Genomic DNA, 72089 nt, shown 5'->3' on the forward strand with positions numbered 1-72089 from the left:
AAGAGGTATAATGTTATTGGTGCTCCCTACTGTATCTCTGAAATGAAGGCGCCCCCTTGTGGCATACAAACAGCAGTTCTCTTGTATTTACATAATGCATCCTCTGAAAACGGATGATGTCGTCAACTCATAAATACCAACCCATGATCAGCATCACTAACCCCCCCCCCACCCCCACCCCCGCCAATCACAAGCACCCCCCCCCACCCCCAAAAGGGTTGCTTATCTGACTTGAGTATTTTGAGTCACCATGATTCACTTCCACGTCATGAAGAACACTGGCTTATAACTTTATATATCAGTATTCTTATTAAAAAGCATGCATATCTTAGATATAGTTCTCATTAAATCAACAACAAAACAAAAAAAGAAGAATGCTAATCAAAATTAAGTTGACATATTTATGTCAACAATGGCATTTTGTCCCAGAGCATATCCTATTTAAAATACGTATTTAAAAACTGTCATAAAAATCCCTTCATCTGATTGCTGCTTCAGTAACAAACTTAAAACCACAGTATTTTGAATATTTCTCAGAAAATTTTGCAAGAGCAGCTGATTTCCAATCTTTTGATCACAATATTACCCTTTGAGTATTGAGGTAAAACACTGGATTGGTATTGAAAAGATTTAAAATGTCATTTACAGATATTTTTTTTCTCCATCTCTACCAAAATATAAATGAGATAAATCAGTCTAAAATAAAATCAGTATATAGATATAGATTCCTAGAATGGAAATGATCACCATAGAATGATGTACGTCTCGGTCAAGTCATTCTCCATTTACTCTACAGAGGTAAAACTGATCAACGGCTTTTTTTTTTCCTTTTTTTTTAAAGTTAATGACCAAATTAAGAAACAGTAAGAAATGAAAGAGAAGGAGGCATTTATGAAACTTAATAGAAGCCAGATGGAGGTAAAGATGCAGAAAGTCTAATAAAAACCACTCGTATAGTAGTGAAACACAAGATTAGACCTTTGATGGACATAATTTAAGCATTTCAGACATTTTAATCAATTCTATAAAAAGCTGAATCATTTCATTAAATAAAACCTGCGTTCACGCCGAGTCTTGACTCATCTGTTCTTGGCTTTACACTAGACCGTCCCAGCCAGATGCCCTTAAAAAGTCCAGTGTGAGGTGTGTGCTGATGTCCTATCCTAAATGATCAGTCGGATTAGTTTTCCGTTTGCCAAAATTCACCTGCAATAAACTCCCACAAGAGTGACCAATAACCCTCGATCAGAGCGATCGATCGATAAGGGTGATGCCTCGGTTACATCCCCGTGTTCAAGTACAGTGTTTCTATTGGCTGTCTGTGCACAGAGGCAGAGTCAGAGCTGAAAAAAAAGGAAAATGGAGAGAACATGAGTACCAGAGTCACATGACTGAGTTTGTCCATGGTACAAGCTTTGATAGAAATGTGACTGGAATGGCGCCTGCGGAAGAGGACTGCTTCACCTGAGGAACAAATAACCCTGTTTCTCTGAATCCCCAAGATACCGTTTTCATGGAAGTAAGACGGTTTTTCTGAATTTAGCAGATACCTCTGAATGCCGAGAGAAAGCTCTCCAGAAGCAAACACATCCTGCCCGCTCACTTGAATCCACTTTAAGTTTGCTTTAGGTTCGGAACAAGGTGAGATAGTCATGGGCTTGTCAACTTTTTCACCGGCACCTCAGGACCTTGCGGTTGTCCATTATCTCATTAATTCAGAAAAGCAGGGGCCAAATGACTTTTGCTTCATGAAAGCTTCTCATTAATTCAGAAAAACAGGGTTGTTTTTTTACGACTTAACGAGATATTTATCTCATTAAATCAGGAAAAACAGGCCTGAATTTTTCCCCTTCATTAAAACGTGTCATTAATTCAAATCAAAAAGCATTTTTTTCCCCCGATTATCTCATTACTTTGCGAAAACTGGTATTTTCTTTCTGAATGAGATAATTATCTTGTTAATTCGGAAACAAAACCTGACAGACTGATTTCTTCCGTGAAACTTCATTATTCTAGAAAAACAGGGAATTTTTTCTCTCAGGTGAATGCAAAGCAGGAGAGCATTAAAAATAGGTTTTAAAAATAAAATAAAAAGTCATAAATATGAGAAGCAAAGCTCCGAATGAGTCTCATCTCACAATTCCAGTGTAGTATTGATATCACATTCTCACGCCTGCAGATGTGATTAACACTGGCTGGTTTTTACTCAGTCTTTATACAGGGGATAAGTGTGTTAAGCTATTAGATTAATTACTGACCTGTATTTTAAAAACCAAGAGAAGACATCATGAGCACAAACGCTCAGTTTGTCTCTTTCCAACCCAAGGGAGCTTGCGGATAAAAGCACTTGTCGAAGTCCATAGTTGACCACTAGAGGACACTGTTGCCGATACTCATTCATGACCCTTAAAGTGGACCAGAGTGGTAAAAGGAAAACTACAAGCTGCACAGAAGATGGTAAAAATAAGGCCATTAATAAGCAACATAAAGGCATGACGTTGGCTCTGACTGAAGGGTTTGACATGAAAGTGACTTAAGGCCCAAACACAGAAGACGAAAAACTAGTACTTGAATAATTAGTACCAGAGGCAACAAACAAATTTACAGTATAACTTCCATTCATCAAAGTCATTTAAGGGAGGTATTAGCTCACACAAAGGTATCCTAGAATCCATAAAAAAATAAATAACTCAACTTCATTAGTGTTGACTTTAGTGAATGTACTGGCAAAAATCATCTCCATGCTCAATATAATAATCACAAAAAAAAAAAAAAAACGTCAGTGATATTTTTTCTTTATTTGTTGCAAGTGGCACTAACTGTATTTGGGGTGGAACGTCTCACAAAAGTCACGGTTCAGTACATACCTCGGCATTGAGGTCACAATTTTGGTGTGTGTTTTTTTTTTCGGTACAGTGAGGAAAAAGTGGCGGTGCCTGCTTGGGTGCACTCGTTCCTGAGATTGATTTCACAAACTGAAAACGATGAACTGTTAAAACAATTAACAGTGGGAACGTGATGAGAACAGTCGTGTTAATAGATACGGATAGATACGGAGACTTTGCCCTAGGATAAAGCTTATTGCCTTGAAAAATGAAAATCTGAAGCTCACGCATTAAGAGAAAAGAAGAAGAAGAGGGAAAAAACAGACAAGCCTTTTCTCGCTGAGTTGTGAAAGAAAAGCAAAACACAGCAACCACGCATGGATGAACACAATAATGATGAATAGCTTCAACGACTGCTTGTAGTCACCCAAACTGATGGCTAATAACACTACTGCCGTTTGTCTGAGGGTACATGCGCAAGACATTTTCAGTGTAAAAATCTGAAACAAAGAAAATCAGCAGTGGAAACGATCATCAAGCCACCTAAAAATGGCTTTATGAGAAAAATCAAGGTTTTATTATTGTGTATTTAATACTCTGTAGTACCATAAGTATTAAAACATTAATGAGGATTAAGAAAGGTTTATCCACCAATGTGTTAGTTCCCTGTCAGTCCAACTCAGATACTGTACAATGAGGCTGAGTGAGATCAGCGCTAAGGGTGACCACAGTATGATGCTTTTCTCCTTATTCATGTAATAAACACTGGAAAACCAGATTACAGTTAATTGAACACTAGAATGTTGTCTTTTCAGTGCAAGTCTAGCAATTTGACTTGCATATGTAGCAGCGTTAAGACCTTGAGCCTAGGTTTTAGAAAGAAAATCAACCACTGGAGGACTTTTCATTTGTGACAAACAAGGAGGAAGGCATCGCAAGTTTAATCAGCTGCTCTTTACCCCTTTTGAATGAAAAAGGCATGCAGTGTAGTGCATGCAAATAATCTCCAGCTACATTTGAGGCCACTGATGACAGCCTCAAATTAGTTTGCGACGGTTTCTATGTTATCTGACCATATCCCATGGCTGAAAATTCTGAGGAAGGAAAACTCTAGGAAGTTTGTCAGAGGTACAACGGCAGTGAAAATTCACCACTTGAATGGTTTTGTCAGAACTAATATTCTTAAACCAACTGTATATGCTACAGTATATACTGTCATAGTCCACATAGTCTTCTATAGTCCTCCCAGAAGAGTAGAACAGTTAATTCAAGCAGTGAAAGCTGACTTTACCTGACAAATGTTGCCATCCAATAAGAATAACAGCATGTAGCCTTTTAGCAGTTGAGTCATTCGTCTGGAGCTGCGGCCGTATTTAGACAAATCCCTTCAAGCTTACATGTGCGTCCCAAACCGAGGGTGGTGTACCAAACAGGACAATGTTTAGACAGATACCGTTCCACCCCGAAATTTTGTCCAGAGTGCTGAACGACTATCTCCATATAAAATATGCAGTCAGCCAATTACACAACATGAGTTTTTTAAAGTAAATATCTGTCTCAAGAAGTATTTGTTGTCCATACACATTTAAGTTTACAGTTGGTCTAAACCTATATAAATAATAGTGTTGAGTCACTGGTGGGAGGTGACTGTTTGGTTGGTTGGGCTTCTCTTCTAGCCCATGTTAGAGCGAAGGAAAATGAGTTTGTTCATCTCTTCAGCAGTTACCTGCTGCCTCCTCTTCATAGCCAAACTCTGCTCACACACAGTCACGCATTCACTGCGTATACCCACTGCAGGCACAGCAAGTAGCCACAGTGCCAGGCGAGCAAGCCTGGGGAATTTCTCACTTACTGTTGAGCTCCAATATTGGAAGAGATCGGTTGTGCCTTGGAGAAGAGGTTCAGCCAGGTACTGGAAAATTTCTTTTCTAACCTGACTTTGACTCTCATCCTTGCCAGACACTGCACAAGACGACATACCCCTTGATGTGCCACCATTGTTTCCAGCTCCCTCTACACGGCTTATTTTAGGGGTCGGTGGGCCATCGGTGTCTCGCTCATCACCACCCGATCCTCCACCGCCAGTAATACCCCCATCCCTGGTTTCAGCAGCCATTTCGCAGGCACGGGAGATGATGTCCTCATGTTGGTAAGCTGGCACTGAACGTAGCTTGAGTTGTGGGTCCAATACCATGGCTACCTGGTGGGCTCGTTCAACCTAGAGACAGAGACAATGAAATAACCGTCAGTCCTTTGGGAGGCTTAAAACCTGTCAACAAAGACATGGTCAGAGACAGTTCCTGACTAAAATCTCAATGCTGATATCATAATTCATTTCTGCCATATGCTGCAAACATTAGCACATTCTAATCTTGCAACATTCTTTTGTTGAGACACACTACAGAATTATGAACATCAATTAAAAGTCAACAGTAACAACCCTGCTGCTTGTGATTCTAAAGAACTGCTTATTTAAGCAGATGAAAGTACGAAATACCAGTTCAGTACCTTGAAGTTTTCCTTGAGAGCTTCTAGGAAGTAGTGGCAGAGTTTGCTAGCCATGCCAGTCCCAGCCTCCCCAGCTTTTGATGTAAAGAATTTCTCCAAGCGTAGGTAGACTGGCAGCACTTGTTGTAAGGTTGGTCTCCTCTGACTGCTCAGCTCTAGAGCTGCCAGGCGAAGAGGTGCCAGCAGACAAGCCAGTGTCCCTAACAAGTGCTTATTGAGGCCTTGGAGGAGAGGAGCTGTGGACTTACTGCGACCGTATGCCTCACAAATCTGCTCAAAGTGGGCATGGACCTGCAGAAGAGCTTCAGCCATGCGATCCCAGCAAGGAGGGGTGGGGCACTGTGCAGGGCTGCTTTGTGCTCCTTCCTCAGTTGTGCTTGTGGATGTGTTGGTGTACTGTTCCTCACGAAGTGCTAGTGTGGTAGAGGAAGCAATATCCCGGCACGTTGAGAGAAGCTCAGCCAACTCATGGAGCCCTCGAGCCTGGAGGCTGCGCTTGCCAAGAACCGCCTGGACAACAGCACCGAGCGAACACCCTGCACATCGCAAGCATATCCTCCCCCGGCCCCCGCTGCCAATTGGTGATCCCCCAATTCCTGCAGCCCACACCCGGGGCTCTGACACGTACACAGTGCGAATGTCTGACATCACAAACTCAGACAGCACATTCTGCACCCAGTGGTATACCTGCTCAGGCCCTTCTCTGAGTTCGGCCTCCCTTACACCAAGTACATAGCGCTTCAGTCTTGAGCCCTCCACCTGGTAGGCTGTTAGAACATAGCAGGCGTCCGGGCCCGATGTCTGGGAGTGGCAGGTGACTGCTATGCCAAGAGAAGCATTGGAGCCTAGAGCACACGTGACTTTGACTTTGACTTGGTTGTACATGCGTGGTAATTGGCGCAGTGCCAAGGCACTCATGTTGCCAAGGGCATCACGGGTGGAGTAGGCACCGTGACGAGCCCCCGTATCCACTAGAGTCTGTGCCAACTTTAGGAAGTCCTTGCTGTTGAGCACATTTAGCATGCTCAAGTCTGAACACATTACCCGTAAGAGCCGCTCAGCCACCTGCTGGCGCTCCTTCTCAGGGAGTCCATTACTCTCTGACAGCACAGACAGCAGATGGACAGGTAAAGCAAGGAAAAAAAGAGAAAAATGATTACTGTTAGCGATTTACAAACCACATAAGCCTAAACTGAGAGAAAATGCATATCATGTGTTTAGGGGCATTATTATTTATCCCAAAAAAATGGCAAGCTAGTAAATAGAAGAAGCAAGTACGTCATGCATGAGCAACAGGATGAAAGTCACAGAAGTGCGAAATATGAGGAGGTTTATTTACTGAACAAGTTGAAAATGCCAAAACAAAACAAAAAAACAAAACCAAAAAAAAAAAACATTGCCCACAAACTTGATGTGCCAAAACATGCCAGGTATATTTTGAAAGTAAAGGAGAAATAAATAAATAGTAGAACATACGGCTGATGGTGTGGTTTCTCTGGGCGATATTTTGAGGCTGGATTTGAAGTTTAACTGAGGGAAGGGCCTGAGCCTGAGAAGCTCTCCACATTTGCTCCTGAGGACCCGAGGCTGAGGAGGTTTTTGGAGAGTCCCCTTTGGTATGGTTCTCATTGTCAGCTAAGGAGATACAGAGAAAAAAGGTCAGAAAGAAGTCACAATATTTCAATGGCTTTAATGGAGAAAGTGTATGATTGTGGAGAAAATGTAAAGAATAAAACCATGACACAAATTAAATAAACTACTTAGACAAAGAAAATAACAAACATACTAAATTTAAACAAAATATATTTAAAACCATAAAAGTTTAAATGTTATCTAAGAGATTTTCTCAGTCAATTCCCACAAAATCAACAGCCCAAAATCAAATGGTATTGTACGCGGTATATCATCACAACAGCAGAGATGAGAACCAGATTCTTGACTAGCATAAATATGATCTTATTTTCATCTTCACTATCTTGGTGAAGCCCAGTTAAAACCGTCCAGATGATAAAACAAGGGCAGTCAGCATGAATCAAAGGAGGGTAAACACTTAACTCATTTATCAAGTAAAATACCAAATAATACAAATTCATGTACATAAAACATAGTAACAAAATCTCACTAAGTCCAGAACGTTTATAAAACAGAGTCATAAGAACCTGATCCAGCAGCCTCAGAACCAGATCTGCAACAACCACCATTTAAACAACTTGGGACTCTAGAGTTGTGCCGTTTCTCAGTTTGGGTGGTCTGGTGTACTGGTGTCAGTCAGCTCCAATATATGCAAACCAGCTGAACCAGCATTTGTCACTGGGATCATTTCTGGTAACCTATGCCAGCAGCATCATAGCACTAAATACAACTTATACTGAATTTGTAATAAAAAAAAGAATTTCAACATGATTGATATGATACCAATGCTATGATTGCTTGCCCTGAATTTGGAAGAAAACAGCTAAATATGTGCATCTAATATTACACAGAGGGAGTTAACAGGATAAAGTCTGTTTCATGTCTGGCCTGGAGGACTCCAAGCCAGGTCATGTCTAGAGGTGCATGTGGGCTTTAAAAATCTCAGATTTGGGGCTGACAAAAGAACCAAGTCCCTTTCTTGTGTTTATCAGCATTTGGCAAACCAGCTCAGAGCAACATCATTGTGTTCCATTAGGGAGGAGCAGCTGAGTTGAGTGCAATCCCTGTTGGTGGAATTTGGAATGCTGTCTGATGTTGGGCTTAATTTTCCTGCTGGTTTAAAAATTTTACACTGGCCCAACCCTATCTGTAAGTTCTTTCTACAATTTAAAGCCTTCACCTCAATAAGAGACAAAGCGTGACTTGTGACCATATAAGTCCACATGCATAGCAGCCACTGAGGGCACCTTCACATAACTGTTTTGCTGACGAGCTTACATGCATTTGTAGTGGCGGACTCACCAGCGTGGGACTGCATGTGCTCCAGCAGGTTGTTGTAGAACTGGAACTGGATGCCACAGGCACCACAAGTGTAGGGTTCTAAAAAAATCACAAGGCCCACAAGAGCGTTGACTCTTTGTCAATTGCAAATACTGTGCACCTGTCGATCAAGTAGCCTCTACTATCCCTCTAGACTGCCTGAAGGACAAATGTGACGCTCTGTGCATCAGTCCCATCAAAATATCACCTATCGGTCTATGATTCGAAGCCAAGAGCAATTCATTTAGTGATGCAGTTGGCAACAGTTTCCGTAATACTCTGCATACAGTAGCAACATATGTAAAGGGATTACGGTGCTGACCATACAGCCTTTTTACAAGATCCAGAGTAAATGTTACAATCTTTAAAATAAAACCTAACCTGAAGTTTTTGGACAATGTTTGTACAACGATGTTTGAACCAGAATGAGTTGGCCAGTGTTTAGTTGTCATTAAGGTACATAGCTGCCGTTAGCAAGCATTAATCATCCTGTGGAGACATTCCCCAGAGATTAAAGAAAATGCAGCAAATCTGGAGAATTCCAATGGATCGTGGAAAAACCGTCTGCACCAAAACAATGATTAAGGGGGGAAAAAAAAGAAGTCCCCCCCCCACAAAAAAAAGTGAAATGAAATGGAAAGCTGCATGTGCTAATATTGCTTTGAGCAGAAAGGTGGGCTTGACTTACTCTGTGCTGTAGAGAAGGAGCTGGCCACCAGGGGGCTTGGAGTTCCTGTGAAAAGGAGGATGGAAGGGCGTTATGATGATGCTGATCATGTCAACTGTTCATAATCTATACATATTTATGACTGGACCGTATGTATTAATACAAATTGATCAAATCCAGGACCAAGAAATCAAGTCTGAAGGTCAAATGTTTAAGGGGTACTTACAAGATAAAGGCACAAGAGTATTTTATCATCAGGCAGAATATCGAGTCATGTCAGGGATGAGTACAATTTTAACATTCCAAATACAGCCATGCACTAACTGACATTTATCAATAAATGTAACTACTTTTTCCAGTGCAGCAACAGCTACGTTCACAAAAGCTATTGACTTTTCTGCTTCCTGCATATGCATCAACTCACTGGGGGGAAAAAAGTAAAAATGCCTAAAATAATATTCCTGACATCAAAATACTGAGTGAAGTTTTAGAAAAACAAAGACATCAGTTGGTCTCCGTCCTTCTTCCTGTCCCCTGCTGCCGGTTAAGAGACGAGGGGCTGCTGTCTTAGCCAGGGGCTTAGCTCACATGCATTTACAACCCTTAAACCCTTAGTGGTGAAAAAGACTTGACATTTAAAATTTTATATTTTCCATTAGGCATTTAGTAAATGAAGAGGCACATGCCAAAGGCTGGAGGAGAGGCTGAAATGGCTCAGCTGCAAAGGTTCCTTATTGACAGCAGGTATAGTTTGACATTTTAAAAGCAAACTAACAAAAATATAGGGAATTCAAGTTAACTCCATTAAAATAAAATTATTTTTATACTTTGTTGCTCCAAAACAAAAGCATAATTCTACATTTGGTTCAGATAGTAAAAAAAACAAAAACAAAACACTGTTATGTTACCGTGCTGTTAAACATGATCAGTTTATCCAAAATGATCAAAACTACAATTGCTCAAAATAGTTGGAAAATCTATTCTCTATCACAGGCTGAAGATGTCTGGATTTCTGGTAAATGATAAAAGATATGGCTATAACCTGCTCAGCCCCACCCTTTGTTTTTTCATCAATGACAGCTACCTTTTTTGTACCCATTTCAATCAATTCTAGTTGGCTATTTATGTATAAAATTTGGTGTTGGTATTTTGTTATGTAAAAATCCACAAGCTAGCCATGTTCAGCTTTATGTACCAACATCACTCAAACCTCTTCACATGCTCTATTCCTCCCCCTTCTCAATTTTTAGCCTGGGCATCAGTGCCCTAATACAGTCTACATCTATTTCAATCTACTCCTCTTGTTTCCGTTCCCCAAATCGGCTTTGTAGCTCCAGTAAAAAATACACACATGAAAATAAAATAAGTGACTCAATGCTCACCGCTTGAATTCTGTGAACTGTTAGTGTCGACCAGACTAGACTGAATGGCATTCTCCAGTTTCCTTCTGAATGGACTGTCTGCAAATGAAAGGAGAAACAATGACTGTCATGCGAACACTAAATAATGTGGATAATTTTGAGAAGTCAGTGGCATACAATTTATTCTCGTTCTAAGTTTACGCCAATCAATCACGCTAACAGACTTAAAGGATCAAAATGTTTATGGACACATCACATTTTAATACGGAATTAATTCCTCCTTTTAATTCCATGTTTTTGACCCACTTGTGAGTGTGTGCCATGCTTTAAATAGTTGTGTTGGGGAAAAGTGCAGTTAATTTTGTCATGTACTGAAATATGTGTGTGTCCGTCTGTCTGCTTGAATTTGATGACAAAAAAAACGTAGGGAAAAACCTTGATGGTTTTTTCTTTATTACATTTTAATAGTTTTGTACTCCAAGTGTTTGATTTCTTACTAAATTCACCTGTTTTTTTACCAATTTTATTTCCATCAATCTTTGTTTGATTTTGACCTGGCTTTATTTGACAACCTCAACCAATTAAACAACAGTAAAGTTCTACATCATGGATTAAAAATATAATGTGTACGATTAGTCAATATTGCTGGAAAAATAAGAAAAAGTACATGCCGTTTTTCAGATGCAGAGATTTGATTATCATATTTCTGCTTTAGTTTCATGAGTGTTCAAGTTATGGAGAAAAACAAAATAGGCTTACCCTTCATCTTACCAGTTTGGCTGTGGCCAAATTTACTCATATCCATGCTGCCACATTCCTGTACCCGTGATGCTTTCAGATCAAAAGAGCCTAAGTGGAAAGAGATTCAATTGTAGTCAATTATAGTTCAACTGGAACATAGCAGGGTTACATCAAATCAATTGGTTTTCCTGAAAAAAGAGCAAGGCTAATACTGTAAAACATCGAGATGCTGGCACTTCCATAAAATGTGTTATCTTTCACACTCCAAAATGACTTTGATAGGTACTCAAGATTATGCATTATACTTACATATAATCCTACTTTTTTTTTTTTTTTTAAATAATACACAGTGTGTCAAAGCGGGAACTAAATGGACTCACCCATTGGTGTGTGAAGTGCAACGTGCTCCTGGTATGGGTTGAAATACTTGTACTGCTTCCCACAGAACTCACAAACATAGCTCCCAGTTTCTGAAGAGGAGAAAACCACCACAAAAGCATAGCTGTCATCAAAATCCGTGTCAGTCATCAAACCAGCATTATTATATATTAAGTTGGACTGTTGTGCATTTAAAACGTGTGGTTATAAATAAAGTACATCAAACCCTCTTACTTGGTCCAATTTTCTGATAGGGTTCAACTGGCTCCTCCTCTTTAAGGCCATCCACAGGTAACACTACCTGTTCATAGGGATCTGACAGAGAAACATGCGCAATTTGTTCTTAACTAATTATGTGTTCCTTTCATAACACAAAAATCTTACAAACATGCAATTTTGATGCCAGTATCAACATCCATACATTGATACTTCACCCACCAAAAACTTTAAGACACAAGTTTTATATATATATATATATATATATGTGTGTGTGAGTATACAATTATATAATATAGATAATTTTCCTTGTCTGTGAGCTTTGTGCCGACTACTCTTACATGTGGTTCCATGTAATTTAAAAAGGCGATATAGAGGAGAGAAACATCCATGTGTGTTATAAAGAGAGAGAGTAATTCCTTCAGATGAGGGGCAGATGGATAATTTATGAATGTGAATTTGGATGGTCTTAAGAGCCAATTTGTGTAACACCAATGGGAGAGTTCAATCTGTAGGTGAGCTTTAATCCTCGGTTTTGCGAAACAAATGAAGATTGGCCTCCTGATTTGCTGAGAACTAGGAGGATTTATGGTGTGTGTTGTGAGGTGTGCCCCGCTGCCCATGCGAGGCCATCACGTTTATCAGCTACCTAGAGGGAAGCTCGTTCATGAATGACCTTCAAGCTCCAGATTTCAAGTGTCAAAGCAAAACTGAATAGTCATGCAAGTTTTCCAGAAACTCGTGGTTACCATCTACTGCATGCAGGTCACGGTGTTCCTGAAAGCAGCTGTAGTATTTGTACTTCTTGCCACAGATATCACAGGAGTAACGGAAGCTACCTACAGACAGAGAGATGAGCACAGTTAATGCATGCCTGGCACTGACATCCAGCAATGATTTTAGATGACTGAAGACAAAAATCTTAAATATAATGAACTAAAAGTGATAATAAAATAGTTATGCGTTGTGGTTCTATGCTTCCACTAACCAGTCCAGTTGCCACTTGTTAGTCATGACTCATAATATACTATATACAGTGCAGACTTTAAAAGTATGTTCATAAAACATTTCGAATATTTTGATATGTAGTATTACAGCTCCATATCAGTAAAACTGTTTTGCTTGTTGTCAATGACCAGAAGATCAGATGGCCTCCTTCCTGTGTTCTGGTTCAAGAAGGGGGTGACCTGAACTTCAAACAATTCCAATCTCAAATACCTATACTGCTTTAGAATTCATTTTAGCATATTATGCACAATATAAAGGAAAATACCCCATTAGACCTTAAGGTGGATATTATGTCATAACTAACATGGAAATTCTAGCTTTATGGTGAAAATTGCATTCTGTGCAGGCACATTGACCTTGACCCTTCACTGACTAAAATGAATTAGGTCACAGAGTAATAGTGAAAATTTGTGCCTCTGGCCACAGCTGGCAATGGCACATTCATGAAAACAAACTTTGCTTTGTTGCACCACAGAAAGCAAGAGACTGAAAATCCCACTGTACCTTGGACAGGCAGGTACAGTGAGCAAACTTTAAATAATTCCAACATCCAGCAGTTCAACACGTTTGAAAAACCAGCTAATCACATTTTATTTGTAGAAAAGGATTTCAGTGCAAGAAACAAGGGCTCACTTATTTACATATTTTTAAATTTTATATATATATATTTAAAAAATATATATATATATTTTCACGCACACGTCGTTATAGTTATATTCACGTTACTGTCGCACCTTGTCTACCAATTAACTGTTCCACTAGTTTCCCAGTGACTTCTTCAGAGTTTGTAAGGGGCTAACAGAAAGGATATTAGGGACATTGGAGATGCAGATTATTTGTTCTGCTTCTGCTAATTTGGTTGCAGTGGGAAACCCACTTTAGCCAAGTGGCTATTGGCAATTAAGAGAGCTAAGAGTGCCTCTTGGCATACTACAGTGAAATCCTGTTTGAGGGCAATCTGTTGCACAGCCTGAAATGATGAGGAGACAGAAAACCCTATTTTTACCCCCCAGTTGTTTCAGGTTTAATCCACTGAAGGACATTTTCTCCTTCCACCTCCTGACTGATGGTACCATAGCAGAAGAAGAACCCTAACAGCACCCATTAGGGTTGGGCCACAAACTGTTTTGACGAACTTTGGCACACACGACATGCGTCTTCAACAGGATTCCCATCGCTCTCAGCAGGAAGCTGTGTGAGAAATTAGGTCTCCAGGGTATTTTGCATGTTGTGCCTCCAATATTAGATTAAAAAGTTTCAATGTATTAATTTTCTGGTATATTTTTTTATTTTATTTACAACAACCAATGTATTCACTTAACAGCAAAAAAGTGTAATTTATGCTTAATTGAAATAGTGATACAGCTACAACACTGATTAGGATGCTGAAATGTAATTGCATTTATTTCATCACAAGGCTTATAAACCATGCATTTTCCCTACAAATTTACATAATTGAAATATTTTTGATAAATAAGTGAATTCCTGGCATTTCTTAATGTAATTAACACCTTCAAAACATCAAGCACAGGGGAGGACATGTTGTAAGTGGTGCGAAGAATATCTGCTTTTTACCTGGCTCTTAAAACAAACCCAAAGCCAAAGATATATGGAGGTTAATTTGTGTCCTTGCAATCAACCAAAATGATTTTGAGATCAAGGCTTTCCACACTACAATGAAAACACTGATTTGGAGTACACTTTCTAAATTGCAGTTAAAAGATAGATTTGTAAGCAAAACATTTCACTCTGCAGTCATTTTTCTTTATTGCAAATAAAACAAATGTGTTTTGTTTGCAGATTGAAAACCTTTGCTTGCCTAAAAGAAATTAATGCAGTGGAAAGTTATTGCCTTAGATCTGTTTTGTTTGACTGCATATAATCAGAATAATATACCTAGGAATATGGGCGCCAACCTTTTTGAGTGTCAAACAACAATGTTGCAACACATGTTGCAACACATGTGAAGGTTTTCAATTTGCAAGCAAAACTTCATCACTTCCAAACAAAACTTTCAGATAAGGACACATTGATTTTATTGCAATTAAAAATAGATTGCATGTGGATAATTTGCTTAGGAATCTATCTTGTGATTATGATTTGGAAACTTTTGCTATCAAATCTGTTTTTTTAATTGTAATTGATGCTTTCAAAATTATTTTGTTTGGTTGCGTAACAAAACACAAATAAACCTCAATGAAAATATGACTACTGGAATGTTTCTTAAACAATAATAATAGGTGTTGTGTACTGCAAACAGGCAAAACTAGTCTATAAAAATGATGTCATTATTCAAAGAAAATGCAAACTAGCATTTTATTTTATTTTGGTTGATGCATGATGGATTTCATATTCAATTTCATTGTTTAAATTTTGTTTTCTATTTCAGGTGGCATGTAACCTGGATATGTAACCAAACAAGGCCCATTTTGCACTTAATTTCATACTCCGTAAAACAGGGTTCTATCAAATTAATACTGTGGCCTTCCATTCATGGTGATCTAGATATTACCTAAACCTGAGCTTTAACCCTCTTGGTGGTCAATAACACACACACACACACACACACACACACACACACACACACACACACACACACACAGTGAGTGAGAGAGAGAGAGAGAGAGAGAGAGAGAGAGAGAGAGAGAGAGCAACTATTTTGTAAGGGTAATTATTGTGTTTAATTATCCATCCATCCATCTATTTTCTATACCGCTCATTCGTTAAGGGTCGTGGCGGGGCTGGAGCCTGTCCCAGCTGACACTGGGCAAGAGGCGGGGTTCACCCTGGACGGGTCACCAGTCTGTTGGAGGGCCATCAGGAGGAATTAGGGGCTCAGTATCTTGTTCAAGGATACTTGGGATACGGGGGAAGTGAGGATTGGACCAGCGACACTTTGGTTGCTAGACGGCCACTCTACTGTTTAATTATCAATATCAAATTATTTGCTACCAATCTAAGTAATTTTTTTTCATCCTGTCATTCTTCACTCTTTTGGGGCTCCCAAAGGAGTGCTATATTTAAAAATACACTTATAAATTGGCATGCCAGTCATCCTCTTAAGAATTTAATCTATCAGGGCTTTTTTTTTGTGCCGAGCGGCATCTCTGGACATCTTATTAAAACTGTCACAGACCTCTCGGTTCAGTGTTTCTATTCCTTACACATCTAATATAATTGTAATTTTTGTCTGTGCAATTGGATGATACACCAGGTTAGGAGGCAGATGGAGAGACTTCACCGAGGGAGGGCTGCAGGACCCGATCAGATCAGTCCCATGGGCCTTATATCCTGGATCGATGGATACATGGATGTCATCCTGTTTCTCCACTCATTACTTCAGGTTTTTCCTTTAATTTGTTACCGTCTGTGTATATGGTACCTTTTTTTTTGGCTGGTCTGCAATTCTGCTTTGTGTTGTTATTGAAATTCTCAATCCTCAGTTGATTATCCTGCAGTAACTCGTTGGATCAATAATGTATCTTTCTACCTATAGAGGTGATTCTTCTCTCTCGGCCATGTTGATACTGCTGCCTTTAAGCAATGTGCACATTCACATAATGATTGCTGAGAGTGCATGTAGGAAGCTTTATAAATAACTCAAGTACTACTCCAAGGTGGGAGTATTTTTAGTTCTAATCAAACTTTCAGCATGATTTCTAGGAGTGAGATGTAGGTGCCTGAAAAATACTGGCCAAGGTAGAAGACATAATGTCATTAAAAGAGGATCCTTCCCATAGCTACAGGCTAGGCCTGAGCGATATGGACTAAAAATAAAATCTAAGATTTATTCACAAAAAATTTGATTCACGTTTTTTTTTCCCACGGGTAAATGATTCCACCACAGTAAGTTAGTAAGTGCAAGTTTGTTGGTTATAGCGGTCTTGTTCCCCTCACAAAGAGTGTCATCTCTCCCACTTGGGTGGATGCCTCCGTTTTAGATGCTGAAATAAGGTCGTTGTGCTGCTGCCTTTAGCTGCAATGGGCTTCAGACAAACTTTGCAGCGTGCAGTCACCTGTTCAACGTCTGTCACGCAAACCCAAACCAGTTCCAAACCAGTTCCAAACCATTGACGATACAACTCCTTTCTTAAAAACAAACTTCTCGCTCTCATTAGCCATGTTCCTGCTATGCGTGCACAGGAAACGAGGGGGAGGGGCGAGGGGGAAAGCTATGGAAGCTCCTGGGGGACAAAAGGTGCACCATATAAACAGGAATAAAAACACAAATTTTTTATTTATTAAATTGTCCGCAACAATAAACTCGAATTAATCGATGAAATCGATAAATCGCCCAGGCCTACTACAGGCCAACACTGACTTTAGATTCGGGTTTGCTTCAGCTGGACTGTTGAAGTGATGTTTTCTATCAGGTTCCAATATGAGACTATTAAGTGATGAAGTCTTTCATTTGTGATTCAGTTAATTTAATTCAACTTTAATTTGGCTCATTTATCAGTGAACCTAATTGTGAACATCAAAACCTTGTGACAAAACCCCAGCAGGTGACAGGTATCAGGCTATCACCTGTGGAAAAGGTGGACTTACCTGCCTGATATGAGTGTACGTTAGCAAAGCGTTTAGCCTGCTAATTGACACAGGGACAAAGTGTATTCAAATATAAACTACAGTTCACTCAGCTTACATAAAATTGTAAAATATGAGACAACACAATGATCTGAACTGCAAAATGAGCCAAGTATGAAATAAGCAGCTTGCTCTCTGGTGCTAATAAACGTTGAGTGTGTTCAGTGGAGGAGTGTGTACACGTGAACTCACTATTGGGTGTCTGGGGTAGACCATCTCCAACCATGCTCTCTGATTCTATAATGGAAAAATTGAAAATAAATGTCAGCCTAAGAGATTTCAGTGAACAAAGGAGCACGTGTGCCAACATCTGGTTGCAGCCTCCAACGTGTGCTAAAACTGTTATCACTCAGATTAAAACAATTTAGAGGCCCAGGACAGGAGACGTATGACTCATGCAGATGATGAGATGATTAATTTTAGGACAGTGCTGTCAGTAGAGGAAAAACAAAATGGGCAGTCAGGCGTAATTTAGCTTTCATAAAGGAAAAATACATCATAATTTGCCTTAATCTCTTACCTCTGTGTGCCCTGACGTGCGTTTGAAAGCAGTTATAATATTTGTACTTCTTCCCACATACCCCACATACATAGGAACCTGTACAAGAATGCAAAATAAAAAAAGAGAGAGACATTTTTTCATTCCATAATGGTACAGTCTCCAGCCACAGAGATGGTTTTGAGATTTCTGTCTTCATAATTACAGCTGCCACCTCACATGAGCTCATAGCATTGGAAAAATACAAAATTCAGCAGCACCAACATATTTCTAGAAATTTAGAGGTGCCATATTGTCTGTAGAAAGTGACAGTAATGACAGGGCCTGTGCACTGTGTCGAAATAAACACAGTGAAAAATGAGTCCAACTTATTTTACAGCTGGTTTGTGTTTCTTTGCTTTTGCATGTGATTATTTCACCAATGGATAATCGTCTTGCAAAAATGTTATCAGAATAATAAAGTGAACAAATATCAAAATGACTCATGAGTCAAATTTTACATATCTGTGTTTTGTTGTTGTTGCAAGACTGTACCATTCCAACTGCAGAAAACCAGGTGCACAATATTATGCATTCTAATGTCAATGATGAGATTAACTGTTGAATCTTTCACCACTGGCCAGCGATTAATCAACTAATTAATACCAGATGTGACTGACTGTAATAATATGCAAACAAAAACACTAGTTGATGAAATCTCTCATTCAATTGCATTATATGTGCTTTCGGGAATAACCGATTCATATTCAAGTACATCCCCCAACTGCATGTAGGATTTTTTTTAATCTGTGTCTGATTGCAAGAGAACTTACATGCTAAACCAACTCTCATTTCGACAGCTTAAGGAAAGACGTGAAAATCTGAGATTTAATTGATACGAGCTTGGTTCATGGACTATAGTCAATAGATTGGCCACCTTTATTTGCAGGTACATATTCACGTGTAGTATATTTACACACCTATGCATGAGTCTGTGCTCTTCGTTGGAGGAGGAGTACCAAGGGCAAACATACCCTCGGTCTGAGCTCGACGAGATCCAACTCCACTTGCTCTTCCATCATTTCCTCCAATGACAACACAGATCTCAGCAGGGTTTGGGTCGTCGACTTTCCCATTACTCGTTTCTGAGGTGCCAGGCTCTTTCTTTACTGTGACAGGTGGCGAACTCGCACTTTTGGTTGTTGAGGGTAGGGTTGGTGAGGGGCCTTCTTTGGCTGCACTCCCACCGTCAACCTGCTCTTTCCCAGGATTGGGTGCCTCTTGTACACTCATGACTCCACCTCCTCTGACCCAGTGTTTCTGGATGAGGAGAAAAAACAAAGCCATGTGCAAATATATTTTAATGACAGGGAGCAATAAACAACCTGACTAGGACACAAAGTCAGCTTAATATGTAGTATCAAAGCAAAACAGTAGCTCTGCTGGGTCAAAAAGAAATGTGTCATTTCTATGGCAACACATCCAGTATCAAAAGACCAAAAATAGGTTGTGTCTAAATATGAGCTTTGATTGGAGTATAGAATCATTCTACGCAAGATTATCAATGGCCTGCAACTGATAACTAATAAAAAGACCAAAGAAGCTATGAGACATACATGGAGTGAAGAGTCATTTCACTATTCAGTGAAAAGTGACCTGTGATGGCTTTAAACCCACAGCCTTGTGGCACCCAAATGCTCTAATTTCAGAAATATCCTAATTACACAACTTGCCACTTCAGCACAAGGCTATAAAAGGCCTTGTCAAGAGAATGTGCTCAAAATGCAACCAAGCAAAACAGTTATACCAGGATGACTGATATTATGGAAAGAAGGAAAATTAGTCCTCTAATAATAGCACACCAATACAGCAACAAGTCTTTTTCACATCCCATATACAGGTTTCTTGTTATACATGACCAACTATGAGCCTCAACAAACAAGACTACGACTGGAACAATGATATACATTTACGTTTTTCTGCAATTAACTGCCAACCAAATGTAGAGATATAAAATACATTGTGAGCTAAATCACATAGAAACTAATTTATTTCCATGAACACGCTTAAATATGTCTTTTCAGTTTTTAAGGCCGACTTTATTTACATTCTTACACCGCAGCCCGACTGTTACAGCAAAGGATAAAGCCAGAACCCATAAAATGAAATCAGGGGCTCACCAACACCAGTGCAATTCATCCCCTGGGGACTGTGACTGTCTGCGCTGGTGTTTGAGGGAAAAAAAATGTATTGAAAATGCTCCCCAAAAGGCTTGTATCACTCGTGACATATGGACTGCAAAACTAAATCCGTGGAATCTAGACATCTCCACAGTCATGTAACCTTTCTGGAAATATCAAGCGAATTCAATTAGTCGCAGCACAGACAAGCTGTGCGATTCCTGATTACAGCCTCAGTAAAAACAAAAGTGATATCCACAAAATAAATAACACCTGTGAGTGAAGGAGATTCAATTTTAACATTTTCTGACTCATGGAGACAGAAATGAAGTAATTGCAAATAGTTGACAGGAGTTGTTTGCCAAAATAAATAACTATTCCTGCTGCGCATGAGATTAGGTTCAGTGATCAAGCCATCTTCTCTCTACAGGAAAGTTTGTCCAATGAGCAGGGAAATTTTAACTTTATGAGGCTGGGTTTAATTTTTACACGACACTAACAAGTAAAAATACTGTGGATGGTGTTTTTTTTAAAAAACAGTAACTGTCTTTATCTTAGTCATACTCCCAACAACACAGTGAATATCATATATAAGGTTCACAAAATACAGCCATGGCTTCTCTGAGCATTCTCTTTTTTAAATGTAGCCCAAGGGAAGCTATGTCTAAGCCGACAACACTTGCGGTATTTGTCGGTGTTGTGGCAGAATTTACACCGTTGTGAATTTTTCTTTTTTTTCCTTTTTTTAAACCAGGGCATGTCTAATCCTTCACACACAAAAAAAGCAATGTGTCATCATTGTTTGGTCATCTATGAAAGCTTGTCGGCTCTTTTGTGTGATTAAATTACAACCAAAACAAATGAAACAGCTCTAAAATTGTGACTCCTAACTGGTTTTGACCACTTGTTTATTAATTATTAACATTAAGGGAGCTGGACTATAACATCACTTACTGCGGCACTGAAACTGTGGGAACGCAACCACTGATTTTACACCAAATAGCTTCTACGCCAGAGAGAGAGAGAGGACTTGCCCCTTCTGACAAGTCCCAGTATTCACGATACAGTTGGAGACATGCATGAATTCATGTTTTCGGCAGACTTTTGTTTGTGAACATATTTGCTACATATCTGAATGGAAATCTGACTCCTTTCTGTGATCATGGTCACAAAGGGAGGTGCACTTTTCAATCAGGTGGTGAACTGAATCAGATAGTTTTCAGCTTAATCTGCCATGACTGCAGACCAGCTGATCAGTGTCAGTATGTGTGATTCTGTGCTGGTTTTATTTTTAAGTGCAGACAGTGTGATGGTTCACAACATGTACACACAGACATCCATCCACACACACAAGCAAGCCTTTTTGCAGAGGACATTCTTCAGAGAGACGACACATGTATTACAAAGAGAAAGCTTTTAAAGTCCTACATAAACCATGGCAGTTCAACCATGACAATGCTGAGGGCATGCATTTATGAAAGGTTAGTTTGTTTATGCTGTCAATTAGATTAAGTTTCTTGGAAAGAAACGGCATTAGGAGTTCAATACTTTAAACTGAATTAGCATAGAAAACTGCAATTGGTCCATGTCTAGTCACACATATTGTCTTCAAATTGCCTCCACATGATACTGTTGCCTGCCTCGTGTAACCATTAACTCCTAACCACCAGTTCTCCCTTTTTGCAGGTGTTGCAGTGTCCTTTTCTGTGCTGTCTTTTCATTGAAAAGGATTGTGATGTCCTTATAAATATTGCCTGATTACTTTTAATTAGCCTGCCTGTAGCCAGCCATGACGGTTATCTGCCTTCAGAGAAGATCCTCGTCTGCTCTGCCTCTGATTGACTGTTATTTGGGCCTGAGCCCCAAAGGGGCAAAGACCCTATTGTATCTGCTCTGTTTCTTTCTTCTTTCTTTATTATTCTGCCACTTTAGACCTCAATTTGACCCCCTAAACATGCTCAAAAACTCACCAAATTTGGCATGACATTAGGTCTGGTGAAAAATTTGATAAAATGTAAAATTTAACCCCAAAAGCGCCAAAATGTGCTCCACAGCGCCACCGAGGTATCTTAAAAGGGGCACCATGGCCCATCGGAATGTCATAGAGAAACAGAAACAAAACACAATTATTCATCTCATCAACACCTACAAATCATACATTGACACCCAGACCTAAATCCAACAGGAACTCTACAATATGCACATGAAAGTACAACAAATTTGGACCCCAAAACAAATGCTATCTCCTCTTTGGGCATCAATGGTATCGCCTTCAAACTTTAATACATGACTTATGACACTGTGCTGAACAAAAGCTGTTAAAAACTTTGTAATAACTCAAACGGTTTGGATTCTCAAAGCCCCGAAAGTTGCTGTGCCACATTGCACCTTACAATGTAAACCAATGGGGAGGCAATCTCTGGACAGATAATTTGAGTCAAACTGAGGCTTCTGACATCTAAACTATAAGTCTGACCACTTTCCAACCTGTGTCACTGGATTCAGGACAGGTTTCCCTATTAAAATGTGAATTCTAATGTAAGATTTGGCCAAAGTCATGGGATTTACAAGGATATTTTACAAGAAGAGTAATCTAAAATCCTCATCAGACTGACAGGGCACAGCGGGAGGAAAGGGGGGGGGGGGGTGTAAAGTCAGAGCTGTCAGCCCAGGTCTGACAACATCTATGTGAAGCCCTTCAACTGCGCCGCACCACAACGTGTGCAAAGGTGTGAAGGCCCGTTCAACACTGCTTGCAGCTTTAATTAATTTTGTTGCAGTTATGGTAAGATTGTTGGATAAAAATAAAATTATACTAATAATCAGAACATGTGTTAAACTCTGACACAGGTAGAAAAACAAACCAACAAAACTACATCTTAAATTTCCTGCGCTCGATCTCATAAGTATACCCTGAAAATATACATGTCAGCGGTAGCTTGTTTTCATCTAATTAAGGTATAAATGCAAAATTAGCCATCTGGCTCTCAGCTCTTTCATAATCTGAAGCTTCAGACTGTGTAACCAGCAAAATGGCAGAATGTAAATCTCAGTCAGATGTACACTTGCTTGATGTTTGCTACAAATAAAGCGCAACCTAAACCAACAAAAGACAAATGAGATAAACAAGCCCACAAATGCTTCTAAATTAAATGAACAAATGTTATTAGCATATCAAGGATGTAGAGATAGGATCAGTGCGATAGGAAGAAATTAATCAGGGTTTAGAGGCATTGTGATTTATGTCAGTTTATGGGACTAGTTTTGTCCTTGTGATTTGGCCCAGCTGTGTTTTAAAATGTCAATGCATGCATATCTACCACAGAAAGGCTATACTAAATTTATCTTAAGTCACAGAATAAGGAGGTTAGACATACAAGGAAAACATCCTCTGTTCAGTATTCAGCGCTTAGTCGAGGTACTTAAAATAATTGGCCTATATTTGGCCAGTACTGTATTTGCCTCTGCACAATAACAAAGTAAATCAATCACTGTGCCTGGTTAAGAGCAAAAAAAAAGGGGGCCCTTCTAACTTAGCTTGGGAACTTTTTCACTTTCAATTGTAACTTACTTTCCCCCAAAGCTTTGCATGTTAAATACACTGGAATAGAAATCCCAAATATAAAATACAAATTTGTTTAAGGCTCATGAGAATGTTCCACTTAGGAGGGATTAAAAATAGAAATGAGTTAAAAATGGAGGATGAAGGGGTCACTTCAATCACTGCTTTCAGTGCATGTTTGTATTATCAAGAGCAGCGTGAGTAAACTGGAGGCAAAGATTGACCAAACCCTGTTTCACACTCAATGCTTTGCTGTCCCTGTCTCTTTAATCAAATGCACACTTTCCTGTCCTCTGTAATAAACGTCTTCCAGGATGGTGTTTGACCGATGATTTCAAAAAGCAATAATGCAGAGAAATGGGTAAATCCCCCCCTCCACCCCACCCCACGCACACACACATACCCAGGATACTCTGGAAGAAACTGTGTCGTCTAGTAAAATTCCATCAGCATACACTCAAAAACCCCCATAAAAACATTTTCAATCTATATGTTAATGCCACGAATTAAAATTTAATAACAAGAGATATTGAAAAGCAGGCTTGAATTATACAGAAATAAATCCTGAAAGATCAGGCCCCTAAAATTAGAAATTCAGGGCGGCATCCGGTCTGCTGCTAAACCCTTGTAGGCTGGTAGATTAAATTTTTGATGAAAATCAAAATTACACTGCAAACATACGCAGGCGCAGCAAACCTGGCACTATTGTGATTTATGGATTCATTAAACCCGCGGGAGTTTCTCCCCTCCCCTTTTCACTCAAAGAAATGAGATTTGCTTTGCTGAAAATTTGTATTTTCAGAAAAGCTACTCAAGCTTTGCTCTGCCTTCAGAAAATGGTCAAGGAAAAATCATTCTGTGTACATAACCGACGCACGTAAACAGGCCTAATTTTCACTGCTGCAGCAATTGAACGCCCTTATGCATTATTCATAAAACCAATAAGGTTCATTTTTACAAAGGAGAAGGCAGGAAAAATATGTGCAGAATGCACACAATTTTTAATGCAGCAGCCCAAACCCCTGAAAAGCAATTTCCCAGAGACTAATTTAAATTAAGCAGTTTTCAGGCTTTTAACATGCCACTAAGAAAAGAACAGAGAAGCTTGCCATGTTTAGGAAGAATACATGGTTCCACACACATCATGACACTTAAGAGAGCAACATAGAAAGACAAAACCTGTGTGCCAAGTTAGAACAGCAACTATATTACACTGTAACCCACAGGCAGTGATATGATCCCTCGCCATTTTGTGTTTAACAAGGCCTGGAAAGACAAGTTACCCCTCTCCATCGGAACTCACTCCCAATATACTCAGTGAAACACAGCTTTTGTTCTTTCAAGTACTGACTGACCAAGATTCCTCTTACCTGACTTCAAATGAGAACACTCCTTACATCTCAGAATACAGTCACCTTTCACCAGCTTAGAGTTAAAGTAAGGTGTTTTCCATGTTAAGACACTACAGTTGTTACTTGTTCCTTCCGAGGTATTCTGCATAAATGTTCACATTCCTCACTGAAATGGTCCAATCCTATTAAACTCATGACACTGCTTGCCTCTCATCAATTTCTATACCCCAACTGAATTTTGATTAAACTTTCCGAGCAAAGGCCAGAATTTACACCCAGATTTTGCATACCAATGGCATTATAATAGCAGCTCTCGGAATTCATACAGATTTGAAGGTCAGCATTAAAATTACCCACAGCAAAATGGCCTCCACACACAGTTTCCCTTGCATTAAAATAAAAGCAAGCCATGCAAGATGGGAAACTGTTTGCTGTCTGCAGGATTAATATAAACAGTGGAGGCACTGGTTGTGATTGTTTTTCCTGCCCTCAATTTATGCTGACATGAGCTTTCTTCTTCCAGTGCTGTTCTGTTCACTTTTGATACTTGTTTTCCGCTTACACATTTCCAAAATGTAAGACTTAAAAACATAAGTGTATCCAGCATAACACAAATAATCATTCAGCTGTATTTCAGCTCATGTAACACTGTTAACTGCAAAGACACAGGAAAGATCAAGCAGATTTCTGCAGTCACACAAGATTTGTACTGACAACCTTCAAAAAAAACAACAGCAAAACCTTTAGCAAAAGAATTCAGAGCCAGTTCATGAATCAAAACAAGAGGAATGGAATTAGCACACTGCTTATGGATGCAGTTTTTAAAAGGTCATTGTGAATTTATTAGCATGATGAGCACATTGTACTTTAAATTTCAACTTCTGGAACTTCTTTATCCAACTCATTAAAAAGGCATTTCACGCGTGTCCACTCGCTGAAGCCTACATTCCTTTAAATAAACACGTCTCAAACTATCTCGTTTAATTTTTTTTTTTTATTTTGATTTAATTTCCCAAAATGACAGCCTACAGGTGGCGCCAATGCCACTGAGATTTAAAAAAAAAAATCCCCTTATTTCCTTAAAAAAATACAAATGTATTTCGACTTGGGGGCACTTGTGGTGTTATTTAGTGTCCGTTTAAGATGGTTAAAAGGCCGTCAAATAGCAACCTGAGTGCCGCTGATGTGGTACGAGTTCCAAGAGAGCAACTCCGGAGCTCAGCTCAAATTTGCAGGAAAATTCACAAAACATGGCTGCAGGAGGTTTTTGTGTTTCAGATTGTTCCTCCCCTCATCGTCCTTCATATTGCCACTGTAACCTGGCCCCGTTGCTTCATCGGTAACGCCGTTTCTCCCTGCGTGGGTCTTACTGGCGAACCAGCTACATGCACGAGACGAGTCGACCGTTAAAACTTCATTAAGGAAATTTCGAGCTAAAACATCAACAGATAAGGTCAATTTATGACGGCTTCATAGCCTGCACCTGGTTTTGGAGGCGAGCAATAGTGCAAAAACACTGTCTGGGTTTCGTAGAGAGGACACAAACTTAGCAACGTCAACTAAAATTTCTCAAATTTAAGATTTGAGGAGAAATATTCAAGGTAGAAAAATAACACACAGCGGTTTTGACATACCTCTAAAAACGATGCAGCTCATGCGAAACAGGCAACCGCTCCAGAAATCTTCCCTCCCCGACCAGAGGTGACTGCACAACTGCTTCCTCCAAAAAAAAAAAAAAAAAAAAAAAAATTGTGAATTAGTTATGAGAAATTCCAAATGTTGGAATTTTTTCCAGCAGATCAGGTTTCCGCCGCGACGCGCTACGTTACATTTTAGAAGAGAGTAATGGCGTAATGAAACATGAATTAGCCGACGTTTACTCGGTCCGTGCAGGCTTTCCGTTGCGCTTTGCTCGGGGGGGGGGGGGGGGGGGGTGGTGGTGGTGGGGGGGGTTGTGTCGCGGTTCCTGATGTGGAAATTTTCGTCCGCCATGCACAAGGGCAGATTCCGAAATTGCAACGCCGGCCTGTATTAGCCTACATGAAAAAAAAAAAAAAAAGAAAAATGAAAAAAGTCTGGGAAGAAGAGGGAGAAAAAGAGGTTGGGCGACTATGAAGTTACACTAGGACAGGGAGACTGGCTATAACGCAGAAGAAAATTTCAATTGTGTACTGGGAATACTGTAACAGGAGACTTTACTGGATTTATTTATCTATGTGGAGAAGTATTTTCCGATTAGATCAGAGCTGGAGCCTGTTTGGATGGAGAAATCCCGCGCAACACTATCAAAGCCTCTTGGTCCCATAATTATTAAGTTACTGTTGTTTCCTTTGACGTCTTCATCATCCCTCATTTCACCGCAAGGAAAATTGGGAGTCTCCGTCCTATCCAAAGTATAAAAACGAACGGGAAGCTGTAGAAACCACTTCCGCTGTTGCTACGAGCCGCAACAATCTTCTCATAGTTTGGTTTAGGGATAGTTTTTGATTGGCCAACACATTTTGATTTCAAAACGTTATTCTGAGAATTAACAATCTATTTTTTGGTTTTAAGTCGTTTCAAGTTGTGTTTTGCAAAGGTCTTATACACAGGATGTGTAAACATCTACGTTTTGAATTACCATGATGCTATATGTAGCCAACAATATGTGAAAATACGCAAATTATATTAGTCATGTGTATATTTTTGCACTTAATCATGTGTTTATAATAAGAACAGGTCTCCGTTTTTAGTTTTGACCAAATTGACCCATTCAGAACCTCAGAATAAACGAAGAGTCACTAGTTTAATGATTTAATTGATTACATAAATTATTGAATTTGTGATAAACTCACAAAGTAATTACCTTTTACATCATATTAAAATCGTTTCCTAGTACATAGTCCGAGAACTGAATAAAGTCCTAATACTGATGTGTTAATCTATACACAGCCACGAATACGACATTAAAAAGAAATGCATAATTATAAATCACCGTCACCCTCAGTTGTCAGTTTAATAGTTAGGTCCTTTTGATTGTTTAAAGTAGACCTAAATACAATTCATTGTCCACTTTAGAAGTTGCTCTACCGCATGAATATCAACACTGAACAGTTATTGTGCATGTATGTGCGCTGATAAACCAAACATTTACAAATCCATCTAGTTAGCAGATATAACTTCCTTTAAACTGTGTTAGATTCGTTCTTTGACCCTTTATCCAAATCTGTTGATACAACTTTTCTTTGAAGAGACAAAGTTAAACAAAGGTGTTACAGGTCATTTTATGTCAAAAACACCTGTCCAGTTACCTTTATGGCAGAACAATATCCCATTAATTTCCTGACTAAAAAGCGCCCAGGCAACAAAGAAGTATTATAAACAAATCTGTGGCAAAGTTAATAAAAATTATTCATTTTGGCACAATAAAAAACAAAAGGCAAGAAATTCAAGTGATTGCACAGTCTCCTTTTGTTTGTTTTGAAACTGCTTGATAAGGAAATAAAGATGCTTTTGATCTTGATGCAAATTTTCTTTCATTTGATTTTTATCCATTAAGTTCTCTAGGAGCCACGTCTCTCACTTGCTGCATTTATCTTATCTGTCCAGCAGAGGGCGCCAATATACTGATGAATCCTAACTTCCACTGCAGTAACCAGTTGGACAAAAACGCACCTGTACTTAGATTTTTCTCACCCTCACTTTCACTCCCTCAATCAGGTTTAATAGAGATTTCTTATTTTTTCTTATTTTATGTGTTCTTAAGCATCCCCAAAATATTGTGTTCCTGATTTTCAGAATACTATGGTAAATTTTAGGTGAAACTGTTTAGTGGAGAACAATGTGAGTACAATAACCATCCCAGTATTGCAGTTATAGGCAACAACAGTACAAAATTCAGGAAGGATAGCATCTACATATCAGAGGTTTTTAGTGCTACTGGACAGAAATGATCTGATTCCTCCACCAATATTCCTAAAAGAGGGATAATATGGACTTTTACGGATAATTGAAGACACTGGTGGTGTCATTGTAGCTCAACATTTAGGCACGGGAGTTCCTGTGGCATTCCGTTATGCTTAAAATGTTCTGTGTTGCTGTAAGAAGCTTTGTACTTTTACAAAAGGTGCTAAATCTGAGAGACAAGATGATCAAAGTGGAGAATATTTGAGACCAAATGAAACAGTTTCTCACCGCAGCACAGAAAAACACTGCTTGCTGCTCATGGGCTCAAATCTTGCAACCCCAGTGTCCCACATTCCAAATACTTTTATCATTTTTTTTTTTCTCAGATCAAGGTTGGTCTGATCCTCTCAACCTACTTTTCCTTTCACCAACAGGTCAGAGGCTGACAACAAGGATGCTATTTTCCTCAGTGACCTATTTGGGCCGAAGACACCAAACCTTTCCTTTATGCTCCAGTCCTCTGTATATATAAAGGGACAGTTCCTGTACCACCTAATGAAATGTGACAAAAACAAACATGCAAAAATAAATAAAACAATAAAGGCTTACATAAAAGGCACTTTAGTATAAAGATGTGCTAAAATATTCAGTACCATGTTCTGTTATTTCTGCTACTTTGGCAAATAACAATCATGAAATGCTGACCACAAAGGAAAGAGCAAGTTTATTGTAGAACACATTGCAGCAACAAGGGAATTCAAAGGGCCTTACATAAAACATAAAAGGTATCCAGATAAAACGAAAAAAAAGCAACATGAGGCAGTATGAGAATAAATTCAAATATACTTACGTAAAAACCTTTTTTTTCATGTCATTATTTAGTGACAGAAGTCTCACCAAACACATCACATAAATCCTGTAACTACTTTCAACAACCTGCATTGAAATTAAAATGCCCAAAATTACAAAGCAGAGGTTCATAGAGCTGTAAACAAAAGCATTTTCAACCATGTGGTCAATGAAAATACCAAAAATATCAAGGTAATCAGCCATTATAGTGCAGTAGGTCATTTCTCTAATATGTATTGTTGGCACCAGAAGATTAGTTGTTGACCAACCACAGGCAAATAAAAGCAGGTATGAATCCTGCCCACTGGTAATTGTAGGTTCAAGAGCTACCATGTCAGTGTGTTATTGGGGCGAAGGCCGAGCCCTCACCAAAAATAGAATAGTCTTTGTTTTTCTAAGGTACCAAGCCAGAAAAAGACTTAAGGGAACCATTAGATCTTTGGGGAATAGAACCATGTTTGCTGTGTTACTCAATGTTAGCTGGGATAATCATCACCAAGTGTAGAGGCATATTTTGGACAAACACTTCGCTTGTGTAAATCTGAGAGAATCACTTCTTCTTAGTAGTTCCACAAAAGTGAAAACACACCTTTTGATATAAGATACATGACATCATGTTCACGCATTACCACAGTTCCATAATCCTGGGGGTAAACGCCATGTCAATTCAGCTGACGACACACATACAGAAGAAACCCAAAGCTAGATGTAGTGAGGTTTTAGTAATTTATTTGTACGACAGTAGTTTTTTCATACTATAATATTAGCTTTGTACTTCTAACCAGTGAATTGCCCTTCCAAAATCATCGAAGTAATCAGTTGATTTGAGAAGATCAACTTGTTCAAAACAAAACAAAACGCGTGTCTCATCAGCTCTTGTTTGTCACACAGCCTTTTTGTGCAATAAACCAAAATCTAGTCTAAAACACGATTGGCTTTTGGGCAATGGAACCCACAGTGACACCAGATTGTCCTACAAGTTCTAAATCATCCCTGTGGCACTTCAAAAGTAGCATGGATGATGCTAAATCACAACACCTTTGCAACTTCAATATGCTTTCGTGATTCTATGTCATACCCTTGTTTCAGCCATGGATGCGGCAGAATTTATGCCACCTGCTGTACTTGAACAAAAACATGCCACAATAATAGTCGTAGGGCTCGGACAACTTATCATTTTCTTCTCCAACTACAGGTCAAGGTGCATGGCTGTTTTGCTCCATAAGTGATCACAAACCATGACATGACATGACATGAGCACACAAAGCAGAACAGCTTCAATGCCGACTCTACACTTTCACTGGGATCACCTGAAAATGGCAGTTATTATCGCTACCAGACAGGACTAACTGTCCTTCGCTTTAACAGAGACTAAGAATAAAACCTACAGTGATTGCGCAGTGAATCTCTGCTGCCCACAGCGACAAAATATATCTGATTACAGCACTGGCCTTCCAAAGCTAATTATAGTTATCCACTTTCTGTTCTTGGTTGTTGTTTTACTGTGCGTTGAGTTCATGCAGAGTTGTGGCCACATCTTGAAATAACCTGGTTACCTGCGACACATTTTTCATTACACTTGAGGCTCAGTCCATACAAATGTATTCTCATCGTGTCATGATGCGATGAAAAGTTTACTTTACTTTCATGTTTAAGAATTAGGTTTTGCTTTTTTCATTTTTTTCTTGTAATGAGGACATGATAGTTTGCATAATTTCTTCCCTTCTATGCTTTGATAAACACCAAATATTTTCTCTTGGCTTGTAGATCATGCCGAGATGTCATGCTCCAAGCATTTATTGAAGAATCTGAAGCCCCCTTTCTACTTGTGATAAAAACTACAAAGCCTCATTAACATCTAATTTTTGTCTACAAAAAGGGTTTAATCGATATTCAACCCCAGGCCCACTGACCCCTCAGTAGGTACGGGTATTTATCGGCTTTAATAAACATTTCTGTAAATATCCTCACTGACCTCCATGCAGCGTTCCACTATTACTGTTTCTTCATCACCCCGTTTTCTAGTGCGATGGCATCGAATGTGACATACCTGGAAAAGAAGGAACAGAGATTCCATCAGCCCCTGAATGGAATCAGGGTCAGGGTTATCTTGCCCCTGTTGAGGGCTACAAGCCGAAACACGTCAGTCTAATAAGACTCTTCGATATATCACAAGTGTTGTTGGAGCATTTAGAATTTGGTGAAGTTGTGCAGAAAACCCCTTCTTTTGTCTGTGTTTCTAAGTGCTGACTTACTATTTTAAGTCATAGGCACAAAAAATTACTGGTCAGTAGCAAAATAAGCAAATACAGTGAATATTTTCTCGCCTTTTTCCCAGCAAGCAATGTATTTTCTCTCCCACAGTGTAAAACAACATTTGATGGTTCTACACACAAAATTGGTTCTAGCACTCATTGTGTGTTCATTAAACAGGGGCCAAGCCTCCCAGTTCCCTGTTTATCTCCACTGTTCTGTCTTGCTTTTTGTGTCAGAGCCATTCTTTGACTCATCTTAACATCAAGTCCCCGTTTTCATGTCCCTCAGGTGAAAGATATAAATGGAGAACGAACACTTCCAGATCATCTCACCTTATCACCAGTACAGATCCTGCTTTACAGTTGAAAAACAAATTAATTTTCAGAGCAGACAAAGAGACTGGCACGATAGGACTAAAAGCAGCTGAACTGATGAGCTACGCAGGACCCGTTTGGTTCCTCTGACCTATTTTTGAGTGTTTTACAAGTTCAAATGTGCACCGATAAATCAAGCTTGGTTTTATTGAAAACACTAAAAAAATGACCATCTGTCACAACGTGCCGGAGATCAAAGCCAGGAAACTCATGTTAAAGTGACGTCTGATTACAAAGCACCCCAAGTATGAAGGAAAAAAAGACTTTTCCATCTGCACGGGGAATAATACGCTGGCCAGAAATTACAGATGGTCATCGAGACAAAGTTTCAGAAACAGCACAGATAGTTTCTGACCGTGGAGGGAGTCAATACAACTGTGCAGTAAACAACTTACTTTGATTGTCTAAATGTGACTTTATGCTTCAAGTTGCTAGAATAAAGTCAGACATATGTCAGATGAAGAATTATCATATTCTTTGCCATCGTTGTTAGGGAAATTTGTAATTATATGTACCACCATGTGCGATGTGTTTAAAACTCGCGTTTCTTCCTATGTATCTAAGAGAGATGGTATCCTGGTAGCTATGTGTGGAAATGATGTAGGTGTCATTACCCAGAGATCGTGGAAATTTAAAATACCTTTTTTAAAAAGAAGAAGAAGAAGAAGAGTTATCTTGGTTTTGAATATACACCGTTTCATATCCTGTAGAAGATCTGACCACAAATCCAATTTCCAAAATGATCAGTATAAAGATAAAACAGCCAAATATCTGATCTGTCTTAATTAAGCTGTGGTGCTTTCAGTTCATACCTGATAACAAATGCTGTGCATATTAATGTTAGGCATGAGGAGGGTCAGGAAGGATCACTCTCTGCTGCTGAGAGCTGAGGGGTGCACACTACTGTGTTCTCGAGTGAGGGCACGGCTATTATTCCTGTGCGTAGTTGTTGTTGTTGTTGTTGTTGTTGAGGACCTCCTTAATGTCAAGCATGGCTTCAGGTTTCTCTCTAGTGAGAAAAGTGCTTATGTAACTGTGACAGTTTGCTTCTGGGTCAAGAGGAATCCCTTTCATAAAAGACTAAATTCATGAGGAGGCTTTTCAAAGAGTTTGGAACTTGCATTTATCCATTACAAAACAAGCTCCCTTGACACGATTTCTAACGAATAAAAGAGAGATGGAGATTTGTGTGTTTGCTTAACCTGAGCTTTGACATCTTCTAAATGAACAGTCTATAAATGGAAGCTCATTAGCTGTTATAATGGAGACAAGGCATCTCACGTACCCCTGGGGCTTTAAATTCAGCCGGTGATGCAGCAATTGCGGACGTCGTCTTGGTTAATACATTAAAGAGTCTTAAGTTCTTGATTTGAAACTCTTCAAAATCATAAAATTTTGTAAACTTGGACTATGTCATTAGCTTTTGTGTTCTTTTGTTTTGGCTATTTGTGATGAAAGCTGAGATGCTTTGAAGTTGCATTATGGAGATGATGGATGCAGTGTTTTTGGATACTCACCCATAAAAGGGACAAAAGTCAACCTGAGCCGCAGGTAAAGAGCCTACTTTGTTTTCTATATATAAGAAGCACCCTGCATGTAGGATCATTGCGTGCAGCTTAGTTTTGTCAGTTAACTAAAGATCCTAAAGCCAGAGGGAGATGTTAAAGTTAAATTGTTTAATTAATCTTAATTCAAAAGTAGGTGGAGGGCGTTTTACACTTAAAATTTGTCTTATGACGTCTTAGACTTTTTTCATCTGACCCAACTTTGTGCTAATTTGAGCACTCCCTCCCTTGTCCTTTGTCCTCTGCAGTCTTTCACCTCTTTTTTTTTCTATCTTCCAGTTTTCCACTTCAACGTCACCACTCTTCTCACTCCCTCCCAATCCCTAGCTGTCTCTCTTGTGAATGAAGAGGCTGTGACTGGGATTTCGAATGGGACTCTAAGGCCTACACGGAATGTTACGAAACACCGCAGCGCTCATTATTAATAGCGCTGCTCTACTTTCATCAGCACCTGGAAGTGCACAAATGCACACTTACGATGAAAGGATTGCTTCATTAACAACTATGCAAAACAGGTGAGTCACATGAGTTTACAAATTAAACCAATTTAAGGCCACACACTGTCCAGTTTGCAGAGCAACCACTGCAACGGCCACGCTGCATCAAAGCCATATTCCAAGTCCATGTTTGTACAACTGTAACATGCTTAAGCCTAACATTTCCAATCACACCAGGGGCATGAAAGCAGCCTGTGAATGGTATGAAGAGATTACACTAGAATGTGAGGCAAAAACATGGTAGGCCATGGTATGGATCAGTGTGAGAACACTCTTAGTTTCCACGTGATGATCATTCCCCTATTCTGTTTGGTCTAGAAAATACTTTCAGTAAGGCCAAAGCACGTGTATAAACCTGATCTGGAGCTTGCATTGATGCTGGCTCAGCATTAATAAAAGGTGTTATTCACGCCAAAAAGCGGGCTTCATCAACCATAAATTTTCTCTTCAAGACCACACTGCACTCTTTCCTTTGGGGTCTTAATCAAAGAGCCCCTCAAGGGACAGCTACAGGGTAGTTTATATTCTCCATACAACTTACAAATACACCAGGCAGCCAAATGATTAAAAACACCTGCCTGATATAGTGTGGGTCCCCCTAGAGTCCCCAAAACAGCCCACATGGACTGCACAAAACCTCTTGTCCTTTGGTGTCTGGCCCCAGGATGTTTGAAACGGATGCATTTTTCAGCAATTTGGGACACAGGAGCTTTCCTGTGCAATGGGACTAAAGCCTGGTTTATGCTTCTGCGTCGCGGTGACACAGACCCCTACGCGGACCCTACGGTGTAGCCTGACGTGCACCTCCAAAAAATCCTGACTACGCGTAGCGTCGACGTGTCGTGACGTGAACGTCAAGGACTGTGATTGGTCCGCTCAGAGGAGGTCGCCGAATGCATGAGGAAGTGGAAGAACCTCCGCAACAAATATGTGCATCTCCGGAAGAAAATGGCCACAAGAAGTCATGTTTGTCGTTTGACTCATGAAAGCTAACAGTCGTTCAAAGAAAAGCACTGGACTTTCTGTTGTAAATAGTTTTGTTTTGGAATCCGACAAGAGCCCCCGAAACCATACAAAGACACAGCCACACCCCCTAGTGGCTTGGCAGTGAAAGGCAGAGCAACATGTTCCTTCGACGCAGAACTTCGAAGGCTCAAAGACAACGTAGGATCTACGCCGTCGCCGCAACGCAGAAGCATAAACCAAGCTTAACCAAGCTATCCTTCACTCCCAAAAGTACATTGATGAACCTTGGGTCCCCATGACCCGGTTTACCAGTTTTCCTTCCTTGAACCAAATTTGAAAAGGTACTAACCACTACACACCAGAAAGACGCCACAAGACTTTTGCTTCTGACCTTGTCATCTGGCCATCAGAGTTTGCCCTTTGCCAAAGTCGCTCAGCTCAGCTGTGTCATGTGCGCCATCAGTAGACAGGTGCTATTTTAATAAGACAACATTATTCTCTTTAACTGGCACTGATTTAATGTTGTCGCCTATGGGCAAGAGATTCCTTGGATCCAAATTAATATTCAACAAACTAAGTATAATGAAAATCTATAACTAGCGTGTCAAAAGGAAACAAGATGCCTGTTGGATTAATTAAAAATATTTTTTTCAGGTCTTTAGATGAAAGACATGTAAAAGATAGCAAAGAGAAACACAACTATTACATCATAGCGTTCAACAAACAAGGCTGCAGGTAAATATTACGCTCATGCAAACTCTGTGATGAGCCATAGAGGTATCTGTTCAGTACAGGAGACATTAATGGATTCACTTCCTCTCTGTTCATTTTCGGGCCATTCCTTCATATGTCCATGTGCATCAGAAATTCACCCATGTAAGCACATGCTCCAATTATAGGAAATTATATAATTGACCTACAGGTATAACTGGCTTGATGAGCAGGGGAATAGACTGTCATTAGTCTCTCTTTTCAACCAATGGTTTCCCTACCAAGGATCAGTGTATTTCCTGTGCTTAAAAGCCTTTGTCACCTTACTGGAACAGCAAAAAAAAACGAGAGTATAAAAGATGCGTTGAAGTGAAGAATCTACCCTTTGATAGAGCAAATTATGAACACTGCTCATGTGTAGCGAAGGATAGAAACCGTCTTAAGCATTTAACTGTAAATGCCCTTCCTTGTCTTATCTCATTGATAATTTTCCAAACAAAGATTTGCCCCACACAACTATGTAATGACAAGCTGCACGATTCTGTTGGCTTATTTGTGAGCATTAATGTGATGTCATTCATCCTTTTGTTTTGATACAAGCTGCTAAAAATAGAAATCAAATAACTTTAATGGATAACTCCCCCTCCCGTGATGCCGGGAGCTACAAATGTAGCTGTGTGTCACCAATACACACACACACACACACGTGAATGTGTACTTTTGTTTGTGCATCATTTCCAGTCATAACGCTTTGCTGATGCCGCCAGAGTTTCGGATTATGCTAAATCAAACGTGAGCACTAATCTGGATGAGTTTCTGCCAGCTTTTATCTCTTTTTTGAAGCTCATGTGGGAATGAAGCTCTTTGTTGTGACCTAGATGCTTTGTAGGCCTCTCTTTATGGTTTTACAAGGGAATGAATGAGGCCCAATCAAAGGTTTTTATTTTTAGACTGCTATATCTGTGTCTTGGTTTATTGATGAGCAAGAGCAAAGTAATACGGCTGTGGATCTACTGTCGTCTCAGGTCTTCCTGCCAGGTGCCTCTTCATATCCAACTTCTATCCCCTGGTCAGCAGGGAGTTACATAAGGTAGATTTCATAAAAGATTTGAACTGAAACTGGAGATACAGTGATAGGATGTTGAGTTTTTGTCATTCAAAAATGAGTCAGAGTGGACCTCAGTCAATGAGGATAGAGGACGACTCTCCTAGGTGTGAAATGTGTGTATAAAACCTTTAGACTGTGTGGTCAAGTAATTTAAATTAAATTAAGAGAGTTTTCCAAATCTTAATATGACTGTAGGATCTTCTGCCAATGACACAGTATGGCAAAGCAATTTTTCAATTGCGAATGACGAGTAGGTACATCACTGGATTGTTTTTTGGAACACGTGTTCTGCGCTATTTCTGTCTAAACGTACATTAAATTAGGACTGAAAAGGTCAAGAGAGTCCATAAATTTCTTTCAAGACACTGAAATAATCACTGGTTAGAGCAAAAGTATCATGGTGGTTTCATCCCCAACAGGCTGGGCAGAATTCTGTCTGTTCCTCTTTTGAAGGTAATACGTAACCTTTTACTGTGGGCTTGTGACGAGAGAGGCAGACAGGATGAGGTCATGTCCCAAAAGGGCACCAGAGTTAAACTTCTTTTGGGGAAAATTTAATATGTGAATCCTCCTCCCTGGGAGGACATGCTGAGTTATCCACCATAAACATAAAAAAAGAACCCGATATGTTTCCTTCCCTACAGTAGGTCTCAGTCTTCCTCTGACCAAAGAGACAGGAATGACGTATTTTTAGCTGAAACATTTCCAGGAAGATGGCTAGGAAGTCATATACAGTAATGTTTTACCTCCCTCTGCAATTATCCTGCTTAATCCTATTAATGAGAGAGTGATGGTAAGCACGTCATCAGGACTGACCTAATAGTGGTTTAGCCGTATGCTTGATGTGATTATTGTGCTATGCTGCAGTGTCTTGAAATCAAGTCACTAGGTAGATTTTTATCCTTTAACAACCTACATTGTTTATGGGCACCAAGTGATTCCACGGAAGCACAGCATCCTCTCAGGATAAACATGATCATGGGCACTGGTGGGGGGGAAAAAATGCATGAATGGTTAAAAAGATGTAAGTATTCCAGCATGGGATGCAATTTGTGCCCATAGAAAGACAAAAACATTCTCATAATGTGTGTGTGTGTCTTTCTCTCTCTCTCTATTTCCGTTTCTGTAGGCCAAACTCCTGAAAGTACCAATGCATCTTAGTGTCCCTCGCCAGCACCTCTACCATCCATCTTTCTGTGTGTCTCCATGTTCTCCCTGTTCCTGTGTGGGTTCTCTCTGGTACTCCAGCTTCCTCCCTCAGTCCAAAGACATCAAGAGGGGACGAGGCTGATTGATACTCTAAATTGACTGTAGGTGTGACTGTGAGTCGCATCGAAGGTTCTGACACAGATGAAGTCCCTCCAGAACATAGAACAGCGATCCAGGACATCTGTGGGTGCATCAAGTGGGATGTAAAATTCCTGCGCCTTGGAGAGAAGCTGGAGAGCCAGCAAGAGAAGCAAGAAAAACTGGATGTCTCAGCAAAGTAATGCAAATCCAGAGGAGGTCAAACAATTAATGAAGTTGACATTCACCTGACGACTTCACCATTGGTGCCAGCTCATATACAAAACCTTACTTGGAAAAACGCCTCCCTATCTCTCGTCTCTCTTGCACCTTTCCCGCTCTGAACTCAACCTCAGATCCAGTAAACTCATCAAATTCACCATCCCCAAATCTCGCACTACCTTCTGTCGCAAGGCCTTCAGGTTTGCCGCACCGTCAGACTGGAATGCCTTACAATCAATCATTAAACTCACTGATCCAATACCACTTACTGTTTTCAAACAAAACCTTCACCAACTTCTGCTTGACCAATGCACCTGCTGAACTCTTCTCCTTAATCATTTATTCCATTGACATTGTATTTCATTTGATGTTGCTGTTAACTATTGCTTTATATAGATGTACAACTTTGTGACACCTTTTTCCTTTTGCACTATGTTGTGATTGTATAATGCATACCCTGTTTTTATTGTTGTCGTAGCCCTCCTCTGCCCAAAAAGAAGATTCCTGCAGGCTGCAGTTGTAAATAAGAACTTGTTCTTAATTTGCTTGCCTGGGTAAATAAAGATTAAATAAAAAATAAAACATTCTAGACACAGCGTAAGCAAGTCAACCAGGGGAAATACATAAAATACCTCCTAAAAAGGCTGGCCTGCTTGGTTTAGTGAACTTGGCAAGGGTGTGCACTTCAAGGAGCTCACAGGAATAGTGCTTAAAGAAACTTTCATACAGAATGTGGACCTGAAGGGAAAAACGGCTCCTGAACTACATGAGTACAGTTTGCATGAGCAGGAACAAGAAGTTCTTGCAGGCTGCAGAAAAGGTGAAAATGTTGAGGTGCTGAGCTGAGCGGCTGCTCCGAGGATGTGAAAGAAATGGTCCAGCTACTGATGGCCTATTTTGAGGAAAGGGAAGAGACAGTGCTTTCCAGCGTGGAGGACACCTGTCTGGCAGGGGAAGTCCAGATGGACAAGCTCCCCTGAACTCCTACCATCATTGTCTTTGGTAAGTTAACTTATCGGTCTGATTTTTTTTATGTCTGGATGAATTAATGGTGCTTGTGTTTATTCTTGTGAACCGTGTAAACACTGTGTTTGTCTCTGTATGAGTCTGCCTTTGTGTGTCTGTGAGACTTGAGTCTGTTTGAGAGTCTTTGTGAGTCAGCCTGTGTGTGTGTGATTCCGCGCGTATCTGTTGCCTGTGTGTGCCCAGAAAAGTTTCAGGTGCACAACCATTCGTTTCACTGATGGCTGTTTGTGATTCCTTCTTTTTTTCAGGGCGATCCTGCTTTACTTTCCCATGCTTTATGTTCAGTGTTGACAGAACCATTATTCAAGAGAACATCCCCTCCTTTGTGTCGCCAATGTGAGTGATGTTTGAAAGCTACTGCAGCTTCAACATCCATTATCCATCCGAGCTTGCATCCACCCTGGAGGTGAGTCATTTTGGATTGTGACATTTTCTCTGTATTGAATTGTAACCAAAAAAAAAGTAAAAAAAAATGTGGCTTGATCTGGTATTTTATTGTTGTTGTTTTGGAAGTTACTTCATCATTAATAAATGATACCACTATTAGCCATGGTTTATGGTGGTATCCCATTCTCAGATTGAAGTTGTCTTCAGGTGGCTTAGTTCTTGAAGTTTTAACAGTAAACGTTTCAGATGGAAATCTTTTAAGTTGTGTCAGGGTTTGTGTTTGTGTGTCAGTCTGTGTCTGCATCTGTGTTTGTGAGTCTGTGTCTGCCTCTGTGTGTCAGTCTTTTTCTGTCTGAATCTGTGTCTGTGTACACCTGGGTGTGCCTGAGTCATAGTGCATTTGTGAGTCTGTCTCTGCTGTCTGTGTGTGTCCATGTGTGCATCTGAGTCTTAGTGTGTAAGTGTGTACCTCTGTGTGTCTATAAGTCTGTGTGTATGTTTTCATTACTATGTTTGTCTGTTGTCTGTGTAGGTTCTCATTCATCCAGGTCATCGTAGATCGAAGCGAAGTAAAATCTGGTCAACTGGACGTAAGTTTATCTTGAAGACGTTTCACCTCTCATCCGAGAGGCTTCTTCAGTTCTAGTGAAGAGTGTGGAAACTCCAGCTTATAAACCTATGTGGGAGTGGTCAGTGCTATTGTGGTGGAAACGACCCTCCCAAGACTCACCTGGCCTCCCCAAACGACAGTCGTCGTGCGGTGTCAGGGAGTTTCAACCAAGTCCTTTCAAAGCTTCCCCAAAGAGTTCAGCTGAAAGACCCATGTGGAACGGCTGATGCCAGCACAGCCCATTAGCATCTGAGTGGTCGGTGAAACTCCCTAACGACCACCCCTGAAACTCCCTGACACCGCACAACGACTGTCGTTTGGGGAGGCCAGGTGAGTCTCGGGAGGGTCGTTTCCACCACAATAGCACTGACCACTCCCACATAGGTTTATAAGCTGGAGTTTCCACACTCTTCACTAGAACTGAAGAAGCCTCTCGGATGAGAGGTGAAACGTCTTCAAGATAAACTTACGTCCAGTTGACCAGATTTTACTTCGCTTCGATATATGTTTGTCTGTTGTTTTTTTTCTTGTTTCCCAAGATGCTATTTCTCCATCAACACAGAGGGCACAGAAGTGGAGAACAGCAGCAATTCCTGTCTATCAGCCAGGTACCTGAAAACAGACAAACAGCAAAGGAAACACACAAAAGAGGCCCTGCTCGGCAGGAGGCCATCACAATGTTGTTGTGCTTGAACTCAAACTCTACGAAGACTAAAAGACACTTGTTCATCCTCACCAGTGGGAGATTATTTAAGTGGCACGCTCTTGTAACACCAGTGTCACCAGAGGAAAAGTACCCCAGATCCTTTGGGTTTTATCTCTAAAAATCTCCCATCAGGGGGCAGGTAAGAGGTGTCAGTGTGCAGCAGCTAATAAATACCAGGTGGGGCTGCTGATTGCTCCATTTTGCACCTAGTATTTATTAGCTGTTGTTTTTTAACACCTCTGCTGCTCCTGATGCTGTTTTAAAGTAACACTGAATCATCAGTAAATCTTATTTTTTTATTTTTGCATGGGTCAATTTCATTATCAATTTTTGATTAACACAGAAAATGTTCTCACTTTCCAGCACTGGCGATATATCACATACTATAGCAGATAAGAAGTGATATCTGATGATGGTTAATGAGTAAGAGAGGGTGAACAGTATTTGAGGGTCAGAAACTCTAAGATCCCCTCATCTATGCATTAGTTGCACAAAAATACTCCAATACCACAAAAATATGTATCTGACTTTGTTCAGACACACAGCAGACCACACTAAAAGTAACCTTTTCAAAACAGGAGGAAGGAATTGTAAATATTATATTTAACTGTTTGAAGGTTAATATTTAATCAAATAAATTGCTGATTATTTTAATAAACAATGCAAAAAGACAGGGATGATTTCATGATTTTGGAGTACCTGCAGGATGAATGTAAGATAAAGGCCGCATACATTTCTGGCTTGTGTGAGGAGTAAATGGTGGAATGATTTTTCATTGATATTACTAGTTTCATCTCATCCCTCTCAAGCTGAGGAGCACAAGGCACTTTGCCAGATGCAATATTATTAAAGGCTATCTATAGCTTCAGGGGAAAGACAAAAAAAAAACAAAAAAAACAAAAGCTTTCACTAAAAAGGATGTTTCATTCAGCTCCAAGTAGGTGGTTGTGTAATTGATTTTCTAGTTCCACATTTGGCTACAACTTTGTGATTTTTATAACATGTTCATCTCCAGGCTCCACTCTGCTTATTTAAGTTACACCAGGGAGATTATGATGCATTTTCATGGCTCCTGTTTCTAATTTTACATCAGAAAATAGTCAGGTTTCTTCAACTCTAAAAGATTACATGAAACAATCACAAGAGGAGAAAAAAAAACCCTCATAAGATTAATCATTTAAGGACCCAGGTATACAAACAGTGAAAACAAGTGAAATGAGAGGAAATAAAAGCATAATACTAAAGTAGAAAATCTGTAAAAGACAAATACATTTAGCTTATATACACTAGAAAAAAATGAATACTGAGCTGAATTCTCAAATTTTAAATCAAAATAAGAAGTAACACTAATATTTGTGTGTGAATCTGAGTGGTTGCGGGGTTGTCTGTTGGGCCAAAGACTCAGACCTATTCTTGGTTGGATGAATGCGGTCATATATGTCAAAGAAAAGACAGAAACTGCTTTAAAGTTGTTAAAAAAAAAAACAAGGAAAAAAAGACTATCAAAATTATAATTTTAGAAAAATATTCACAGGTATCTGGCATTGCTTCATGACCACCTGTTGTATAGGGTTGAGTACTATGGTCAAACTTTGGGACAATGATAAAACAGTATCACAGTTGCTGATAAGACACTAGGTTTTTTTTTCTCTTCCCAAATCAGGCTTTGCTTTGCAGTGAAGTCAGAGCAGCACTTCAAATTTGACAGAAGGCAACTGAGCTTAGAATACTGGTGCAATGCAAATACTAATGGAGAACACAGGTTTTTTTGTGCGCAGACCAGCAGGTGGAGCATTAAGGGCACCTCAGAACTGCTAGGGTATAAGTAGAGTGGTTAACCTGCAAAAGTCACAAGTGAGGTGGGGGACAACATAAAGAGCCGGTGATCAGATCATCAGATTGTTTATTTAGACACTTGGGACCAAAAGTTAAAACAAGGTCAAGTGTATGACCATGTTCATGAGTAGGACCCATGACTGACAAAGACTGAGAGAGTCAATTAAAAATACAAATAGGAGATGAGGATTTTCCTGACTCCGTCCTTGAAGATCAAACCCTGGTTGCTAAGAGACTAATGGAAAGTCAGGGGCTGAAGGAATGGTGGGAGTGAGTCACCTACTCGGGAGAGTGTGACAGAAATAGAAAATTAAAAAGGTAAAAGATACAAATGGCCTGAAACCACACTGGAGAAAAATAAGTCAAATAAATCAGAGCAATGGTTCGGCTTATTAGAATCATCTGCTTATTTATGGGCCAGCACTCAGCCTCAGCCCAAGAACCTGAATTATATAATCTTATTGATCGTTGCTCCACGAGGAAAGCAGCTAAAGGAATTTAAATTCAAGACACAACTTAGGGGGGTGAATGTTAAATTCATCTTAGTCTTATTCTTAGACTTGATACCTCTCAGTGAAAAAAGATCCAGGATCAACACTTACTAAAAATACTCAAACTACTATGGCATGGTTTTAGTGATCAATCATATATATTGAACTTTTTCTGATTTGAGCCTCTGAATGGGCTCCTCTCCATAGCAATGGTCGTTGAGGTTCATGGGTATTGAGCCATCATCCATGATGCCAAAATGATGTTTCAGAAAGGAATCTGACTAAAGATTCAATTGAAGATGGAATTTCAAGTTTGATAGTAAGATACACCTCTGTCAGTGTTTTTTTTTAATACACGTCAGATCAGTTTCCAGGAATAGGCACTGAATATGATGAATATGATGAATTCACTCTTACATTGGTCAGATATCACACCACAATATTCTTTGACACACTACCTTTAGTCTGCTCAGCTTCCACCGAAGTGTTTATGACTATGGCTTCTGTTCAAGTTTGGTAAATTCAGGTCCCCCGTACAAAACCTGGCAGAACATGCAGACATTAAACGTTGCAGTATTAGGTAACAGGTCTTGGGGGAGGGAAAGATGTGTGTTCCTGTTAGCCTAGCATGCTTTACTGAATCTACACTGTGGGCTTTCCTTGACATTTCCTGGGAAAACAGAGACAAGGTGTTTTTGTGCAACAGCTATTTATGTATCAGTGGCAAAAGGAGAGATGAATAGAATAATTCAATGATGCAATTCAATAAATTAAATGAATATGATACAAGTGAAAAGCCTGAGCCCCTGTGATCTGTGGGACACACCATCTGAAAAGGATGAGAAAGTAGTCACATGGTGGAAAAAAAACGAATTTGTTACCACATATGTTTCAAAAATTGTACTAAACTGAGGATTCAATGCCAGCTATTCTGACGTAGTCCAACCACAAACCGTACAATCCTTGTAAATCCCCTTTTTATTGAAGGATGAACTTGTAAGGACAAGAACAACTTCAGAAGTAGAGAAGCTCTAAGACTGCACCACTGACTTTTCAAAATCATTCATGGTCTGGTCCACCCATTGCTTATGGTGAAGTAACCAAGGAAGTAGCTACTGTGAATGGACTTCAGCATGAGGGAGCAGTAAGCAACCATGGACATTCAAAGCAACTGAAATACTTCATGAAAAGTCAAGCTCAAATGAAAATTGTCTTTCTAACCATCTTAAGTCAGATCTGTGGTCACACTTTTCACCTGTTACATAATACATGCCAAATAATACAAAAGCAATTGCTTTGTATTTTATCTATAAAAACAATTAGGTTTGACAGATGCTTACATCCACGTGTAACAGTCAATTTCAACATTAATAACATGGCATCCACCCATCGATCAATCTTAAAACTTTTAATAATCCAAGATACACTCATTAGCTAGCTGGTAAAAAGAAAGGGCATGTCAATAACTGAATGTTTACCACCTCAAACCCTGTCAGCTTTCCCTAAAATCTTATGGTTATGGGCTCAAATGTATTCATGTTGTGGAAAAAGGGATGTGTGGCAGCCCCAGATTACAAGGCCTTTTACAGAGGACTGCATCAGCAAATGTATGAGGCACAAGACAGTCTTGTCCTCTCTTCCTGAGAGACACTGTTTTACTGTCAGTGTATAATATTAGGGGCTCACACAATGTTATGACCTGCTCTGGATACAGCCGCTTTTTATTCATCAAATATATCCAAGCAAGCTATAATATTATTTTTTAGTGTACTGCTCATGTACATGCACATATATACACACAAGCGGGTGATTCAGAACAGTGTTTGATTGCTTTATATGGGGTACTCGGGGGTAGAGGGATAGAATGGGGTAGAAATTACCTGTCGCCACTGTTCTGCTTTAAAGAGAAAGCCCAGTTATGTTTCCCACGACATATAATATGAAGAAGAAGAAGAAATATAACTCCGGACCATTGATGCGGTCAAGAAACAGCTCATTGAGCTCTCGTGTACTGTCCTACTTGTATGTTTTTAAGTATATCCATCAGTGTCTAATGATTACTATACACTATACCCTGTAAAAGAAAGTACCACAATGTGCTAGTTCCACGTTCAAAATGCCATTCCAGCCAGAGTGCACTATGCTCCCTCCTGTATCTTAACCTTTTAATCTGATGTCCGTGTTTTACCCCTCTTTTCTGGGTTTATTTTTCGCATCAACATTTTCCTGAATTCAAAATCCATTTTTATCTGGCAGCATGTAAACTCATCATTAAAGAATTAGTGGTTAGCAATCATAGGACGTGGCCAAAAGCCAACAGTGAACAGCTGTTGACGTGTCAGGTTCTGACACCCACCTGCCCCTCCCCCTCATCCTGAATGAGACGAATATAGGGAGGAAACAAGTCATTCATATGTCAGACGCGATCTTGCCTCAACAAAACCACAACTGCTCCCAGCAGAATTTTGGATCAACCACCCTTTGTCTGTCTCAACCCACATGTTGGTGCCAATAGGAAATACTTGCAATGTGTTAACCTTAAAAAGGAAAAAAAAAAAAAAAAAAAAAAGATTTAAAATGTCAATTAAGTTCAACCTGAAGTGTTGGTTGCACTTTATTCAAATAAAACTTGAGTGCATTTGCCATTAATTGTTGTTTACTTGTTTGTTTATATCCATGATTAATTTATGCCTGATTGCCTTACAAGAAACAACAGGAATCTAGGAAACTTCACCTGCACTGTCCAGTATCCAGGTATTTATTTCAGTGTCACACTGGTAGAATTTTTGGGTAAAAGGTTACACAATTGATTTCAAGCCACTGAATCGTTTCGGATCGGATGGTTCTCAATGAACCAGTATCATCCTTGAATTGTATCGGTAACCACGAATCGTGATATGAATCTAATCGTTGTTAAGAGGAATCGTTACACCCCTGGGAATTGTGTATCCACCAAAATACTTCAGGGATATATTTTGTCCCTGTAATCTTTGCCACTGTTCCCTGACTCCAAGGAAATTTTCCATGAGAAACAACCATTTTCAGTCTGGTATCCAAAGTAAATCACTGTGGTTTTGGGATGCTGTCACCAACAACAATTCATCCATACTGGATTATAACACAATTTATAGTTTTTTTCCATGCCATGGGGAATTATACTCATAGGTAAAGGAGTTACATGAAAGTTTGAGGGGGTGCGAGACTGAAAAGAAGTTAGGGAACTAGTGGCACAATCATATATTCAACAAAACAAGGTGCTTTATTTTTGAAGTATACAATCTCAAATGTTATTTTCATGTATCACCCATATAGGATTATAGATTTTTACTATCATATCTTTATGGATTTTGTGCCCCATGATATTTTGTTTCCTCATGGAGGGAGGGATGCTTGAATAATGGTATAAGAAATAGCAAATAGATACATTCTGCGACTACCGCTTGCAGTTGCAACTGACAATGTCTAGTTATAGTTAGTTCTAGATGCAGGTTACATGCTACAGTATATTAGTAATCAAATCTACACAACACCGTATCTTTCCTTCGATTGAATTTAGTCACACAAATGCAGAATACTTCCTTGATCCTCACTTTTCTGTTTCGCATCCCTCATCACGTAGTGCAGACTTGGCTGACACAAATCCTTTAGGAGATCCAGTTTGCAAATATATTACTCACTGCCATTCACCACACTCTTAGTGATGAAAGATAAACTTTACTCCACTGGGCTCAGATTGATGCTCCCGTTCCAATATTTCTCTCTGCAGAAGAAGTTCTGTATTTGTGTGTTTGCCAGATGAATCTCATAATTCGACACTTGTATCCCAGTTCACTAAATCGACAAATTATTATGACTGTTTTCTTTTCCACCAGTCAGGGAGACTGTAATTTCTAGAACATGACAACTATACTTACTGTCTATCAGTCCTTGTTTCTTTGTTTCTCTGATTAATGAATGAACCCCTGTGCATTTTATAAGATTATTAAACACTCACTAATGCATGGCTAGTCACATCTGCATGTTATTCTGTGGTTGCCAATTTTTTTTTTTTTTTACAATATCTCCTCTTTAAGGATAAAGATCACATTGTACTTTATGTATTACAACACAAGGACAGAAGAATGATTGGTGAAAAAAAAGAAACCAAGAAAAATACAAGGATTGTCTGGTTATTGCTAAAGAGTTACATAACTCAAAGGCTGTGACAGAAATGGAAAAAGGGCCAATCATTCAGCTGTGGCAAACACCTGCAGATGCAGCTCAGAACACTTAATCCATGTGTGAATCTTGTATTGATTAGTACATGAGGGATGTGCTTGAATGTGTGCTTGTGTGTCTGTGTATATGCCCCAGAGTAAGCTAATTCTTTTGTGTTTGTATGTGTATCACAGCATGGATTTCTGAAGCACTTCCGAAGTACAATGCCCTCCATCTCAAGTGCACTGCCTTGAATAATGGATTTTTAAACCAAAAATAGCTGACGCTGCCCTCTTTGGAACATAAACGCAACAATTCCAGTCAATTCCTAGTCTGTAAAAATGAAATCATTTCCAGGGTCAAACATTTACTTAACAATGAAACAGTGCATGCAAGGGGATGATGATTCTTCATCTTGCTGATTAAAAAAAATTACCCACAAATTACTGGATGTAAGTAAGTTTTTGGAAATGTTTTTTCTACCCAAAATGCCACTAGTGACTCTTAATAATTCCTTATCCCACAGAAACATTGAGGTAATACAATTAGCCAAAGATGAACCAGGAGCTTGTTGGGTAAGATTTTTACTCACAAAGAAGTTGGGGGTTGCATCATAAAAATAGGGGATGAAATCATTAAAGAAAATGGTAAGGGGGAGGGTTATTTCACAACTGTCTATCATGTGATGTGATCAGCTTAGCTGAGGCTCTTGTTTGACTTCATGCAGTACTAAGCTGGAATCTTCACTCTCCTTTTAAGGTCAGCTATTCTACATGATTTTTTCAAAGCACTGTAACAGGCACAGATTTTCTGTGATCCAGTTTTTGTCTGGACATTTTCCACTCCGTTTCATTAATAAATTAAAGTAACACCTACTCAAAAATGAACAAAAACTACATTCAGTCACTCTGTCTCAAATCCCCCTTATTCAATCTTCCCTTGATTCTGCCTCTGTATGTTCCAAGCCATGACCTTCAGATAATCCAGAGCCACATGGATGCAGAGGATAGATGAGTAATTTGACCTTATCCAGCAAGGTTAAGATGTGTTGTGGCTCTGGTGATATTATAGAGTGGTAAACAAAGCAGAGTCACATGAAACAGCAGTTAACATCGGAGGTGACAGATGCTGATATTTCCTCTTATTACATCTTTATGGACATAATCCAGACAACTTTATTTGGGGCTGATTCAATATTTACCTCACTTGTCTCCTCTCCATTGTGCTCCTTAGTGAAGAGAACCTTTGTTTATTCATAGCAGCAAGAACTCCAGATGTACTTTGTCTCTGAAAATCAGGACAAAAGAAACAGAGGAAAGAGAGATAGATGCAGCGTGTCAATTTTTCCAACAGTCATTCCAGCTCTCTGCTGAAGTTCCCATGCTTGAAATCTCACTTCCATCTCCTCTCATTACAGAAATGGACCTACAACACATTAAATACACAAACCTATGAATGTTTCACAAATGCAGGAGTCAGCAGAAGTGAATTCTCTTAGAAAGGAGAATTTTGATTTAACTGACAAAAAAATACAAAAACATTGACTCAGGAATTGAATACAAATTTAGTAGCACAGGTAAAACAATGGGCTAGTCTGCACAGGTAGAAAAAGAATGCAAGATTTAACAAGGCCTAAAGTAATACATTTCCAAACTTTTTAGTTTGCCTTTCAAATTCTCAAAATATCTGTTGTTAGCTCACAAAGATTTTCTTCCACGGAGCAAGCTAACCCTAACCCTACAGACTAGGGCTGAGCAATTTTATCAATTCTGCTATATATATCGATATTTTGTTGCCCCAGAGAGTATCTTTTTTTTTAGCCGCGAGTATCGATACATTCAGCCCCATTCAAATCCCCCGTGTCCAGCACACTGCAGGAAGAGTAAATAGGTCTGCCGCCGCTAGTGTCGCTGTAGAGCATTTGTAGTTACCCAGACACCGACGCATTTCTTATCGGTGAGAGCTGTGAGATTCGGGACAATGGCAGCGGGTATTGTTCCCTCTAATTTCTCATGTGTCTGGGTTTACACACAAGCTCCCTGAGCACATTGAGGATCAATGTGAGCAACATCAGTTGTGCACGCTGTGGCCACACACCTGTTCAACACCTGGGAGCATAGCAAGGTACATGGCTTATTAAAAGTATCAAATTACAGCAGCAATTTAGATTGGTTTGCTTTTTATATTTTCGGGGGTTTACAACTCTACCGCTGAGCTACTGTCACCGTCTCTTATCGCTGCCTCACTGTTGTTAGCTAGCTAACCTCCACGGTGCCATGGCTGTCATACGCATAACATGTCCTAACCCAACATAGATGTTTAAATAACCGCTAATAGACGTCTATTTATATACGTCTATTCATAAATAATTTCAATAACCGCGAATATACGTGTATTTACTATGATTCATCTGCCTGTCCATTGAATGTGAGCCACTCGCTCTTCCTTACGTTCTCCATCACAGTAGCTCCGTGTAGCGGGCCGTTTCCTCGGCTCACCGATGTTAGCTTGCTACTTTAGCTTGTTGTGGTAACCGCCGCATTTCCCGCTTGCAATACACATGTACTCCTTTCAAACTCTCTTATTCGTAGTAACCCGGGTCCATAACCTACTGGAAGGCTCTTTTCTCCTGCAGCGGAGATGAATAACTCTCGCTTGTACAAGTCACTCCCACTCGAACTCTCTGGACAAGTCTTTTCTTTCTCGCTCATCAAGTCAAAAGTGAAACTCGACAGTGACCCCTATTGGGCTCCCAGTGGTAACTACAAAAAACTGAAAATCACAGTACAGAAGCACAGTCATACACATTACATGTCCTACCTCAACATTGATGTTTAAATAACCGCTAATATACGTCGATTTATGGACGTCCAATAGACGTTTATTCATAGACAATAATTTCCATCCATCCATTGTCTTCCGCTCATTCCCATTAAGGGTCACGGGGGGTTGGAGCCTATCCCAGCAGCTAGAGAGGAGAGGAAAAAAACAAAAAAAGAAAGCGAAGATTGAGACAAAAGTATGGCGGTTTGCAAACTGTGTCACACAAACGTTAAGTACTCTGGAAGTACCACCAACCTGCGAGCCCACCTAAACTGAGACCGAGCCCAAGAAGGTGCAGCGTGACCTGAAACAAACCACGCTGGACAGTGACGGCGGTGGTTGCCACAAGTTCCCATCGTCTTCACCTAGGTCACAGAAAATTACAGAGTCCATTACCTACTGTATTTGTCAGGATTTGAGACCTAATTCGGTGGTGGAAAACACCGGTTTTAAGCGCATGGTGAACGCGATGCCTGTGCATTGAATTATTGGCTGCCATGGTTTATTTTTAGTTAACCTGGTGGCTAGACTGGCGAGTAGCTACCTCATATGTTCAGTATCAAGCTAAAAAAGCTGCCAAAGAAGGCCACTGGCTGCACTTAAACTCTATTTTTTCACTTTACTTTTCAAAAGCTTGCAAGCTACAATTTGCACTCAGTTTCAATAAATAAAACTTCTTTTCTCACCACATCTTTGATTCATTTTGTCCAGCATTTGCAAGCTGCCAGTCTGAGCCATATATTCTGTAATTGATGCTTTCTGTTCAAATAATTCAATCCAAGTCAATGGAACAACTCACAAGATGTCACCAAAATCACTTTGTCCCTTTAATATATTTCATAAAAGGATGTAAGTGTATCAGATTGTATCGTGAGCTGAATATCGTGTATCGTATCACGAGATGAGTTTATTGCTACAGCCCTACTACAGACCTTAAGTATGTTTAAAGTTGCTGCTACTCCAAAGTCACCAACAACTACCAGCAAACTTTCCAGAAAAGTTCTTTTACATACTCAAACATCATCCAGTATAACCCATGTCTTCTACAGATATATGCTTGGTAAGAACAGTAAGAGGTGCAAGCTCCCTGATCACTACACTGCTACATCAGCATCAAGTATTCAGAACTTTAATTTATGATGCTTTCATGAACTCACATGCACACAAGCCATCTTATATGAATTTAAGTAATTTCTTGAGCGTTACAGTTCTGTTCAGGAGCCCATTCCAGTCGTGAAAATGGTAAAACATTTTCTCCCTCTCTCTCTCTCGCTCTCTCTCTTCTGCATAAAAGAACAGGTTTATTTACAGCGGTTGCCAGTGGCTGACTTCCATGATGAGGTGCAAGAAAATCACCAGTTTGCCTTTCTCTATGTTTCAGCACTTGGACAAAAGACAACAGTCATCTCCAACTAACATCATGGTCACGTGTAATGAGGTGTGCGCTTCATGTGTAACTAAACTTTGCCATTCCAAATGAGCCTTCAGAATGAAATGTTCCTCTTTGGTCCTTTTGATATTTTCTTGAACTTTGTCCTAAGAACAGTATATGCTTTACAATCAGATACACATCAGGACGGCAAAGCCTATTTTGTGTGGAAATGTGTTTGTAACAGAGGGTGTTCTCAGCATATGGCAGTTCCAGCAGAGATAGCGGTCTCCTTGTACTACAGTTATTGTTATGCATTCTTCTGCATCAGCTACTTCATATGACTGCTGACAAAACGTATGAAGAGGCCCATGAGTCAAACAACACTTTGGAGGGACATGCTGTACTGACATCAACAGCTTGATTCATTTCCGCAGCAGCACTTCCCCACTTAGAATGAGACAATCACTCAGTCGTGCCAGGTCACCACAGTCAAACGACTCATTAATGTGAATCAGGACACATATGCAGCAATGCAAAACACATGGGAATAGACATTCTGGCAAAAAGCTCATTTCTGTAGCTGCTATCAGCTGACTGGAAAAAAAGGTTATAACACTCTTTATATGGGGGGGGACATAAATGGTTCAATCGAGCAGTCATATCTGCTCTGTGAAAAAAAAAAAAGCATCCTTGGTTTTCCTTTTTAGAAAAATACAATGGTAATTTTCCCACTACAGGTGGCTGAATACCGCCCCCTTTACAGCTGGTTGCCTTCCAACTTTCCACCAGTTCACCTTTTCCATCATATACCAAACAGTTGGCCAGCAGTGTCCCTGTCAAGCTGCAGACTTAAATGGATAGTTCTCCCAAAACTTAAAATGCGGTCATCTTCTCACCGTTGTGCTGATGGACGGTTGTGTGCAGATTTTCAGTCCACAAAACACCGCTGGAGTTTCACAGGACAAGACTTTGTAGTAATCTGCCAAACAATAGAAGTAAATGGTGGCCAATTTTTAAAAATAGAAAAAAATAAACAAACCTAATAAAGCCATAAAATTCCTGCATGCTTCTTGTTTGAAGTAATACAAGTGTCCTGAAGCCTCAACATATTTTTTGTACAAAGATGACTGCATTTTCATTTTTGCGTGAACTGCCCCACAAAAGGAATAACTTCTGAGGCTGAAACAACAAACATTGTGATATTGCCCTTTATGATGACACACTCCAATTCTGACTTCAAGATTAAATTCCACAGTGTACCTTCAACACATTTGTAGGTCTTCATGCCAGTTTGGTCATTTTAAGCATTTAAATGGCAGAGTAACCGAAATCCTAATCCCGTTATCCAGGCACATTAATACAACTACAGTAAATCCTATTTCATTAAGAAAATTTCAGTTTGAGTCAGACTAATACAAACAGATTTTGGATTTTCATGTAAATGTACTGAATGCCAATGGAACGTTTTTGTTTTTTTTCTGTGCTGCTGCCAAGTCCACCGATTTCAGCCTCGACCAGCCTCAGTGCATTTAATGAGTATGTCAATCCAACCACTCCACACCACCATCTCCTAACCCAGGACTGTTGCATAACTGCTCAGTTGTAAAAAACAAAATTCCCTGTGTCAGGTTCTACCTGTTGGTTTGATAAAATATTGACAATAATTTAATATAACACATTAAAGTTAAGTCTAGGCTGACTGAATACTCCAAATTGACCGTAGGTGTGACTGTGAGTGTGAATTGTTGTCTGTCTATGTGTTGGCCCTGTGATGGACTGGCGACCTGTCCAGGGTGAAGCTCACCTCTCGCCCGAAGGCTGCTGGGATCGGCTCCAGCCCCCCCGTGACCCTTAACAGGAAATGGATGGATGGATGGATGGATGGATGGATGGATGGATGGATGGATGGATGGATGGATGGATGGATGGACATCACATTTATCATAGATGGAGGCTAATTAGCTGGGAAAGGCAGATGTGAAGAGATGAGTTTGGAAGAGGAGAGGGTGGAACATCAATCATAAGATAAATCTGTAGTGTATGTAGGTTCAAGTGCTAGTTTTGACACTGATGAGGCTTTCATACACGCTACAGAATGCATCATTATATTTTTCGTTTTATCCAAAGAGACAGTTAACAAGTAAGTACACAATTCAATTGTTGTATAAAAAGAGCTAGTGAGCAGTTAAATTATGTACTTATGTAATGTAATATTTTCTGTAACATATGAGGCACTTCCACAAGTGGTTAAAAAAATACATTTACAAGAGAAAGTAATGCCGTTAAGGGTTGAAGCTGTCAATCTGATGTTTGAATGAAGTCAAAAATTCAACCTACAAGCTCCTATTAAAGCAATTTAGGGTTTTACTTTCTACTATAAAAAAAAAAAGTTTTATAAAGGGATACCTGTGCCAGAGCAGATTATGAGGGGACATAATGAAGTTCTTCTGAAGAGCAAATTCTTGTTTTCAGCAAAGTGATAACAAAGTTGGGCGCTGCCTACGACAGCACTACAGGTAAAGACAAAATGTACAAATCCAGCACAAATGTGTTTTTTAGGACCTAAACTACTTCTTGTGCTTGTTTACTTAGTCCCTCCGAATGTTACTATTTCAAGGCAACATTTTTTCAACCGGAGGATTTTAAAGAAATCTTTCAAACGGGATGGTCCTTCTGGTCTCTCCCAGGTGTCTTCACTGCCCCTGTTGCAGGCGTTTATCACATTGCCTTCTACTACCAGGCTGAATGCTATCAAAAAGCTGGCCTGACACTACAAGAATTCTGAGGCCATCATTGAGGCGCAGGATGGTAGCTCATTGGGTGATAGAACTGACAATGGAGGGAATGCAGTATTCCTGTGCCTGGAGAAAGTGCGACCAGGTGATTGTCAAAATGTTGCCAAGAACCACCGTTCATGATCCAAGCGGTGTAAGACACAATGATGCCGTCATTCTTTGGGGCAGGGATGTATGTCCAAAACAGCCAGAGTTCAATAATGCATTCACTGTACTTCCAATAAACAGATATCTGTCAACAAGAACTAAACCATCACAACATTATTTCAATGCGTCTTGGCATGTGATACACAAATACACGTCATTAGTCCCCAAATTGAATCACTCACAGAACCCATGTCTCTTTCTTTCTTTGTTAAACTTTCCATGGGGTAGTAAGCCTCGTTCAAATATTTCAGAAAGTGGTCAAAAGATTTACACCTAAAAATGGAAAATAAAATATTTATTCTGTTTTCAAGCAAAACTATTCTTTTCTTTTTTTTTGGTCTCTAAATTATTCTGCTCATTTGAGTGAGAGGAACAGGATGATGGTCTGAAACCCCAGTCCACGCAGTACATGGAGCAGATGACAAGCCCACAGTACTTAAAAAAACAGTTCTCCAATTGATTCTTAGCCAATTTGGCTGTTTACTTTACACCAACCTGCCAAAAAATTAAAAGCACTGACAGGTTTTGTTTTTTGTTTTTTTTTTTAAATTGAGAACAGTATACAGCAGGCCTGCAAAAAACCCACACTTTCATCAGATTTGGGAAACAAAAAAAATTAAAAGTGAATCTTTGAGTTTGTATTTGAGAACCTATCACTTTTGATGCTGTAAGGTGCTGTAGTACCAGTTTATACAGGGAGCTGTTCCGAATAAATTATCACCTCGGTTCATATAAATGACAAACTAGAAATCATTGATTGCATTGTTATTTGGAACTTTTTTCGCGACTTGCCAATACTGATTTTTGTCAATTGTCGGTGCATTTAAAAAAAAAAAAGAAAATCGTTAGCCTCAGAGCATAATAGCCTAAGTCATATTTCGGCCAAATTGACATATCTGCCTAACTCCACTCTCCAAAGGCTGCTGGGTCACTGTGCCTTACTGGCTCAGTTTGGCCAAACTATGACTTGGTTATGCTACCAGTTGTTATGCTAACAACCAGTGGCCACATGAAGAAAAGCTATTTTAACGCAATACTAGTTCTCACCGGTTGTTTGTTTTAAATGGTGGCTGCTTTAGCTATAAAGTGCTGCAGGAAAACCTGCTATATCAGTAGTATTTGCATTTATTTTTCAATGAACATTCACCCATTAACAACAGGACTGCACTTGCCCACTCACAGATGTAACAAGTCGGCCACGCAGTGACGCCCCGCCCACATTATTAGCAACATTACCACCAAACTGCTAGTTTACTGATACAGATTGAGGGGTAAAACACGGATTTTCGAGCTTCCCAATGGCTCTTAAACACTTCACTTGTCTTCTATGTTCATTTTGTTGGTTGTAGCAACTTTAACTCGTCGTAATTGTTCACCTTTTTCTGCTCTTCGATTTCCTCCGCTCCAGTTCTATACAGTATGTGTTTATTTTAAGTGTAAACGTCTTCTAGTCTGACTTCGTGCACGCACAGTGCGCAGGTACATCCAAATGTGTCAATCATGTTCAACAAGAGGTGGGACTTCACCAGTTATGTGTTCTGAGAGGCTAATCACCTCAAAACTGATTCAAGTGAAAAAGCGTTGTTATTCTAACCCTCTTTTGTCACTTGGTAACATTGCCATAAGAATTTACATGGGAATTAGGGTCAATGTATTATATTTATGTAAGTTTTCAACATCACATACAGTGATTTGGGCAAGTATCAAGCCCATGTTGATAGAAAGTATAGTATTGGCAGTGAGAAGTGCCTTACGCATAGGTGTGTCAGAAAGCAATGCAAATCTATGGTCTCGGAGCATCAATACTTGATGTTGTGGTATTAGAATAACAGCATGATTACTACCTAACAGTGTTGTCTAGTATAGTGTTGACAATAATGAAGAACAGCTGTAAATAAAGATAATAGCCCTTACCAATAAGGATTTGACAAATTTAAGATAAGAGACAGTCACAGTGGAGGAAACTTGAAACAGCCATATTTGGAAAAGCACGACACAAGAGACGAGCAGGAAATGCTCGCTGGTGTGTTTTGAGCTCAAATGACAGCTGAATTTCAAAACAATGACAGACACTGTGATACGGTTTACACAGATGACAGAAAGGAAGGAAGCTTGAACAAAAGGAATTGGTAACAGAATCCAATTTAAAGCCAGGACTTCAATTGCAGAGCATAAAAGATGAGTGTGAAAATAAAAACACTCGCGTGGGCTTAAAGACAAAGGGACAGACAGTGGCGAGGAAACGGGGAGGCGATAGATGACAATTCCTTTTGGGAAAATAAACTGACTGTCAAAACAGACGGCAGCTGCTAAAGAAGATTAGGTGCTGCTACTGAGTCCAACACCACTTCAGACTGGTCAACCCCCTCGTACAATAACACACTGCCCTCAAAGAACTCCAACTGTTTCCTCTAATCCCACCCAAAGACCCCAACAACTCTCAAATCCATCTCACTCGGTTGCGCCTCTTTTCAGAAAACAAGACGGCCTTCAGCTCATCCCTGACACTGTTGTGTTGTTGTTTTTCAAGCTGCACGGAGTTCATTGATGTGTAATACTAAATTTAGCTTCTACAACAGGCATGTGCACATGTCGGTGGTTAATCAGCATCATACAAACCACTTTAATTGGAGGTAAATCAAAAGTAACCTCAAACATAGAGTGTGCAGCTGTGTGTGAAAGGTCAAAGGTGAACCATAGAGTCTGGTTGTAATGTGCTATTGTATAATCATTCCTGCTCATATTTATGCCCTGTCAGACTTTTTTTTTTTTTTTTTTTTTTTTTTACTGTTGTTCTAAGCATTTGGTAAGTAGTCCTGTTAACATTAACATAAAAAATAAGAGCTAAAGAATAAGATCCAAGCTGTGACATAACAATTTCATTATAGAAGAGATTCAATATTGAGGTCGCTTAAAGTATTAAAATGTAATCATTAAATCAACATGTTGAGGAATGTGCTTATTTCTTTCTTACAGAGAGCAGATGAAGAGATTTATAGTTTCTCATATCTGGGTAGTACATTTGAGACTACCACGAGCAGCAGGTGTGAGCCCTGCAGAACTTCCTCGAGGCATACTTTCAGCATTACGCCTGGCCAAGTAATAGTTCCAAACTACTTCGTGAATTCCACGAGTTTTGGCTCGATTAGTCTTTGAATGTTTGCGGCTAATAAGCATGAACATGATCAAACACACATACAAGAAAAATCCAGACACAACACGCTTGAACTTCATTAGTTGATTGATTTATTTTATCATTAGCAATGACACCAAATGTACTCTACTGTTTTCACTTGCTATCATAGGAGATGCATTTTGAATTGTAAACAGTGAAAATGATAAAATGCATTTCAGAAAACTCCTTACAAGCAGTGTATGGCCGGGGTAAAAGAGCAGACTGTACCCGCTCTGGCTCACCTATTTATTGTTTTGTTTTGTTTTCAAACAATACATGTCAACTTATAGTTTTGAGTCTCTCATATTTACATAGATACAGCTCGGTCTCACATTCATCACTAGCAGAGACCTATTGGTTTTTTGTTTTTTTTTAATTTTTTGTTTGTTTTTAATGTGTTATCACATAATTTTCTTAAAGAATTATATTTACAACCATAAAGCCCCTGGCTGCCTGCTGCCAGGAGTTTAACACACAGTTAGAATCACTTGCTTAAAATTCATGAAACTACTTATAGTTCTGGAAGTTTTAACTTGTAAGTCAACCTTATAGCTAAGTTTTCTTTTCTTTCTTAACAAATAAAGTTAATACAGAGCTAAAGCGGTTTGTCTTCCCCGTAGGAATTCTAAATCAAATAAATGAACCAACTGATAATAATAATAATAATAATAATAATCATAATAATAATAAAATAACATAAAAAATAAAAAAATATTGCACTTAAATTCAGGACAGCATTGGACCTGTTTTGGTGGTTAAGGGGAAAATGAGAGCTTTAGTGCTTTGGAGGAGGTGAGGGTGTCTGTAGAAGCATCCAGCAAGTTAATCTAAATAAATAGGCAAACTTTTATACATCATGAAGCAGTTTTTCTTCTATGAAACAAGCAACTTCTCGTGTATTGCTCAGAATAATTAGGGAGTGCAGGGCGGGAACCCTAACGCATATAAAAACAGTGAATGTGTAGAAAACAAAAATAAAACTAGCTGGAACCTGTCATAGCAATGTCCTGAGAATGCTTCCTCGATTTGTCTAGCTATGTGAAAAGAAATGTCACTTGGCTGCACACATTTGCTCTTTTTCTTCTTGAGTTTTCACTCCTTGCTATAAACAGTCTTTGAAGACAGGAAGCACAGTCCTGGTTGTTGCCATCTCAGGTTCTGACTTTTTAAATTCTTTGAAATAAGAGAGTGATGCATATCTGTGATTCTTCACAGCTCCAGTCCATTCGTTGTTAGTATTCTTTGCCCGTCTCTGTCTCCGTCTTTGTCCCACAGTCTTGGGATGAACTTAGTAGGGTGAAAGCCATTTATAGAAGCTTTAAGTGGATGCGGAGTGTAACGCACGTGAAACAGAGTTTGCTAGTTTTCTTTCAGACCTCATCTTGGTTTTCCCCTCCATCACACAGCTTGGAGCCAGATCAGAACGCACGAAGAAAAGGGACTTTGTGTCGTACCAACAGCTTTGAAGTTGTTTCACAGAGAACGTGGTAGAGCAAAGGAGGGGATGTAAAAATGGAGAGTTTTTTTTTTTTTAAGGACATAAAAGAAAACAAGTGGCAAAACAGTACCGGACTGTCTTCATGTCTGTAGGGGTTTTCTGAGCAACCCCCTCCTTTTCTCCAGTACAACTGGACAAAAACATAAAAGACTGACATCAAAATTTAAAAAAAAAACAGTGATCAGACAAGTGTCCAGCTCCTGCTGCAGCCCTCGCTCATGGGCTTCATCCATCCACCTGGTAACTGTGTAAACTACATTCCTTTGCAGTGCCATAGCTTTGCCATGTCCTTTCACAATGTAACAACAGCAGAAAAAAATCAGGATGACAGACATAAAAAAATTAAAAAGGCAAACACAGAAACCTCACATCTCCACACACTCTCCTCTCTATTCATTTCAAGTCTGCCCCCTTTTCTTTTTTTTTTCATTGCATTTTCTCCTTAAATCTCTCTCTGGTCTCTTATGAGGAGGATGAAGTCGATGTGGAGCTGGCCTTTTTTTGGTTTATTAAGTCCAAGTAGAGTTCTGAGCGTAGGAAGCGAGGATATGAGTCCTTCTCCATCAGCCCATATATCCGTCTCTGCGCGAGGTCAAAGCAGGAGCGTGTCACATTCTGCAGGTTGTCCTTAGTATGGTCTCTGGTGTATGAGTCCAGGTTCACCTAAACAGGAATGAGAGATTTAAATGTTAAGAAAAATCCATGATTCTTTTGAAGTTTTGAAGAAAGTAAAGGAGATAAATGCACGCTTTCTACAATCTCTCACTCACCTCTTTGCAAGATTGGATTGCGATGTATTCTGCAAAGATTTTCTTGGCTTTTGAGGCCATTTTGGACTGCGACTTGATCTTTTTATATTCCTCACATGCTAGCCAGAATTCCAGATTTTCCTCGCTGAACTCCGTGCGCAGGAAAGCTCTGAAGGCTGCCAGACCATCTGAGGGAGAGCAGAGACAAGGAGGAGGAGGAGGTGAGAGGAGAATAAACACGACAAGAGTTGACTTGAGTGCCATGGCAACCTCACAGCTGAAGCGCTAGTTTCACTGCCTAAAATAGCTCCGTGACGGCCTTTTTTTGAGTCATGTGGTTGAATAAAAAAAAAACCAACTCAACACTGCAGACATATTCAAGTCTTTGACCTCTTTATATGACATCACCCCCATGACCCTATCCTTCCCTACCACTCGGTGTGACACGTTTGCATCCCCTTTACACACAGGCTATGAATGAACAAAGAAATGACTGTTTTAGTGCAAGGAAGAATATGGCCAGTCTAATTCTGGCACTTTAAAAGTTTCAGTTAATGATTTGAGGAAGAAGGCATCCAGGAGAGAGAATAGAAGGAAGCCGTGTCCACCCACGTCTCCTGTCTGCACCTTTCCGTTCCCATAAATCACCCACGCTGATAAGGAGAGCCAATGCATCAGGCAGTCATCTCTTACCTCACTCTGGTGAGCAGGACTGAGGTAAGAGGTGGAAGGGAGGAAATGAGAAGAAAGAGGATACAGGCCAACAAAACCGAATGAGAAACAGATGTAGCTCTGGCTTTATATCAGCTATCTGCTTTCAGGATTTGGACCGAACTTCGGAAGATGAATAGTGGAAACAAAAATAGCACTGTGCTTGGAGCCTGGAAGTTGCCTGTTAAAGTCTCTCCCAATCTCTCTCTATAAAACATGAGCCCACAGGGATTAAGGAAACTTGCTGCAAGCTCGCAGACAAATGCGGCAGTGTGTGTGTGTGTGTGTGTGTGTGTGTGTGTTGTGTGTGTGTGTGTGTAATCCGTATGTCAGTGCATTAGTCTCATCTTCACTACCTTAAATACCTCAATATTGACTGTAAGTCGCTCAAAAATCACATTGTACCAAACAGAATACTTTCAAACAGAAGACATATGAGATGTAAAGAAGCAAGAAGATTTTTTTTTTTTAAAGAAGTTACTTACATTTGTGTGACAGCAGCTTATCAAGCGAGTCCCCCCATTTCAGTGCCTCCTCTGGGGTGGGCCTGCAGATAAAAGCAGAGCGGTTCTTTAATAAGCCCATCTCTGCCAGGTTTCTCATTGTGTGACCCATCCGCAGAAGTTTGTCTACGCTGGATAAACGAGTGGAAGTGGTTGATGCCTCAGCTGCTTCCTCCCACTCTAGTCTGTGTCTACTGGTCTTTCCCGCTCATTCAGTTCTGCATTATGAGTAGTCACAAGACTGAGAGCCATGAGTCTATCTGCTCGACTGTAGTGGGGGTAGGCTTTTATATTCCTACTGAATGCAACTTGAAAGGCGGGAGGGGAGGGGCTTCAGCCAGCCAATGGGGATTTGTTTTGTCGGGGTTTAGCGACCTCCTCCCTCACCAGTGTCTGCCTGCACCCTGCTGCCTTTCATCCTCTCTGTACTGAGCTATAAAGCATGCATCTTTTGAGTGCTACTCAATGTCATCCACATCAGAGGCCTCATTTGTTTGTAACGCCATTTACATCAAAGTGAACATTGTATTCCTGCACGACCTGACAAACCAATCATCAGCTTCTCCTGATATACTGACAACCTGCATTCTTTCAAGTAGATACTTGAGTTGAATAACTAATGTATACGAAGTAAATAAAGGCTGCTCATCTTACACAGTCATACATCTTTGTTCCAGGAAAGCTTGTCTTTTATGTGATTTGATATAAAGATTCAGACTGGTTGGGTGCTTGTCTGAGTGGTGAGTGGCAGACTCAATAGTTAAAAGTAATCAACTAAGTACTTGTGGCAGTTCTTTGTCTACTCGACACTATGTTTTTATATATATATATATATATATATATATATATATATATATATATATATATATATATATATATATATACATACATATATATATAATTTCCTTACTTGATTCTGCATTTTAACAGTCAAATTAATGTATTATAAAGTTTTATGTAATTGAACATTATGTCGTTGGGTGTGTGGCTTTTAAAAAACATATATATGTAAGGCTTTTGTTTTTTTCTAAATGACTTGTTCACTTCGGGAAAAAGCAGTGTGTGCAATACTGTAATTTTTCACAATACATTTAAAAAGACTATGATTGATCTGTTTAATGTATTCCTAATTTAAAAAAAGATTCAAACAATTCAATATCCTGTTAGACCATTTCCACTGACACATTCTTTCATTCATTGTCATATGACTACAAACATCTCTACCGCTGCCCACATGTCTGCGTACTGAGACCAGGTCATCGCCAGATATGGCACGACCCGGAAAAGTATCACGTACACACACACACATACACACCCACATTGTTTTCAGGAACTTACTTGACTGACTTCATAGATTTGTCTAGTTTGCTGGCTGGGTTGCTTCCTGGGGATTCGTTCCTCCTCCGCAGGAAAGCCAAGCGATTCTTCATGTCTTTGGCCCTGAGTGACAGAAAGATAGGGAGAGAAAGAGGGACAGAGTTGGCAAGAGGGGGGGAAAAGAAGAAGCGGTGTTGAGTGTCCAAGTCCAGAGTCCACAATCAAAACAATCCAAGGCTGGGGAAATCACCAATTAAGCTCTTCAGCACTGTAAATCCAATCCATATGAATTCAAACCCACAAATGCCAGAATAGTTGAAGAAATAAATGCCATGTTGTGTACATTTTAGTCTTCAGCCAGGTATGTTGGAAAGAAGAGACAGAATTTTCCAGAAAGGCGGATGTCAAGCTCCTTTTCCTCACTTGGTGTCAGTGTCTCATGTCATTCGTTTATCTATGAACAGTCTTTCCTGTAGATCTGTCCCCGGCAGTTTCCTCGGCAGGGACTGAGCGAATGTAGCAGAGAAGGAGGAGAGAGACTCAATCCTCTCTCCAGTCTTTCATCACGCCTTTCTCCATGTGCCTAGAGGGGTTGCTGAGAGGGAGCTGACCCAGGGCCGAGGCAACAGGGCACAGTGACCCCTTGACTCCTCTGCTGCTTCACTCCACCTGGACTATCCAGGACCCTCCTGATTGCCCATCTCATGCCCATCTCACCCACTTCACCTTTCTCAAAACATCACAAAGACCTACCGTACATGCGCAACTTGATCCCAAATGCCAGTCAAGGTAACCCCCCCCCCCCTTGGCCCCTCTGTGCACATTCCCATTAATCCCATGGTGCATGTCCTGGCTTTTCCCGACCTGAAGCACATGCAACCTCAATGGGATGTGACCTCACTCAACACCCATTTCCTGAGTCCCTGCTTTTGATTTCCACTGTGAATTAGGTGACGGGCTAATAATGCAGCACAGTGGTGTGTGTGTGTGTGTGTGTGTGTGTGTGTGTGTGTGTGTGTGTGTGTGTGTGTGTGTGTGTGTGTGTGTGTGTGTGTGCGCGCGCACGCGCTCGCTGGTCTGATCACTCCAAAACGTCCAACAGCTAAGCCACAGCCCAGAGGAGAGCATGTCGACCAAATTAAGAAACACAGCTTCCAGTTATAGACAGCAATCATTCTAATATGGACAAGCCGAGGGAAGCTGCACCCAGCTACAGATTAACACTATTACTGTAACCCAATACACACGGGTACAGTCATAAAGGAACACCCACACAGACGTTTCAAAGAACCCTTCCACACCTGTGCCAACTCATGCCCACTTCACTAGTGCTTTCATGCCAGTCAAATGATGGAAATCACCCTGTCTCTACCAAGTGTGTGTGCGTGCTTGCGTGCGTGCATGTGTGTGTGTGTGTGTGTGTGTGTGTGAGAGAGAGAGATCGGAAAAAAGATGATTTATGCATGCGTAAATGTGTGGTAGTGTGTGACTGAACAGAGAGCACAGTCAGCTGTCTGATGTGAGTTTTTCCAAATGCTGGAAGGACAGGAAAAGCCAAAACATGCACATACACAACATGACTCCACAAGCTGTTGCAATCAGCAGCTGAGTAGTTCCTTTAAAAATCAGGTTGCGTGTGACTTTGTGAGTGTGTTGATTTGGGTGTGTTTGAGAGGAGGAGACGGTGAAATATACTTTAGTCGATTGAGTGTGCAAAACTTCCACGAGTGACTTAAATGAATAATAAATTAGTGTGCATTGATGTTGCACATAGAAAGATGTGAAAGCGTCATTCTTCTCTCAGAGCATTAAGATCTCAGAACTCCCTCAATAGATTCATTCTCTTTTTCTCTTAACCAAACACCTAAACGTCAATGCAGCGTCAGTGGAAGAGGGATGACTCATCCACAGAAAGAAAAAAAAAAAAAAATCCAAGCGCCCTACATGAAACAGGCTTAAATCATATGCGAAAACAAAATTCAGGCCTTTCTGTGACGGAAACAACAGGGTGTCCTGATGTGAATAGCTTACATTTGCCAGCCTCAAGGACATTACTACCCAAATAAAACCTCTCTCTCTGTTAAATAAGCTCATAACATCCGAGAAGGATTTATTAGAGCGTTCTATTTTGGGGTTGCTCTCAAGGCAATTAGATGTTGAGCTGTGTAGCCAAAAGAAACCACCCCTGCCTGGAGAAGAACTTTTTATTTTAGGAGGACTAGAAAATATTGGCCTGACAAAAGACGGTTATTTATTCCTATCTGGTCTGATACAAGCGTAGCAGTTACGACAGTGATGTTGTGATGTTGAAGGAAATGTATGTTTCCATCCTGCCACCATGTGGGTGTCTATAGATACTGCAAACACAAACAGTATTTCATCTCTTGGTTTTTTTGTGTGTTTTTTTTTTTTTGTAAAAGTTGGTGTCAACACTGGAAAGAACTAAAATAAAATTTGTCTGACCAGTTTTAGCTTCCTCATTTAAACTAGCAAAGGTGACTAAAGTAAGTTTTTATTTGAAGGTTGACATGTTTCATGAGTTTTCTGCAGCTCAGCGAAGAAAGCATCTCTGCTGGAGCCGTAAATGAAACAGCCTCTGTGATTATTAGCTTAACAGGAGTCAACACAACTCAAAAGAGAGCCACATAATTGGCCTCCCTCGATATGAGCGAAGTCCTAGTCGTCATTCTTTGAACAGCTATCATGCTGAGGGCTACAGTCATGTCTGTGTCTTCCAGGCATACAGATATAAAAGAGATATTCAAGAAACCAGACAAAACAAATCAAGTCCCCTGCAGGGAAAAAAAGCACCATCAGACTGTTTTATAAAATATTCCTGGTTGAACTATAAAACCAGCAAGTCTTCAAACAGAAGGAAAAACTGCCTGCGACATGCAGACGCATCAAGGAAACATTCGAGATAACAACAAGGTCAACGATTAGTGACATAAAGATCAACAGACGGCCCGCAAACACATTTTGTTTCATACATTATCAGAGATGCTCATTATATTACAACTGAGGCTATTTTTACATTAACTTCTCGTGAAAAGGATGCATAATTGGAAGTCTTCATCTCTAAACTCAAAATGCTAACTGAACCTCCCTCGATCTCTCATTCGTTGTGTTTCCACTTGCAGCAAATCGATCTTTGGAAATGGTGCAAAACAGCATGACATAAACTGGTTTGGACAAAACAGACATGGCATAGTGTTATCAAAAACAGCAGTATAGGCAACATTATGCATGGTTGTAATAGTGTAGAAGAAGAAGCGGTTGTCTTGGCCAAAGCAACGTCTTGAGGGATTTTAGTTGGACATTTTGTACTTGTTTCACACCGGCAAGCCTCGGCCATCTTGCATGCTGTCTGAAGACGATGTTTGAAAATGCGCAAAAAGACACCATTTTCACTTTTTCCTTACGTGCATTTACTCTTTGTGGAGAAGCAGAAAAAACTCTATCAACCTTTTCCAATGCGATACTTCAAATGGCGCTGCTGGACTAAGACTAAATCCAGGAGCCCTCCAGTTAAAGTGACCACTCCTCTTTGATGGATCTCTCCAGTTTAGCCTACTAATAGCTCCACAACGCAGCGCTAACACCAGTAGCTACACACACTCAGGCCTGATTTATTTTATACAATACCCCTATAATAACTTAATCTGCTAAAAAGCTGGCAGACACATGCCCTGACCAGGATGATAAATGCTGACATCCAGAAATTTCCGCTCCACTGCCCTTGATCAAATTTTCTCCTGCAATGTCTGTTTTCAGCAAAATTTGTAACTGTCTGCTTGTCGGTGTAAGAGATGTGCTTGAGTGAAGAAGTGTGAAGTCTTTAGCTCTGCAATTATCTGCTGGCTTCCGTACTCTTTATTCCCTCTCTGCATGGCTCACATTAGATGCACTAATAGCACCCCGCTGGCTATTCCTGGTGTTCTGAAAAATAGGCCGCACTCCCAGGGAAAGGCTCTGGGAGCACATGGTGGTGCACAGCCGCAGTCAGACATATTGCAGATCACAATGTACAAGCAAAATCCTCAGCACATCTTCATCCCGCTTCTCTGTTTGCTACAAGCTTAAGTGACCCATGAGAACAGGGGTTTACTTTTGAGGAGGGATTGTAATGCAGTTGGTGAGAGTCCAAGGTGAGCAAGCGTGTGTTTTCATTCCCGCAGCCTCTCTCTATTTACAGTGTGCTTGCATTCACAGCAAAACACACAAATCACACTGTGGCATCATCTGTTTGTGCCAGTATAATGGGTCAAGGGTTGTGTCAGCGTGTCTGTAACACTTAAACATTTATTTGCGCCGTGTCCAAGAAGATAACAGGAACAAATTAGCACAGTTGGTCACAGTCAAAACATTCATGGAGGTAACCAAACACAGAGGGAGGGAGGCATGCCTTCTCAGAAAATCTATTAAGTGCCTCCTGAAGAAAAGAAGGTCACTTTGCAATATTCCTAGATGAACAGTGAAAAGGGGAATTGTCCTAAATTTTGTCCATAAATACATCGCCCATCACATTTCACACACACACACACACACACACACACACACACACACACACACGCACACGCGCGCGCGCACACACTCTACCTCAATCAAAAAAAGAGAGAGAGAGAGAGAGAGAGAGAGAGCTCTATTTCTGTGCAAGCTCACCTTCCTAGTCACAAAGACCGCATGAGCAAACCTATTCCTGAAATCCAGGCTGGTATAATAAGAAAGAGGGGCGGCCTTGAGTCAGAAATTAAAGCTGTTTCTTCCAAAATAGTTGGAGCACTTCAGCCTCATGGGGAATTCTTCTCCCTCACTGCGACTGTCAAATGAGATCCACGCAGAGGTCAGATTGCGTCCTGCCAGCTTCGAACACCCCCCCCCCCCAACCCACCCCACAACTTCCTCACCTTCCTGTCTGATATTTCTAATTTTTTTACATTAATAAAAAAAAGTTCAGATGATTGCAGCACACACACATATGTGAGCACACACTGCCTCGTACTTACCTTTCCAGGTACTTCTCAGAGAAATCAACCATAGTGTGAAACATGCCAGCCTCTACGATGGATCCCTTGCTGTGTGCAGAAATGTGACTGCTGCATGTAAGCGTGTATCAAGGGTGCCGGTGTTCAGGGCCCAGGGGTTTATTTGACAATCACATTCCTCTAACCCCTGGGAGGCTCAAGCAGAGCTTTATATAGTCCTGGGGGTCTGGCGAAGGCGGACCCTGGGCTCATCCAATCACTAAGCGGTGTTTAGAGAAGACAGATTCCTTCCACTGAGGCCTGGACAGGTTTTAGTTTAATCAGTTAGTAAGTTGACATGAAAGTTGTTCTTTTTAACTAACAGGCACTTATACTATCATAAGCTGTTCTTCAGCTTTGGTAAATCTGCCACTGGGACACGACGGTGTTATCACAAATCACGTAAAACACACTCTCTTTTGCAATCCCTTTGCGCCTGACTTTATTTGCATTTACTATATTTAACCTATTTTTTTTTCTTTTTTTTTTGCCCGAGAGTTTTGAGTCATGCTTTATAATCCTAAGGTCAAAGGCGACTCTGATGTGTACTGTTGATTCATCACTGTAAATCGCTGATGATGGTCATCCACTCCCTAATGTCCAACTGTTTATGCTTTTTTCTTACATTTTTAGTTAATCAGCCATGATTTCTGTTGATGTAAAATATCAAGACGGCCAAGACAGAACCGTTGAAGAAGAAAATTCACACATCTTTACAGCGAAGCAACCAGGTGATCAATCCCTTGCCGGGGAACGTCTGTGACGAGGTGATGACGGAGAATCTTTTCAATCAGTAATCACAAGACAATCTCAGTATCTCTAATATTTAGAGTAAAAATACGTCTGCAGGAAGTCGCCATTTGTGTTTCTAATACACATTTCACATGCGCTCATGTTTTTGTGTAATCTTTCTATCTGTATTTCCTTCTTTTCTGAATCAAACTGGATGCCCATCTGGATGCTCTACCCTGAACCGTCGCTATCCCAGTCTTGTTTGTGCATGTTCAGTACAAAGTGAGCGCGTTGTGTCATACACACATTTTGCTCATCATCCAAAATGAAAACACCTCTAGGTATGCATAATTTTCTACACATCTGTGTCTTAAAAAAAATTGATTAGTGTGTCAACAATCCTGTACACATTCCTTCGGTGCACTACTATTGTGTGTGTGTGTGTGTGTGTGTGTGTGTGTGTGTGTGTGTGTGTGTGTGTGTGTGTGTGTGTGTGTGTGTGTAGATGTGCTGCAGCTTTAGTGCTTCGCTGCTACTTGTTGGAACCCACTGGACGTTTAAAAAAAGAGTGTATATGTGCAGGGATTCATTGCTTGGGGAAGTGTAACACCTGGACTGAGTCAGAACAAAGGTGATTATTGGAGTGGGAGGCGGGGGAGGTATTGTGAAGAATCACAGGAAAACAGCTGTGCTGGTTCCTGATGATGACACATGAAGAAACAAAGAGTTTAAGGAAGAGAAAACAGGGGGGGAAAAAAACGGGTTAGAAGATGAGAGAGTTTTATCCTTAAGACAGCCGTGTTATAAATGATGCACGAGTGAAGAGGAAACAATGAATTCACTGTGCTGAGGCCAAGTCCTGCAGAGAGAGGAAGTCTCTCAGAGGACAGAAACGCTTTTACGTTGAAGTACCACATTCATATTGGTGTTGGGATTCAAATATCTTTGTGAAAAATGCCATCTGCTCCCCTGGTGTTGGCCCATATTTAATAGAATTACCAGTCAACACACTTTAATAAAACTCTTGAAATCCCATTTTTACACTGTGTACATTTTAGTTGTCTCTTTTATTCGATCTCTCTGTCTGTGATGATGATATTATTGTGACAGTTGTGAATTTCTTTGATGACAAAAGACGCACGAGTCAGTCCGGGTTAGGGAATCAAACTCACACATAGTGTCCCAAGAGCCCAAGTGGTTCAAAATAAAAGGCTCCAGTTGGACCAATTAGACTTTAAACAAATTATTTATGGACAAAGGCAGCTGTGTTCACTCCTACGACAGGGTGTCTATTTGTATCCCCCAGACTTAATCCTTTTAAATGCATTTTTTAAAAATGTTTTTAAGGATGCTTTTTGGGACAAATAATCTTATAGCAGCTCATAGCAGGTAACAAAGTGAAGTAGCATATGTGTGGTTTCATGTAGGAATCTGGCTGTTTAAGCGGCTTTAGGCTAATTTTGCCAACAGGTAAATTACAGTATAAAGTAAAACGCATATAGCATTTAGTGTGAGCAGTGTGGGTGTTAATGTATAGGAGCTTCAACACACCCAGCAAAAACTGCATAAAGGATGGAAGGTGGAGAGGAGCGACAAGGAAAAGATCAATATGATTTACAAAGAAAGGGTTCATATTTCAGTCCAGAGCACAATAATGGCGAGACGAATGATGGATGAAGGACGAAAGAGGTCAAAAGAAAGAGGGGTCAGATGTGTTGAAATGGGAGCTAGTAGCACTTACTGCACTACTACACACCTCAAGAGCCAGATGTTGCTACGTTATTATCACAGTCGCTATCAGAGGACAGAAGCATGTAGCCTCCAAGCATGAAGGTAAACTGGACCATTGAATAAAAATGTAAAATTGCAGTTCAGATAAGATATGATAAAATACTAGACTGGTTAATAATATGTTAAATTATACACCAGCAGCATCAGTTCTATGTAAAGTGAGTTATGAAATCCCAAAGTCTTACAGCTACTGGTCATCTCTGAGCTATAAATAGCTCCATCCCATCAGATACTGTCAGATGTACATCTACTTCTCTATATTACATTTGAGACTCCAACATCTAAGTACAGCATTTAATTTCCTTCAGGCTTGGTTATATCGGAAAATGTGATATTTCATTCCATAGCTGTAAACTGTATTGCGCCAAGTCACACCTTAAGATGTTGAGTGGTGTTTTATATGTGAGATTACTGCTGCTATTTAACGTGTGTTACAATGAAAGACGGCAGAAAATTAGTCACAAGTACTGGACGGTGATATTCAGAATTTACTGGAATCAAGAAGTACAGGAGTAAATATTTCAGTTGTCCTCTTTAAAGGAGTTGATCTATCAACTAAATACTAAATACTTATGTTGATGCAGATTCATGGGAGGCTTAGATTGCCAAAAAAAATGATAAAAACCATTTATGGTATAAATGCTATTCCAACTGGCAAGACAACACTGTTGACATAGAAACCAGTAAATATCTGGAACTGGAGCGATGAAAGTGGTAAAAACCCCTCCATCTACCAGACTTACTCGTCAACAAAATCTCTTCAAGCATCAGCTGTTAACGCAGAACCAAATAAAGTTTTTAGTAAACCTTGAACGTTACCTCAAAGTCACTATTTTCTGTTTAGTGACTTCAACTACTTAAAAAAAGATCACATTAGTATACTTTATTATGAGTACCACTTCAGGGGAAGTAAATAAATGAATAAATCACTGGTGATATAATACTAAATGAAATGGACGACTTGCTGCCAAAAAACTGAAAAGTACTCAAAACGTGAGTTGATGACAAAATACAATGCTTTGTTCTCCCTGATAGGGCTTGGAGTTTCTCTTTTGTCAGGAGGGAAATAAAGGTGGCGCGAAGCTTTCAGCGACAGCTGCAAAAAGGCAACATACTCTGGACCTTGAGAAGAAAAAAAAACTGTGGAATCTTAATCACATAATCTGCTGGCTAACTAAACAACATAACTTAACAGAGCTGGAGTAACAGACTGGGCGGCTATCAAACTCAAGGACAGACACTTGGAGTGGTTTTATTGTCCTCGCTGACTGAAAACGTGCTTTCATCTTGATGAACAGGAGCGTGAATGAGGCTCATTCAGCAGCTGATGAATCACTGAGGCGTCGACGCAGACACACACACAGACACAGACACACACACACACACACACACGTGTATACACAACTCCCAATACACACACCTTTCTCCTCACACTGCTGAAAATGTGAGACATGCATATGGCACCACACTCCTCACCAGATCACACATCATTTACTGCTCAGTTAAGTTGATGATGATGATCATCATCATCATCAGTGTTAAATGATCAGCTGAAACTCTGGCTGTTACCCCAAGTAAAACATGCCTCTGTGTAAAATTTGCAAGCAACTACTGAAAATAAAATTATGTCTGTAGCAACGGTGTCCTGGATTATAATTATGAAA

At 40.0% G+C, this 72089-nt stretch overlaps 2 protein-coding genes across 14 annotated transcripts in view; both read right to left on the reverse strand.

Moving 5' to 3' along the window:
- Positions 1 to 206: 206 nt before the first annotated feature.
- Positions 207 to 50505, reverse strand: znf618 (zinc finger protein 618). Of its 10 annotated transcripts, none has more exons than XR_015110398.1 (17): positions 50239 to 50490; positions 48990 to 49075; positions 31525 to 31599; positions 18702 to 19041; positions 17764 to 17841; positions 17436 to 17480; positions 12398 to 12487; positions 11667 to 11747; positions 11435 to 11524; positions 11073 to 11162; positions 10335 to 10412; positions 8974 to 9018; positions 8268 to 8345; positions 6810 to 6968; positions 5334 to 6433; positions 2259 to 5043; positions 207 to 1343 (listed from the first exon to the last, which is right to left on the reverse strand). XR_015110398.1 is itself a non-coding variant. In XM_086187420.1 (17 exons), exons 4-17 carry the CDS (start codon positions 31528 to 31530, stop codon positions 4498 to 4500), a joined length of 2826 nt encoding a protein of 941 aa, XP_086043546.1. In that variant the 5' UTR covers positions 31531 to 31599; positions 44050 to 44133; positions 48990 to 49075; positions 50401 to 50505; the 3' UTR covers positions 207 to 4497. The 10 variants fall into 10 exon arrangements, 9 of the variants coding, with proteins under 9 accessions (XP_086043546.1, XP_086043544.1, XP_086043545.1 ...); XM_086187420.1 differs by adding an exon at positions 44050 to 44133 and having other exon boundaries at positions 207 to 5043; positions 50401 to 50505; XM_086187418.1 differs by adding an exon at positions 44050 to 44133 and having other exon boundaries at positions 207 to 5043.
- A 5998-nt stretch (positions 50506 to 56503) lies between these two features.
- rgs3a (regulator of G protein signaling 3a) overlaps positions 56504 to 72089 on the reverse strand; it is a 150287-nt gene continuing 134701 nt past the window's right edge. For 3 of the 4 annotated variants that reach the window (XM_086187490.1, XM_086187491.1, XM_086187492.1), the window contains 4 exons: positions 62900 to 63001; positions 61544 to 61605; positions 60369 to 60535; positions 56504 to 60261 (listed from right to left, as the gene is read on the reverse strand). In XM_086187490.1, coding sequence (XP_086043616.1) covers positions 60061 to 60261; positions 60369 to 60535; positions 61544 to 61605; positions 62900 to 63001 — 532 coding nt within the window. In that variant the 3' untranslated portion in view covers positions 56504 to 60060. The remainder of the gene's footprint in view (positions 60262 to 60368; positions 60536 to 61543; positions 61606 to 62899; positions 63002 to 72089) is intronic. The other variant, XM_086187493.1, reaches the window with a different exon arrangement.

This window comes from Aulostomus chinensis, chromosome 19 (assembly GCF_037954235.1).
Source record: "Aulostomus chinensis isolate RoL2024-O1b breed Wild chromosome 19, RoL_Achi_v1.0, whole genome shotgun sequence".
In the NCBI taxonomy this organism is placed as follows: domain Eukaryota; kingdom Metazoa; phylum Chordata; class Actinopteri; order Syngnathiformes; family Aulostomidae; genus Aulostomus; species Aulostomus chinensis.

Coding starts and splice junctions, on each gene's coding strand:
- znf618 (XM_086187419.1), bottom strand. Junction 10,413..11,072: donor CCAAACTGGTAAGATGAAGG/GTAAGCCTATTT, acceptor TTTCATTTGCAG/ACAGTCCATTCAGAAGGAAA. Junction 9,019..10,334: donor CAGTTCACAGAATTCAAGCG/GTGAGCATTGAG, acceptor TCCTTTTCACAG/GAACTCCAAGCCCCCTGGTG.